The 72089-nt window shown below is 37.9% G+C and overlaps 2 protein-coding genes across 2 annotated transcripts; one reads left to right on the forward strand and one right to left on the reverse strand.

The window, feature by feature from the left end:
* Nucleotides 1–32475: 32475 nt before the first annotated feature.
* On the reverse strand, nt 32476–37532 carry LOC112826039 (centrin-4). The gene is made up of 5 exons (XM_025874136.2): nt 37396–37532; nt 35835–35981; nt 35312–35440; nt 34360–34497; nt 32476–34205 (listed from the first exon to the last, which is right to left on the reverse strand). The coding sequence occupies exons 1-5, from the start codon at nt 37396–37398 to the stop codon at nt 34116–34118; spliced, it is 507 nt and encodes a 168-aa protein (XP_025729921.2). The 5' UTR covers nt 37399–37532; the 3' UTR covers nt 32476–34115.
* Nucleotides 37533–37696: 164 nt separating this feature from the next.
* Nucleotides 37697–54375, forward strand: BBS12 (Bardet-Biedl syndrome 12). The gene is made up of 3 exons (XM_025874132.2): nt 37697–37854; nt 47509–47569; nt 47982–54375. Exon 3 carries the CDS (start codon nt 47992–47994, stop codon nt 50128–50130), a length of 2139 nt encoding a protein of 712 aa, XP_025729917.2. The 5' UTR covers nt 37697–37854; nt 47509–47569; nt 47982–47991; the 3' UTR covers nt 50131–54375.
* The last annotated feature ends 17714 nt before the right edge of the window (nt 54376–72089 follow it).

The following is a 72089-nucleotide window of genomic DNA, read 5'->3' on the forward strand; positions in this document are numbered from 1 at the left end:
TTGTGAACATATAAAATTGTTGTTGTTTTAAAACTGCTAAGTTTTCAGGTGGATTTTAAACAGCAATAAATAATTGATAAAGACTTAATCTGATGAGTCTAGAAAGAGAGGTTGAGGATGCACAGACCAACTCTTTCTCTCACTCATCTTTTGGGAGTAAGCAACCCACTGAGAATCTATGTTCTCTTTTTGTCATCCAGGCCAAAAACCTTACAGGATTGAGATGCACTGATACATATTTTTTCCAAATGCTAATAAGCCAGGAGTTAAAATCAGTATTTGGCTGACATCAAGGCCAAACCCAAATACTGCCGTAAGAGAAAAAAGTAGGCATCAAGAATATATCTGAAAATAATTTTAAAAATTAATATAATTTTAGCAGTCACAAATTGAAAGATGATTAGTGAAATGAAAATGTTTTAAATATTTTTTACAGTATATCCCATTTTCCTTTCTCTTTACATTCTTTGTTAGGTCAAAATTAAAAGTAATTTGTCAAGATTTTGCACTTTTTCCTTCTCATGAAATTTTAAGGCGGCAAAAACTAATTCAATTCATCCTCACAAGATGTGAAAAATTCTCAAATAGGACTTTCTATTGAAAACACATAATATCTTTGTATGGGTTTTGGCCTTGACACATTTTTGTTACTTATTTTTATGTGAATTTCATTTTTCTGATTATCAGAAGGCTATTTAACAACTCCTGTGTTCCCGTGCAGTGTTAAATTTTCTTTTTAATTTTTTAAGGTGATTTTTCTGAGTTGTTTCTGGTTTTGTTTTTTTGCTCTCTTTGTCAACCCCACTTTCCTTCATCTATGTTGTTCCTTCCCAATCAATTTTGATTTAGCCCCTCCTATTTTACCTGAGTATGAGCCCCTTGGAAGGTGGGAAGGTGATGCTGCTAAGCCGTCAGCTGGCTTACTGCAGGGTCCCTTGCCTCACCTGCTAATCTAGGGACAGAGCCCTCTCATTTCTGCTATTGCTCTCACTGGCCACTGGGCCTCCCCAAGAGGGGCCATTTTGGGTCTCCCACTGTCAGGTTGTCAGTCATCCCATGGCTTCTCTATGCTTTCTCCTCAACAGATGCTGATAATGCGTTGGTCTTTTGGCTCTTGCTGTTTTGCATTTTGGGGTTCCTGGAGTACCTTGTCACCTAGTTTTCTTGTAAATGCTGTCCATTATTTTTTTTTTTCATTTCACTGTCTTTTTTATGTTGGAATTTGGGAAGATCTAAAAGCTACACCTCTTCCACCACTGCCATCTTTGCAGAATTTGCTAAGAAGAGTTTTATCACAAGTTCAATCTTGACTGCCCATAATTTGAAAGTAGGTATCTGTCATTTGTACCTTCTGGCAAAATAACCAGGGTTAAGCTCAAACTTAGATGCATCCCTATATATCAGTGATGTCTCTGTGATCTGGCTGCCCTGGGCCCAGATGGGTACATTGAATCCTGGGCTCCAGTATTAGGAAGCCCCCACGTGTACATAGGTAGAAGCCATGTTCTCTAGCCCAGCACTTACCAGGTAAAAAAATTTTAAGGTTTACCTCCAAATGCTAACCAACGCCTTTATATCCCTTTTTGATTACTTCAGAACTTGGACAGGAAGAGTTTTTGCCTTTATTATATGAAACATAAACTAGAAGTAAAATATCAGAGAGCACTTTATCACATGCATCCTTAACACATGGAGATTGAGATATTCGGCAGAGTTGGGGAAGGTAACTTTAAGTTTTGGTGGCTCTTACTAAGTGTTGCAGGGTGCATTATGCCCCCCCTCAAAAAAGATATGTTAAAGTTCTGACCCTCAGTACCTCAGAATGTGACCTTATTTGGAAATAGGATAGTTGTAGATGTAATTATTAACTAATTACATGAGATCATACTTGAATTGCGTGGAACCCTACTCCAATAGGGGCTAATGTCCTTATGAGAACATGGCCATGAAGACTGAGAGAGAATGCCATGTGACAACAAAGGCAGAGATTGGAATTATGTAGCTGCAACACAGAAGATCGCCTACAAACCACCAGAAGCTAGGAAGAGGCAAAGGAGGATTCCCTTACAGGTTTCAAAGGCAATGCAGGCCTGTTGACACTGATTTCAGACTTCTAGACTCCACAACTGTGAGGCAATAACTTTTGTTGTTTTAAGCCACCCAGTTTATTGTGTTATGGCCCCCAAGGCAACAAATACTCTAAAGGCTAATGGGGGTTTCTTATCTTTGTGGTCTGCAGCCTGAATCCAGCAATCAGCTGGTTTTGTAGTCACAAAAAGACATAATAAGAATTTCACTGAGTCTGTGGTGAACACAGAGCTCAACCCTCAAGAATCTGGAAGCGTGGAATGTCGACTAAATCTCTTGCAGAAAATCTTTTTCCTTTAAGTGAATGTTCTCCTTAGCCACACCAACTAAGAAAGGGCTTGTTAGGCTCTAGTTCAATGTCAAATTACAGCAGTCTGTTACTTGCAATAGAGGATATGCTCAGTAATATGGTGTAAATGAGCTTGGGGACAATGTTGGGGAACTATAAATTTAAAAAATCTCCTGCCAACCAAGAGAAATTCTCCACAAAAATAGAAGAGGGAAAAAAGCTCTATACTGAATGAGCATTAAAGCAGAATGTGATGCGCATCTCAAGCAATCCACTAAAAGATTGCAAAAACAGAAAAAAATCACATCTTTTTATATAGCCAGGCAGATACAATTTATTCCATAAAAGTTGTCAGGATAAACACTAATCATTTCTTTTTTTTTAATATTTTATTTTTATTTTTATTTATTTGAGAGAGAGAGAGAATGAGAGATAGAGAGCACGAGAGGGAAGAGGGTCAGAGGGAGAAGCGGACTCCCCGCCGAGCAGGGAGCCCGATGCAGGACTCCATCCCGGGACTCCAGGATCATGACCTGAGCCGAAGGCAGTCGTTTAACCAACTGAGCCACCCAGGCACCCAACACTAATCATTTCTTAAATAAGAAGACTTGACGGTACTATTTGTCACACAGAATTCACCCTAAATTTAAATCTGGTAATTGGGGTGACCATCTATGTTAGTTAATTGGCTCTATCCAAAGGAAAACAGACTTGTCATGTCTTTATGACAAGAGGTCATTTTGTAATTTGGAGCAAGGTTCCCACTCAAGTTAAGCTCCTACTTTCCCACAGAAACTGGGAAATAAGGTTTCTGTCTTTTTTGATAATTACGTCTCAAAGAGATGACTTCTTGGTAGTTAAGAAACATTAAAATTTCAAATAATTTATTGCAGTGGCTAGATTCAAATGAAATAGCATTAATTCTTCCTTTTATGCTTCTGGTTCCTGTAAAAATTGAATGACTTAGTAAATCAGTTTGCCATTCATTGCTAGTTCTCAGACTCTTCTAATGAATTCCCTTGGACACTGATCCTTAGCAGTTGAGAAAATACTGCCAAAAGCAAGAGGGGCGCCTGGGTCACTCAGTCGATTAAGTGTCTGCCTTCAGCTCATGATCCCAAGATCCTGGGATGGAGCTCCACGTCCAGTCTCAGGCTCCCTGCTCAAGAGGGAATCTGTTTCTCCCTCTCCCCCTCCCCTCCCCGTCTTGTGCTCTCTCTCTTGCACTCTCTCTCTCAATTTTATTTATTTATTTGAGAGAGAGAGAATGAGATATAGAGAGCACGAGAGGGAAGAGGGTCAGAGGGAGAAGCAGACTCCCTGCTGAGCTGGGAGCCCGATGTGGGACTTGATCCCGGGACTCCAGGATCGTGACCTGAGCCGAAGGCAGTGGCTTAACCAACTGAGCCACCCCGGCGCCCTAAAAAGTAATTAATTTAAACCAACACTTTAACAACTTTATTTTGTGACATGCTCCATGAAGTAGTTTCATGGTTGTGGCAAAGACTGTTCATGGTCCTCTCCTCCTCTACCACAAAAATAGATTTTTTAACTAGGCATGTGGCTACACAGAATAAAGACTATATTTTTAACCCTGTTTTTCAAGTAGGTAAGGTCACAGAACTAAGTTCCTGTCAATAGGATATAATCAAAAGTCACTTTACAACATCTAGGAAGTATCCTTGATAGGTTAGGGGATTCTCTTCTTTTCATTTCCTCCTTCCTGCTGGATGGATTGTGGATGTATTGGTTGAAGCTGGAGCAGCCACATGGAACCATGAGGTGGTCTTAACACTGGAAGACTGAGCCATGATACCCTAAAGAGCCAAAGTTGCTCCAGACTATGTATCTGTGGAATTTTACTTAAGAAAAAAATAAAGTTTTATCTAGTTTAAGACACTAAGACACTTATATTTTAGATTTTTTCTGTCACTCCTAGTTGAACTTAATCTTAATACAATAGTCAAATATATCTGGGAAATTTTGCATATCTTATCTCCTTCTCTATTAAGAGATACTGGCATATTGGGTGCCTGGGTGGCTCAGTTGGTTAAGCGACTGCCTTCAGCTCAGGTCATGATCCTGGAGTCCCGGGATCGAGTCCCACATCGGGCTCCCTGCTCAGTGGGGAGTCTGCTTCTCCCTCTGACCCTCTTCCCTCTTGTGCTCTCTATCTCTCATTCTCTCTCTCTCAAATAAATAAATAAAATCTTTTAAAAAAAGAGAGATACTGGCATATAAAGACTCCCAAAAGATCTGCAGCAAAATAATATTTTTAATTTTGTTTAATCCTCTATTCCCAGTGTTTTCTTTCTTTAACACACTACAAGGAGAGTTAATTTCCATGTTATTAGTACATAATAGAGGGCCCTGCTACAAATGCAGTAGATTTTCTATAACAATACAACTTTGCTAGTTTTGTTGCCATTTGAACAACTAGGATCTCCATATCCCTGAGATGTAGTCTAATGAATATTTAGCTCCATACTTTGTTCAGAGTGATTTTTTAAAATCTACATTATATTACCTGAATCCTGTGAGCAAAGGTGGATGGTGGGCAATACTTCTAGAGTCTGAATTAAGCTGTTACTTAAGTGGTTAAGTTATCTATAGATAATTCAGGTCATGTACTTACTGAATTCTGTTAACACTGATGTCAAGAGTTTATAATGGAAAGTATTCATTCATTTCTTTTACAAGCAGTCTCACTGTCTAGGGTCTATTCTTTAGTCAGGTTTGGTTCACTAAAGAGGAATCGCTGGATGACTTGATCATGAGCTACAGCTATAAGTCAATTTTGTGACACATCATCTAAGAGATACCTAAATTACAGTATTGAGACTTGACCTTAGTTCTTCCACAAATATAGCTTTAAATGTAGCTTTAGCCTGACCAGCAATATATTTTATTCCTGCAACTTTAATATCTGGTGTTACTGAGAAGAGTGTCTTTAATAGTTCCATAACTTATCAATATTCCTATTAAACTAATATAAGGATTCCTGGAGGGCCATGGCTTATTTGTCTTTACAGCACCTTTGGTGACAAGCACAGGGCACATGTAGGAACTGAGGTTATTGCTAGGTGGGATAGAGTGCTATCACCAGGGTTACCTTACCAAGCCCAAAGACAGTTTTGCAGAAGCTGTCTTTCAATACTTTGCTTTAAGAGTGCCTCTTTTTCTTTGCTTCTCATGAAACAGTTAAGAGTTTGTTGGGGGTTTTTTAAACAACTTAATAGAATCTATTTTAGTTTCCCAATATTTGAACTAGTCTTGATGCACATACTCAGACGTGAGAGTCAAGAAGGTGTTAAATAATGCCGAGGTCCAAGTGCTCTCTAATCTAATTAATTGAGTTACACCGATATTTTTAGAACCTTTAAGACCACATCAGGGTGCTCCAGAGCTCAAGTCTACCTGGACCCAAAAGCCGTGGAGAGGCCCTGTGCCCCACACACAGTTTGCCACCTTGCATTTTTCTGTAAGGATAACGCTATGTTCTGTCATGAAAGAGTTTTTGGCTTCTGCAAAATTGGTGAAGCTTGGGTATCTTCTCTCTTAGAATTGGCATTTTCAGTTCTGAAACATCAAACAAACAAAATAACATATTGTTGTTGTTGCTGATTGTAAAAATGAACAGATCCCCATTAGAGAAGGATTCTGACTTTGATTCTTCCCTCTGAAGCAGGAGCTGCTTGGGAGGGATTCGGCAGCTATCATTCAAAATAGCATCGAAGGCAAAGTCTTTACTGTGCTTGGAGAACCATATGAAAACACTCTCTGGTAGTCTCTTTAAATGAAATACAAAATAATCCTGCCAAAACTATACCCACATTTGAAGCCATTCCCCCAAAGATACAGGGTATAGTTTTCTATGGGCCATGCCCTATTAAAATTTGAACTAGATCAGTGTTGTAGAGCTTTCTTTTCTTGCCTTGTTTAATTCATGTTTTCCCTCCCTTTTTAATAGTCTCAAAGTATTTTTGTGACTCTAGAACAGTGACTTTCAATCCTGAGTGTGCATGAGACTCAAAATCACAGAGTGATTCAGTACGACTGGGCTGAATTCAGGTAATCACATTTATAACAAGACCTAGATATTCATTTCTTTTCTCTTCTGTAACACATTGGGGCCTGCATCTGGCTATTCCCCATCCCTGCCTCTATCTCCTTTCTTTTTCCACAATCATCTGGGGACAAAAGAAGCAAGCTTGCCCCCTCCCTTTTGATATCTGGACCTCCTAAAGTAAAACTCCATAAAATAAAACCATATTTGGCCAAGTCTGTTCCTTGATCTGCTAAATGGGGAACTAAGCTGGTGGTTGTTATTTTATTTAACACATTAATGAATGAGAGAGCCAGTAAGATTTAAAAAAAAAACTGGTTTAAAAGCACACACGTGTGTGCATGTGCACACACATTATTAGAAATGCTGAAATAAATTTGCAAATAGATAAAAAACTGGTCAATCAATTGCATTCTATATGAAAATATCCATTTGCATTTCTATGAACAAGAATAATTTGCATTACTGTAAGTTTTCTAAGACTTACAGAGTTATTAAATAGCTCAAACACTGGTCTCAGACCCCTGTAGAACTGGACAACCTAGAAGGGTGTGCAAGTAATTTTTTTTCCCATTTAAATGTCTTCCGAATTTTTCCTGACACAGCCAGAGACCTAAACTTCCTCATCAGTAAAATGAGAGATTTGGACTAGTGACTTTTTTAAAAAAGATTTTATTTATCTGAAAAAGAGAGCAAGAGTGGGGCAGGGAGTGGGGCAGGCAGAGGGAGAGGGAGAAGCAGGCCCCCTGCTGAGCAGGGAGCCCAACATGGGGTTCTATCCCAGGACCCCGGGCTCATGACCTGAGCCAAAGGCAGACACTTAACCAACTGAGCCACCCAGACACCCCTGGACTAGTGACTTCTGAGACCCTTCAATTCCAACATCCTATTACTCTGTTTTCTTGGCCATAATCTATGTGTGTTCACAAAACTCATGAGATATTTTTGTTGTTCTGTCAGAATTATTGCAGTCATTTTTATTAGTCAAATCAACCATAGCTATGAGTATATCCTCTTGCAATCTCTGTCTAAAAATAAAATTAAATACAAATTCTGCCTTTCTCCCAGTTACTGTTAGGCCATATATATGTGTGTGTATACTTGCAAATGAAAGCAGAACCTGAGCATAGGTATTGTAGGCATATTTGTTGTCTTTACCAAATGCTACCTATGGAAGAAACTGGTAATTTGGTTAATGTGACAAGTCAGGACAATATTGTGTAGATTTTGCAGATCATTGAGAAGGAATGAATCAAGATTTCTCCAATTCTTGTAGACTTTCCTGTAGGGCAAATATAGCAAACCTTTTTAAGATTGCTTTGTGATGGCGGAGGTGGTCATGGTAGTGTTAGGGGTGTCAAAAATTGGTGGTGTTGGTGGAGGCTGGTGTTAGGGCAGTAGAGAACTAGGAAGATACTGACATGTAATTTTTTGTTTGTTCACTTCATTTCTCCTCTATTAGACTAAGCTTTAAACTTTAAAGCAATGGGGAAGAGGGAGAGAGCCTCTTTAGCTTTGTAATTTAACAAATGTTTGTTGAAAGAATAATCGAACTAGTTTCCTTTCTGGAAACAGAGCGCCCAGGTATCTTTTTTTTTTTTTTAAGGTTTTTTTGTTTTTGTTTTTGTTTTGTATTTGACAGAAAGAAACACAGCCAGAGAGGGAACACAAGCAGGGGGAGTGGAAGAGGGAAAAGCAGGCTCCCCTCCGAGCAGGGAGCCTGATGCGGGGCTTGATCCCAGGACCCTGGGATCATGACCTGAGGCGAAGGCACCCAGGCACCCCGAACCCAGGTATCTTAAAAAGCTCTCTATCTATTGAGTTTATAAAAATTCTACCATATTTGAAGGTGTGAAAGCATGCATTAATGATTACATGCAGCTGATATTTTTTGAGAATAAATTTCTGCTTTGTAGATTTTATCAGGTAAAACCCCATTCAGTTTAGAAATCATCATCAAAACTTCTTTTTTATTTAAATTTGTTTATTCTCATTTGAATGGTCTCATTTTAACTAAAACAATATTCTTGATGGTAAAACATAAAAACAATCACATTTCTTTGTTTCAATCTTTCTTTTCTTTCATCCTAGTCATTTCAGTAAAAACAGAGACCAAAATGACTGGGTAGCGCTATGGAGGATTTCTGGTAATAATACACCTACACAGTGTGCTGCAGGAAGTAGAAAGTCCGTACCTGATACCCTCAGTAACTTATGACTTGAATCGTACAAGAACATACGACTATTGCTACTGAATGGTGAAGATTTATATCCCAAATATATTTTTCTGCACCAATAACATAACATGGATTCAAGGGGCAAAAAATAGCAAAGCCTAGATCTTATACACACACATATACATTTATATCTGTCACATAGATAGACACATGCATGAAAGTAGTTCCAAGTAAAGTGCAGGAGATAGACGTAGAGGATGGGATGATGAGAAAAAAATAAGATTAATTAACACAGTTTATATGGGAGCCAAATGACATTCATTCATTAATTTTATCACAATAACCTGAGAAGTAGTTTCTAGTAACACCATTCTACAGATGAAGAAAATGAGACTCAATAGTAAATAGCAGAGCCTAGATTTGAAACGTTCTGCCTGATTCCAAAACTAATAGGACGTATAAGAAGACTTTTCCTGTTGTCCCTGAACTGCAGCTAGGGCTCCAAACTAAAGCCAAAACTCAGTGAGTATGTCCACATTTTAAAATCAGAGAGCTGCCAGCATCTAGAGCCAGCCGTATTCTCCCAGAGCTTCCACTGGCAGAATTCCTCCTGCCACCAATCCTAGCACCTCCCACCTCTGCTTCCCCCCTTGAAAGGACTGAGAGGGAAAGAGGTATAGCTTTCCCTTCCCCAAAGCTAATGGTAAGGAAAAGGGAGAAAAGAGAGAATTTTTTCTAAAGATTAGGGTACCTACAAGAAGTGGAGGACAATATTTTTATCCTCATAAGAGGATTTGGTTCAAGAGTGGACATGTTGCTTGGCCCCCCGTGTGATGTAAATAGGGGCAGAGATTTGGAGAGAGAGAGCAAGGTAAGATCCAATGGCCACTCTGCCTGTCATCTGTCAGTTTTCATTAGAAGATGGATCCCATGTGTCCCTGCTGAGCTCACAGTTTGCTAAAAGATGAGAACCAGGGCTATAGCTTTGGGCAATGTAAGGGGTGTGTGTGTGTGTGTGTGTGTGTGTGTGTGTGTGTGTATTAGGAAGCAGGATGGTAGCAAACAGGGTCCCCCTCCCCCACCATTAGTGAAGGATGTTGGAGCCTCCTCATCAGTCTGTCTAGACCTTGTACACAAGTGCAGTCATGGTTAACCAAGAAGAGGTCTGTAACTCTGCCCCTCTTCTCCCACCCCCACTTGAAATACAGTTGGAAGAGGGAGAAGGAGGTGGATATGGATGCATCTATGGTCCCTCCATGCAGATCTAGCCTGAGCTGGAGGTAGGAGAAGATGAACTTTGAATCATGTTTGAGAATAAGACTAAATCTTAAATGCTAGAATTAAACTGTTCTAATAACCAAAATAGGCTGAAAATTTGTAAAGACTGGCCAAGATGTTGTTAAGAAACCCAATACTAGAGGAAAAGGTTGGAGGGAGAGGGTCATTTAGCATAACACCAAGGGGAGTTATAGGAAAATATAGAACCTTTTTCTTTATATACCCCCTCTCTTAAAAAGTTAAGCATAGTCACCAAGCCAATTATTCTGTTATTCTTTCCTCTATGTAATCCTGATATGGGTATTGAGTCAGGGGCATATCTCTAGCACTTCAGGGCCCTTCTCAAGACTTTCCCAATTAACTGAGACTCCTCAAAGCTGATAAAGGTCTACCTATTTCATATAATTACTTTCCCCTTAGGTGTTCCTGCCTCTGTTGGGCATCCATCTCCCATCAATCTGATGGGAACGTTCTTGGCTGGTTCTGTTTGTCTAAGCCCTAAGATGGAGAAAGATGACTACAACTTTCTGTGCAGGACCAGTGGATCAAATGCTTCAAAATATTCTCCAATTCAAAGAGTCTTAAGTCTTTAAATAGCAGGTTTAAGCATTGTGCCTTTCTTAAGACATGCCACTCAAAACTTTGCCCTGCCCCCCTTTCCCTGATCCCTAATTCCTATGTACTCACAGAGATACCTGAATCTTCAAGGAGTAGTATCTAATTTAAGTTTATTGATCACTGTGCTAGATTGAATCATTGGTTCCAATTCTCTCCCTTTCCTGTGTCCATGCCTTTTGCAATTGACCTTGCAATCCTGTCCACTAAAGGAGCTGAATATATTTCCCCAGGCCTTGACTTTTGCTTTAGCCATATGACTTGCCTTGGGCAATAGAATGAAATGTAAATGACAATGTACCAGTTATGAGCCTAGGCATTAAGGGGCCTTGCATATTGCCTCTCGTGGACATGTGAGTCCAAGCTTTTGTTTCAGTGAGTAAATTTTGGGATGGACTTTATAATGCACTAAAAGCTAACTGATACTATTATTGTATTGTATTGTATTTCCTACTACAGGAAATAAATATGATAGAATTCAAGACAGAAAAATGCTATTATTTCCAGAATAATTTCCCTTTTGATTGCGTTTGCTAGCTTAATAAGTTATTACATTAATTCCTATTTGTATTATTTACTGAAATAAATGTATTTCCTGGGATAGTCTAAGAAGTAAATGTATCTATACCCCCATTCTGTAGAACTCTGGGAGGACTGTCCAGTCATTGCTGACAAAGCACTCTCCTAGATATATCATCATAGTACAGGATGCATGTGCAGTTCATTTGAAAAGCAGCTAAATGCTTGATGTGTTGGAGTCTAGGACTTCATTTATGACTCACTTATTTAGAATTCATAGAAACAATATTTCCCCATAGAAACAATATTATAATGTTCCAAAAGGCCATTTAGCCTCATAATAAAACTGAATGATATCAATAATGCTAAGGCACACAAAGGACACTTTTTCTCCCACTGGTCAGATTTCCTTCTCTATTTTGGCCCCCCTTTTTGTTCATTTGCTCTTTCCAAAGGAAGAGGAGCAGCTGATTGGTTGAAGCCTCATGTTCATTGGTCCACCCTTCCTAAGTGGGCAGGATCACTGTAGAAAAGGTGGTAAGGACCCTCACTATCTCAGCTCTGTCATCCTCCCACAGTTATTTGGCTTCATGGACTTGGAGTTTGCTCTGCAATCTCTCTCTCTTTCTCTCTCTCCCCCTCTCTCTGCCTCTCCTTCTCTCCCTCTCTTTTTCTTCTTCCCAGGCATACCTGAGATTACAGTTCCCACATTTCATATTTTCAAAGGCAGCAGGAAATTGCAATTTAGTCTCAGGCCCAAGATAGGTTTCCATCACAGAATACTTCAAATTCTTTAATCAAGGAGTTTAAAAAATGTTTGTTCAGATTAATAGATCAGTGTTTAATTTCTCTTATTTGATTGGTGGTCCTTACTAAATGCATCAGTCATAAAGCTGAAGTGCCAGGGATAGCTGGCATTTAGAAGTCTTAATACCCAATCCTTAATGCTCCTTATTCCTGTCGAAAAATTCTTCCTATGTTCCAACTGAGGAAGCTGGGGCACATCTCAAATGCAACCTCCTTTCATGTCCCACGTGGGGGACGGCTCCACTTCACAATGACTCCTCTCTTGGAAGAATCTTCAGTTCTTTTGTGGAGAAGTAGTGGTCATGTTTTGTTAGAAAAGGGACATAAAAGTTGATTTTAGAAAAACTAAGAGAGGTAGTAGGAAATATATGTATGTTCCATTTCTTTAAAAATTGCATAAAAATGTATTAACTCATTCTTCTCTGTTCAGAATGCAGAGATTTAGCTGTTTCCTAACTTTGGCTTCAACTGATAAAAATTTATTCTAATATAAATTCTCAACATCATTTTTTCAGAGAACTCTGACATTCTTCAGTAACATCACTATTTTAACTAACATTACTTTTTTTAATAAAGATTTTTATTTATTTGAGAGAGAGAGAGAGAGAATGAGCAGGGGGGAGGGGCAGAGGAAGAGGGAGAAGCAGACTTCTCGCTGAGCAGGGAGCCCAGATGAGGGGCTCAATCTCAGGACCCTGAGATCATGACCTGATCTGAAGGCAGCCGCTTGACTGACTGAGCCACCCAGGCATCCCATAACTTTACTTTTTTATTTAATTAAAATCTTATTATTAATTTTTTCTCATATTTAAAAAAAATCAAACTATTTAGTATAGACATATGACCTTTCTGTTTATAACCAGAATTTTCTCCTTAAATTCATTCTGAAAGCCATTTCTCTCCATAATCTATACCTCATAAGAGTCTCATGTACTGAAAAAGATAATTGAATTGTCATTGAACTGTTTTTCCTACAAATTTTATAGCCAGTAAAACTTTACTGGTAATCATATATTTTAACTATCAAAATTTAATAACATTAAAACTGAGATTTTCCAGCCCTCATTTAATATAGCTGGTATTTAAAAATGAGCTTAAATCTATGTATCATGTCTTATATACAGTTCAAATACTTGTAAAGGTCATTGTAAGACTTCACTTCTAGGTAACAGGTGACTTGAGCCAAGGGCTTAAAGACTAAGTAAGGTTATCTTGTAAATCAATTCTGAGTACCCAGCAAAAACACTTTAAAAACTCTCTCAGGAGTGCCATATTCTTACTGTTGAGTGGCCCACCCAAGCTGGACCAGTGGAAATTGCACCACTAGCCAGGTCAGTTGCACAGGTCCTGGCTTCTCTCTGTGGCAGATAGAGATGCAGGGCTTTGGTACAGTGGGTGGCTGACTTCTGTGAGGAAGAAGCTCTTCTGTGGAAAAGCACCAACATTCTGAGAGAAGCAGGGACAAGCAAGGGAAAGAGAGAGAGCTCTGGCAGGATTTGATCCTGGCTTCATGTGCCCAAGCACCAGATACATCCCTGTGCCTCCCACAGTTACATGAGTGACTCAGTTCTCTTTAAAACAGATCAAAATACTTTTCTTTGAATAGCAGAAATAGGGACATGTCTAGAGCCTGGCACTACTTTTGGTCACTCCACAAGCCATGAGAGAGCTACCAGCTCATGAGGCCTCAGAGAGACCAAGGAGTAGGGTGGGGGTCCCAGGGTCAGCTTTCCATAGAGAACATGGGTATGAGCCACAGCCTTTTGAGATGCCCCTCTTCCTAAGCTTTGGAGGAAGTAAGGGATGCCATCCTGGCCCTACCCAACAACTTTCACCTAAAATGCATGGAGTGTTTCTTTCTTTTAGAAATCATAGCAAAACGACTACTAGTAGTAGTTTACAAGTCTCTTTTGCAAGAGATTTTAGTTTACAAAATCTCTTTTACTGATTATAGAATTGGGGATGTGGTATCCTATATATAAAGAAACCATCAACTAATCAGTATTTCAATATAGAACTAGGACTTTATTGTTATTACTATCAACAATATTAATAAACAAAAGTTTGGGGCGCCTGGGTGGCTCAGTCATTAAGCGTCTGCCCTTGGCTCAGGTCACGAATCAGGCTCCCTGCTCAGCAGGAAGCCTGCTTCTCTCCCTCTCCCACTCCCTCTGCTTGTGTTCCTGCTCTGGCTATCTCTCTCTCTTTCAAATAAATAAATAAAATCTTTAAAAAAAAAAAAAGTAAAACATTTTGCTCTTTGGGCTTCCAAGGACAAAAAGCATTCATCCAAGGAAGCAAAACACAATCAAGAAACTGTAGATATGAATCACTTGTTTCATGAGTGTGTGTATATGCATATATGTATACACATATAATATACATACACTAATCACAAATGTAAAATAAGGATGTATAAAATACATCCTATGTATAAAATAGGATCGTGTGTAACATAGGAATTATAAACATACAATTCCTTTTTAGTGTTTAAGGACCACAGCTTAATTGAGGACAACTTGGGGAGAAATATTACCTATTAAGTTTGATGCTTTGGGTCCATTTATGTAACTCTTTCTTTTCGGGACTTGTTTCATAACAAATAATGGCAGAATTTACTCAATGTTTCTAATAAAAACTATTGTAAATTGTGAGAAATGAAATAAAAATGTTGGTAAATGACCACTAAGAAATAATAAATGGGAGCTAAAAACAGATCGAAGACACAGCTGTGTCTCAATAATTAAAAGGGTTTTAGTCTAGCTGGATAACTGCCTTAATTCTCTGTCTCACTTTGACCCCGATAAAGGAGTTGATGAATGACATGAATTTTAAGAGGTTACTCAGTGACTTCAAAAGAGGTGTCCCAATAATGATCGTACTAATGACTCAATTGAATTTCTAGCTATAAAAATGATGCTTATTTGCTCTAATTATATATGTATATATTCAAGCTGTAAGATCTTTTTTATATAGAACAGCTCCTAAGGAGGAGAAATTAAGGTGTGGCCATCAAGAGCCAAATGGCCTGACATGTAGAAATGCTCAGGTTTTCCTTTGAAGGTTCAACCACTTTACCCTAAGTCTTTTCATGTGTATTATGTATATTGCTCAGCAGTGTGGCATAGACACATTCCTCCCTCCTTTCACAAAGAGAAGCATTATGGTGATTTCTTGATACTTCATGCCAAAGACAACAGTAGGTTATCCAAAAATGGTCTAATTTGAGTATGAGAGAAATATTCTAAAAATTCAGAGTCTTTGAGATTAAATAATAAAGATCTAAGGCAAGAGGAACTATAAAGCTATTCCACTACCCCATGTTGACTCCTGCTCAGAGAACTTTTTTCCCCAGATAATGCAGAGAATGTGCATAGCACTAATTAGACAGGTATTTATTGATTCATCACTCAGAGAGCTACATGTATGTATAGGATTATTCATAAATAGTAGCATGTATTAATTTTTAAATATTTTTTCTAGATCCTGTTGGGTTAGACAGGCATCATGTTATAGTGATAAGAATAGGGAATGGATAAACTGACAGACAAGAAAAGAGGGAAGAAGGGACAGTCAAGGGGAAATGGATCCACTATGACATGCAAATGTAAAGTTCCCTAGCTAAGAACAATGAAGCGTTAAAAAAAATACATGTAAAGGTATTGTGGTACTTTTCCATTAATTTTTCAAAGGTCTTGACCTCCTAAAGAAAAATTTCTGACTAAAAGGGGTTTTCCTCGCCACCCAGTTACTTCTTCTGCTGGGTCCTACAGAGAAATAATGCTCCTATATTTGGCCCTTAAGACAGTTGCCACGGAAATGAGAGCTGCAAACACTTTCAGCTTTCTGGCTTCGCTGTGGGATCCAGCGTAACCATGATTAAGCTGTCAGAGAACATCCTTAAGTACAGTTTTACCTGATAAGTAAGAGTTTCCAGAAAAATGGTGACACATACAGGAAGGAAAATAGATTGTTTAACTCACTCTGAAAAATCCCTTTGATTCATAGACTGTCTACATGATTGAAACCATCTCTTTCTCTACACAGATTCTTCTCAATTCACAGACAAGTATCTCAGGGAGCAAATAAAACGCCCCTAGCTTTGCATAAGGAAGTATTACACTAACAAAAGGAAAATAGGGTGCCTGAGTGCTGAAGAAGAAAGCAAAATGTTAAAATTGGGGGAAACCAGAGTGAATGAGAGGGAGAGAATCAAATGCCGTTTAAACCATTTTGAGGAATATTAAATACGCTATTGGAAAAAAGAAAAACCACTGTGGATGTCAAAGAACACTGGCTTTTCACAACTGGAACCAGAAATGATTGGATATGGAGGGGCTCTACAACAGTGGACTTGAAACTTTGTTATCTTTCTGTTCCCAGCAAAGGAGACCGGGCTTCTCTGGGAAAGAACTCTAGCTTTCACTCTGAAACCACTGAGTAGTTCTACTCCACGTCATTGACCCCTAATGAAACTCTATTGATTCAGGTCAGTGTTTTTCATTAGTTTTGGGATTAGAAAAGAGAACACACCACTCCATGTGGTATCATGGCTGCAAATGAAAGAGCTGGTTGGCAGAAGCCAATGTTTAGACAGCTACTTGGAAGAAGACTTTCCAGATAATGGTGGAATAGGAAAAAGAAGTGGCAACTTGAAAAGATTGTACCCTCCATCTTACATTCGGAATTTATAAGTTCTTTTAGTTAAAAATACCCCTGTCATCTATATGCTTGCTGGTGGGTGTCTAAATTATTGCCACCATTTTGGAGAGCAATTTGGAAATATCTAGAATATTTGAAGATGTGGATTCCATACAAACTAACAATTTTACTACAGGTGGATGCTATGGACTGCATTGTGTCCTCCCAGTGTGACTCTATCTGCTGATTGGGTCTTTAGTAGGTAATTAAGGTTAAATGAGGTCGTATGGGTGGGGCCTTAACTGATAGCGTAAAAAGAGATATATCTCTTTCTCCCCCTCTCTCTCATTGCCCCTCTTTCTGCCGTGTGATTACATAAGCTAGAAGGGGACTATCTACAAGCCAGCGGAGACCTCTCACCAGACCCCAACCATGCGAGTACCCTGATCTTGTACTTCCAGCCTCTAGGACCATGAGAAAATAAATATCTGTTGTTTAAACCACCCAGTGTATGGCATTTGGTTATGGTAGACCAAGCTAACTAAGATAGTGGCTATCCTAGAAAATGTAAAGATATTCATTATATTGTTGTTCCTAAAAGTACAAATATGGAAACAACCTAACTTCTTGTAGAAAGATAAATACATACACTGTTCACATAACAGAATTGTACTGAGCAGTTGAAATGAATGAACAATAGTAACAAGTATCATGAATCTCAAAAATATAATGTCAAGCAAAAAATCAAGCTGTAAAGGATATTTACACATGCTATCATGTAAATTTTGAAATACCTAAAACAATAGTTTATAATTTTAGGGATACATACTTGCATAGTAAAAGTACAAACATCTGCCTGGAAGATGTTTGTACACCAACTACTTCTAAGAAGAAAGGGAAAAATAATAGTGAAGGACAAGGGAGTAACTTTTGCTATATGTGTAATGTTTTCTTTCTTAATAAAAAATGAGATTTGTGCAAATTTCAGCAAATTGCATCTTTTCAGTCTAAGTGGTAAATGCATGGTGCCTGTTATATTATTTTCTGTTGGTTTCACATATTTGATAAGTAAAAGATGTTTTCCCTTGTCATCTGGGTTTTCAGCAGTATGGTAGTACTTTTTAGACAGATAATTCTTATCCACCTTTTATATATGCTGCAATAGGAAGCCCAGAGAAGTTAAGTCATATGGCCAAAGTGTCCCATCTAGTTAAACAGTGACTTGAGGATAGAAATGAGTTGTCTGTCCATAGCACACTCCATACGTCTGTTAATTTTCTGCTGTAGAGACAGTGACTCCAACTTTGTCATCTAAGACAAATAATCCAAATCACATCCAACTGTGGAATAGCACATTTGAGCTCACTGGATCTTTTCTGTCCCCCAAGTCATACTCCACGGTTGATGTGTTACTTATTTTGCTTACTCACAGGCATCCACACAACTTAGGAGAGTTCAGATTTTCTACTTTTGAAAAAAAGGATATGAGGAAACAAGACTGCTTACTGATCTACAAATTTTCTGAAACAATCGAGAAGTTGGCTGAAGCTTTATAAATGGGAGTTTTACTGATTGTAATTAAGTTTGGTTAGAAGATTTTGGTTAGGAAATTTATATTCTTTGTAAGACAGATTTTTAATACTGTTCAACATAGATTTACAGCATGAGAATTAGAAGCCATTTATACTGAATTTCCAAATTAATCCTAGTAATTGAGTTTTTGAAAAATGAATGACATGAAGGATTGCGTGATATAATATTGAAACAATAGGTAGGAAATATTCAGGGACATTAAGAGTAAGTGTTTTTTCTGCCAACACCTAACAAATTCAGACAAAAATAATCATTATCTAATCTTTATCACGTTTTACATAGTTGGGGCAAGAAATTTTGGCTTTGTAAATTAGGTAGTGTCAACTCACTTTAGATAACTGATAGGATTCTTTAACCTACATTTTATAAAAAAATAAATAAATACATAGGACTTGAAGGAAGACTGAACTTATTTTGAGAAATAATGATAAATACACAACTTTTGCATAATTTCATACTAAAATTTACTAAGAATACAAAGCTGAGGAGAGGTGATATTATTTACACACAATGGCTGGTGCACAGACACACACAACTACATGCTTAGCCAGCCATAGGTAAGAACATGGTCTCCACACTTGCTCAAATTAGATAGCTGGTTTTTTTTCCATTATCTACATTCTGCTGATTCTTTAGTGTGTCCCAAAGTATTCTCATCTGTTCTTTCCATCATCAAAGGCCTTATCTCTATTTGCTTATCTGACTGCTCAAAATTAATTTAAAATCTTACCTTGATAAGTAGTATTCCTAAAATGTTCTTTCCGTTCAACATGCTTGGCAAAAAGTTGTGTGCCCTTTGTTCTCTGGCCAAATGCCTCAATGATATTCCTATACTGTGTTGATGGAAGGGATATTTTAACTCTAGTCCTTTGGGCAGGAAGAGTGTCTTTTTTGATTGGAATTGAGCGCTGTGAATTGTGTAAGACCGATGAATCACAGACCTGTACCTCTGAAACAAATAATACATTGTATGTTTAAAAAAAAGAAGATAGTAGGAAGGGAAGAAATCGGAGGAGATGAACCATGAGAGACTATGGACTTTGAGAAACAAACTGAGGGTTCTGGAGGGGAGGGGGGTGGGGGAATGGGTTAGCCTGGTGATGGGTATTAAAGAGGGCACGTATTGGGGCGCCCGGGTGGCTCAGTCGTTAAGTGTCTGCCTCTAGCTCAGGTCATGATTCCAGGTCCTGGAATCGAGCCCCGCATCGGGCTCCCTGCTCGGCGGGAAGCCTGCTTCTCCCTCTCCCTCTGCCTGCTGCTCTCTCTCTCTGTCAAATAAATAAATAAAATCTTAAAAAATAAAAAAAATAAAGAGGGCGTGTATTGAATAGAGCACTGGGTGTTACACGCAAACAATGAATCATGGGACACTACATCAAAATAAATAAATAAATAAGTAGGAAAAAAATATTTAAAAAAAAAACAGTAAAAACATAAGAACGATGACACTTTTTTTTTTTTAAAGATTTTATTTATTTGACGGAGAGAGACACAGCAAGAGAGGGAACACAAGCAGTGGGAGTGGCAGAGGGAGAAGCAGTCTTCCCGCTGAGCAGGGAGCCCGATGCGGGGCTCGATCCCAGGACCTGGAATCATGACCTGAGCTAGAGGCAGACACTTAACGACTGAGCCACCAGGGCGCCCCAGAACCATGACACTTCTTGTGTCCAACCCCTAAACACTTCTAAGGGCACGGCAGTTCAGGGGTGTTTTGTAAATGATAGCATGGGGTTGCTATTCGCATGCTACTTTTGGGTTTTTACTTCATTATTTTTATATGGTTTGATAAGTGACTTATCCACAGTATTTCCAAGAGAAGTAAAATGTACTTACATATTTCTAATAACAAGACAGAAAGAAATAATGTAATACAGTGTACTTATATATTTTTTCATTCCCTTAAAATTAATTTAAAGGACCTTATTTGGGAACATAATTTATTTTGACTATGGTGTTTCTTTGTTTATATATAGTTAGTTCTTTTGTACATGCCATTTTTTCCCAAACTGAATTCTGTAGAACTGTGTTATTAACTCTTTTGTTAAGTGTGAAGGAAAAAAAAGTGTTCAATTCTCAAGTAAACTGGTATATTTAGGGTTAGAACAAATTAAATAAATTTCATTTTTGAAGACCTCAGAGCCTATATGTGACTATCCATTATACAACATGAGAGATGCTAAAATATACAGGGTAACACCCTTCCTTTTTGATTCTTATTATAGAATGCTTATTTGTATCATTTAGGCACTGTATTCATATTTAGGCAGATTATATAAATTTGGACTTACATTTCTAAGTTGGCATCCTAACCCAGTTTTTAAATGCAGCTGAATATTTTACTTTTTTATTTAAATTATAAAATTTATGTTCATAGAAATTCAAACCATATATAGGTATGATGAACAAAAAGCAAATACCTCTACCTTCTCCTCCCCCAGAAGTAACCACTGTCATCAGCTTAGTAAGTCTCTCTTTCTAGTCATTTTTATATGAAACAATTGGATTCCTACTTCATAGGGGAAAATGTCAAACATCTTCAAAATTGGATTGGAGGGAAAAATATTTTTTAAAAATCTTCAGACAATATATTTCCCCCATAATTCCATGGCTTACATTTTGAATAGTGTTAGATTTTATTTTAAGTGCAATTCTTGACTTTTAATTAACAAAAGTAATTAGTTACCATGAAAGTGAGATAATGATACAATTTCTGTAAATCTTTCCCCAAATTGTGCTAGATAACTTACATCTTTAACTTTGATCTTTCCTTAAATCCTTCTCTGATTTACATCAAACTACCAAAATAAGCATAAATCAAACCACACCTTCATTCACCAAGCTGAGATAAGACCTCAACGCCCTCTAGTGGGGTGACTGCCATCCTCCATCATGTATGACCAACCCCCTGAGTCCAGTGGGTAAGATGAAGTAACATGAGCTCTTACTGTTAGAATTGTACTTCCCTCTTTCATTCATCCAACAAATATTTAAAGTTGTACTTAAAATTTTCTGGTAGAAATGAGTCATCACCAAGAAAGCAAGGGAAAATTATTTTGGAAGGAAATGTCCATATATAAAATATCAAATGAATTTTATCACTATAATCAGTCTCTGATCTTCCAAGTTATCCACTTGCCTTGACTGCCTACTCTTGGCCACCTCATGACTGTCTACTTTTTAAGCTACAAAGATTTAAATCTATTCTTTCATTTAAAAAAGAAAAACAGATTCATCTTTTTCATTGGTTTCACTTCTCTGGATTTATCACTTTCCTTAAGTATTACTCCACTCACTTTTCCAAACAATAACAGAAAGTGTTAGGAACCACTGAATCCATTTGTCTGCTTTTCTTCCTTTGGAATATGGGCTATCAACCTCCCCCACTTAAAAGATAACACCTGTTGCAAGGAATGATGAGAGCACAGTGCTTAAGAGCACAGAGGGTGGATGGACATCTTGGCTCTTTCCATAGTTTGGCTATTGTGGACATTGCTGCTATAAACATTGGGGTGCACATACCCCTTCGGATCCCTACATTTGTATCTTTGGGGTAAATACCCAGTAGTGCAATTGCTGGGTCATACGGCAGCTCTATTTTCGTCTTTTTGAGTAACTTCCGTACCGTTTTCCTGAGTGGCTGCACCAGCTTGCATTCCCACCAACAGTGTAGGAGGGTTCCCCTTTCTCCGCATCCCTGCCAACATCTGTCGTTTCCTGACTTGTTAATTTTAGCCATTCTGACTGGTCTGAGATGGTATCTCATTGAGGTTTTGATTTGGATTTCCCTGATGCCGAGCAATGTTGAGCACTTTCATGTCCATCGACAAATGAATGGATAAAGAAGATGTGTATATTCCACACAATGGAATATTATGCAGCCATCAAAAGGAATGAAATCTTGCCACTTGCAACGATGTGGATGGAACTGGAGGGTGTTATGCTGAGTGAAATGTCAATCAGAGAAAGACATGTGTCATATGATCTCACTGATATGAGGAATTCTTAATCTCAGGAAACAAACTGAGGGTTGCTGGAGTGGTGGGGGATGGGAGGGATGGGGTGGCTGGGTGATAGACATTGGGGAGGGTATGTGCTATGGTGAGCGCTGTGAATTGTGTAAGACTGTTGACTCACAGACCTGTACCTCTGAAACAAATGATACATTATATGTTAAAAAAAAAGAAGAAGAATATAGCAGGAAGGGAAAAATGAAGGGGGGGAATCGAAGGGGGAGAAAAACCATGAGAGACTATGGACTCTGAGAAAGAAACTGAGGGTTCTAGAGGGGAGGGGGTGGGGGGATGGGTTAGCCTGGTGATGGGTATTAAAGAGGGCACGTATTGAATGGAGCACTGGGTGTTAATACGCACAAACAATGAATCATGGAACACTACATCAAAAACTAATGATGTAATGTATGGTGATTAACATAACATAATAAAAAATAAAAGAAATTTTCTAATAAAAAAAAGAGCACAGAAGATGGAGCCAGCAGGCCTGACTCAAAGTCCAAATGAGCCATTTATTGTCCTTGTGACTTTGAGCCAGTCACTTAAACCATCTCTATCTTAGTTTTCTTGTCTGTAAAATCAGAATGATAATAATAGGATCCATAGGCAAAGGATTTAAGAAAGTCCATGTACAGGAGGTAGAACAGTGCCTAACTCAGTAACTGTTACTTAATATTACTCTTTCATCAGAGTTCTGTGAATGAAAATAAGATAGCAAGAATGAAAGATTTGAATCATGCCTCTTTTTTTTCCAAACCAAATGCAGCTCTCCATTAGGTCCTCACCATCCCTTGTTTAAATGATTGTAGTAGCCTCTTAACTGGCCTTTCAGCCAGCAATCTCTACCAATGCCAGTCCAGGGTGATCCATAAGATTTATTTTCCTGAAAAGAATATTGATATTTCTAATTCAGGTATGATGAACTCATCTTCCTATTGAAGACAACTATAAAAGCTACTATATGAAAAAAACTGTGTGAGGGAATAGGAAAGTGCCCAGTTCAGGCAAGATTGGAAAGGAAAAGCTGCAATCCTTGAGAGAAGAGAAGCACTGGAAAGGAGCGCCATACTCATCATGACTTTTTCCCTGAGGGCATTTTCCAATTCAAAAAAATAGGGGAAGATCCCTGATGATGAATAATGTTGAGCACCTCTTCATGTGTCTGTTGGCCAATCCACATGTCTTCTTTGGGAAAATGTCTACTTCTGTCCATTTTTTTTAACTGGATTGTTTTTTGGATATTGAGTTTTATAAGTTCTTTGGATATCATCTCACACCAGTCAGAATGGCTAATATTAAGAACACAAGAAACAACAGGTGTTGGCAAGGATGCAGAGAAAGGGCAACACTCTTACATTGTTGGTGGGGATGCAAACTGGTGAAGCTACTCTGGAAAACCGTATGAAGATTCCTCAAAAAGTTAAAAATAGATCTACCCTATGATCTAGCAATTGTACTACTAGGTATTTACCCAAAGAATACAAAAATACTAATTCAAAGGGATACATGCAGCCCAATGTTTATAGCAGCATTATCAACAATAGCCAAATTATGGAAAGAGCCCAAATGTCCATCAACTGGTGAATGGATAAAGAAGTGAATAATAGATTACTCAGCCATAAAAGAGAATGAAATCTTGCCATTTGCAACAATGTGGATGGAGCTAGAGAGTACTGTGCTAAGCGAAGTAAGCCAGTCAGAGAAAGACAAATACCATATGATTTCACTCATATGTGGAATTGAAGAAGCAAAACAAATGAATAAAGGGAAAAAGAGAGAGAGGGAGAGGCAAACCAAGAAATGGACTCTTAACTATAGAGAATAAATGATGGTCACCAGAGGGGAGGGGGTGGGGGATGGGAAAAATAGGTGATGGAGATTAAGGAGCTCACTTGTGATGAGCACTGGGCATTGTATGGAAGTGCTGAATCACTATATTGTACACCTGAAACTAATATTACACTGTATGTTAACTAACTGGAATTTAAATAAAAACTTAATAAATAAACAACTAAACAATCAAATGGGAGAAACAGGCCCCAAGCAGAAAGGCAGGAATCTTATTGAGCTCAAGGAGAAACAGGTTGGAATTTGGGAATGCCAAAGTATCTAGCACTTGGGAAGAAAAATTACACAGAGCAGGGATTCAAATTTGAGTTCAAGCCCAGGCAAGATAAAGGGGAGCAGAGCTGTGTCAGTAAGTACCCTGGGCTTTCAGTCAATGCAGAAATATCACATCTGGGAGTAAGGGCAAACATGAAATAGAAAATCCTTAATAATGATGAAAACCATTTCTCAAAAGAACAAAATTATTCTCCTATATTTTATATACCTCCTGGAAGAAAACGTAACCTTCTGTGAAAGAAGATGATAACATTTATAGTCTCTCCAATTTTTCATCCACAATATCTAGCTAAGAAAAAAAAGAGCCAAATAACTAAAAACCACAATTTAAAAGAAAAACAAAAATCAACCTAGAGACAAGATATTGAAGTAATCAGACAGGGACTTTAAAATAAAGATAATTTATGTGTTCAATAAACCTGAGGAGAATATGGATAATTTCAACAGAGACCTGGAATCTGTTAGAGAACTTCTGGTAAACTGGAAAACAAGTCAGTAAACTATATTTAGTTTAAAGCACAGGGAGAAAGGGGGATAGAAAACACCAAAAAGTGTGTGAGAGACATAAGAAGAAAAGTGATAAAGTCTAACATACATTTATTTAATTGGAGTTCTAGAAAGAGGAGATGATGGCTCAGAAACAGTATTTGATGAAATACTAGCTAAAGTAGTTTCAAAGCTGATTATCTAACCACAGAATTAAGATACTATGAATCTCATGTAGAATACAAGTATAAGGAAAACCACACCTGGGTACATCATAGTTATGCTGCTAATAACCAAGACAAACAAAAATCTTGAAAGCACTCAGAGGAGAAAAACCCCCACACATTATCTTCAAAGAACCAACAGGAGCACCTAGGTGGCTCAGTCGTCAAGCGTCTGCCTTTGGCTCAGGTCATGATCCCAGAGTCCTGGGATCAAGCCCCGTGTCAGGCTCCCTGCTTGGTGGGAAGCCTGCTTCTCCCTCTCCCGCTCCCCCTTCTTGTGTTCCCTCTCTCTCTCTGTCAGATAAATAAATAAAATTAAAAAAAGAATCAACAATAAAGCTATAAGCTCACTTTTCAACAGAAATTATGGAAATCAGCACATAATGGAATGACATTAAAAGGTTAAAGGTTTTTTAATAAAGACCTTCCTATCATTTCACCTAGAATTCTATACACAGTAGAAATGTTATTCAAAAAAAAAAAGAAGGCGGGCGCCTGGGTGGCTCAGATGGTTAAGCGTCTGCCCTCGGCTCAGGTCATGATCCCAGGGTCCTGGAATCGAGTCCCGCATCGGGCTCCCTGCTTCTCGGGAGCCTGCTTCTCCCTCTGCCTCTCTCTCTCTCTCTGTCTCTCATGAATAAATAAATAAAATCTTTAAAAAAAAAAAGGAAGAAGGCAAAAATCAAGGTCTTTTCAGACAGACAAAATCTGAGAGAATTTATCACTAGTAACTCTTCACCACAACAAATGCTAAAGACTTATTTAGCCTGAAGAAATGATCCCAGACAGAACCACAGGCTTGCATAAAGGAATGAAGAGCACCAGAAAGGGTATATAAGTAATCTAAATGAAATAGACTGCTTTATAAAAGACAAATAATAATAATCTGATTATAAATAGAAGTAAAATGCATGACAAAAGCACAATAGATCAGAAATAGAAATGGAGTTAAGCTGTTGTAAAATTCTGTTTGGGGGGAATTGTAGGAGTACTAAACAAAGGTAAATTATAAGAAGTCTAAGATGCATGTTGTAGTCTATTGTTGCTCAACAAACAACCCCAAAATGTACTGGTTTAAAACAATAACAGCATTTATTTTGCTTACAAATCAACAATTCAAGCAAGATTGGGTGGGGACATCTCGTCTCTACTCAGAATCAGCTATGGTGGCTCAAAGGCTGGATGCTGGAACCATCCGAAGACTTAATAATTTATCTGTCTGGCAGTTGGTGTTAGCCATGGGCTGGAACCCTCAGCTATGCCCAGAATACCTCCATGTGGTTGTTCCATGTGGCTACCTACCATAGCATTGTGGCTGGAGTCTCAGGTTGGGTGCTTGGAAAGAGAGCCAGGCAGAAGTTATATCACCTTTCCTAACCTATTATCACAAGTCCTGCAGTGTCACTTCCACTACATTTTATTAGTTTAGAAGCACATCACTATGAACAACTCATATTCAAAGGGAGGGAAAGGAGGACTCTTTCTGTTGTTGGGAGGAACATCAAAGAATTTGTGAACATGTTTTAAAAGCACAAGAGTAAGTTTCAACAATTATCAAATAATTATTATTATACAGATGACACCTCCTGACAATAATGCAATTCAACTATAAATCATTATCAAAAAGCAGCATTTAAAAATTTAAAAATTCCCTGTATATTTGGAAAATAAAGAGCACACTTGCATTAATAACTTATTGGTCAAATAATAAATCAATAAAAATTTTAAAACTTAGGATGAAATAACAGTAAACTTACTGCATATTTAAATATATTTAGAGGGGATATTTGAAGAAAAATTTTACCCTTAGGGAAAAAAAATGCTGAACATTAGTAACAGAAGGATGTAACCTTAAAAGTAAAAAGCAAAAAAACCAATAAACCGAGAGGAGGAAGTAAAATAAAAATAAAATTAATAAAATAGAAAACAAAGACACAATAGGATAAACAAAGTCAGTAGTCCATGCTTTAAAAGTTCTAACAAAACTGGCAAAACCTCTAGCAAGATTGATCAAGGGGTAAAAAGGGCATAATTATACAACACTAGCATAAAAATGGATATAACCAAGATGTAACAGAAATGTATTTGGCTGAAAATGTTTGCATGTTCATTACAGACTTTTCCTTTCCAATATTGGCTCTGATGATTAATAAGGAGTGGAGAACAAATGAAGGTTCACTAGGTCCTTTTGCAATTGAATGTTTGGCAGCCCTCTCTAATATGTCAGTGATCAATTTTCCTTACCCTGGGACTATCTCTATGTTGCTAGTGTAAATGACACAAAATCATGATGCCTAACAATGGGCACATGAATGATTTTTTAAACTTTTTTATTGAAATACAGTACTCACACAAATGCACAAGCCAAATAAACAGATCAATGGGTTAAGACAATGTAAACACTTAGGTAATTACTATATAAGCCAAGATACATGAAGTGCCAAGAATTCAGAAATCCCTTGCAAACCCCCTCCTTCCTCCTATTTCCTCCTTTTTCCCACTATCATGACTTCTAACTCTATGGTTTTAAACTTTATAGAGATGGCATCTCTGCAGAACATATATTTTTGTTCTTGATTTCTTTCAGTCAATGCTGTTTGCAATTCATCTATGTGGCTGTATGTAGATGAATTTTTTTCATTGCTATGTGCATTCCATTATGTAAATACATAACAATTTATATATTTAACTGTTGATGAACATTTAGAGTGGTTTCAGTTTTTGACGTTTATGTATATTGCTGCCATGGAACATTTTTTGTATGTCTCATGGCACACATGAGCACATACTTCTGTTGGGTATGTAAGTAGAAATACATGCTGGTCGTGACATATGCATATGTTCATCTTTATTGAATTATGCCAACTGTTTTCAAAACAGTTGAAGCAATATAGAGCAGTAGTTGAGAATTTCCACTGTTTCACATTCTTATCAACACTTTGAATTATTATTTTAGTTTACCCATTCTGCTGGATTTATAGTGCTATCTCAGGATGCTATTAACTTGTATTGCCCATGTATTAATTTTTTGTGACTGTTGTAACAAATTATCACAGACTTGGTGTCTTAAAACAACGGAAATCTATTCTCTCACAGCACTGGAGTCCAGAAATTCAAAATCAGTTTTACTGGGGCCAGATCAAGGTGCCAGCCAGGATACTGTCCCTCCTGAAGCTTATTCTTTAACTGTTCCAGCTCCTGACAGCTACCAGCATTCCTTGGCTTATAGGTGCATTGCTTCATCAGATCTTTAGTAATTCTGTTTTTCTTCAGTCTAGAAGGAAATGCTACATAATTAGAAATTAAAGATACTGTGAAACACTTAAGAATGTTCATGAGCATCCATGCCATTCTAGCAACAATAATTTCTGCCTCCATGATTACATTACCTTCTCTTCTATGTGTCAAATGTCCTTCTGCCTCTCTTTTTTTTTATTATGTCATGTTAATCACCATACATTACATTATTAGTTTTTGATGTAGTGTTCCATGATTCATTGTTTGCGTATAACACCCAGTGCTCCATTCAATATGTGCCCTCTTTAATACCCATCACCAGGCTAAGCCATCCCCCACCCCCCTCCCCTCTAGAACCCTCAGTTTGTTTCTCAGAGTCCACAGTCTCTCATGGTTCGTCTCCCCCTCCAATTTCCCCCTCTTCATTTTTCCCTTCCTACTATCTTCTTTTTTTTAACATATAATGTATTATTTGTTTCAGAAATACAGGTCTGTAATTCAATAGTCTTACACAATTCACAGTGCTCACCATAGCACATACCCTCCCCAATGTCTATCACCCAGCCATCCATCCCTCCGACCCCCGACCGCTCCAGCAACCCTCAGTTTGTTTCCTGAGATTAAAAATTCCTCATATCAGTGAGATGATATGATACATGTCTTTCTCTGATTGACTTATTTCAGTCAACATATGAGTGAAATACCCTCCAGTTCCATCCACATCACTGCAAATGGCAAGATTTCATTCCTTTTGATGGCTGCATAATATTCCATTGTGTGTGTGTGTGTGTGTGTGTGTGTGTGTGTGTGTGTGTGTGTGTATCACATCTTCTTTATCCATTCATCTGTCGATGGACATCTTGGCTCTTTCCATAGTTTGGCTGTTGTAGACATTGCTGCTATAAACATCGAGGTGCATGTACCCCTTCAGATCACTACATTTGTATCTTTGGGGTAAATACCCAGTAGTGCAATTGCTGGGTCATATGGTAACTCTATTTTTGACTTTTTGAGGAACCTCCATACCGTTTTCCAGAGTGGCTGTACCTGCTTGCATTCCCACCAACAGTGTAGGAGGGTTCCCCTTTCTCCGCATCCCCGCCAACAACTGTCATTTCCTGACTTGTTAATTTTAGCCATTCAGAACATTCCAACCCAAAGCAACAGAATACACATTCTTCTCTAGTGCCCATGGAACATTCTCCAGAATAGATCACATCCTAGGTCACAAATCAGGTCTCAACCGGTACCAAAAGATTGGGATCATTCCCTGCGTATTTTTGGACCACAATGCTTTGAAACCAGAACTCAGTCACAGAGAAAAGTCAGAAAGAACTCAAATACATGGAGGCTAAAGAGCATCCTACTAAAGGATGAATGGGTTAACCAGAAAATTGACTTAAAAAAAAAATTCATGGAAACAAATGAAAATGAAAACACAACTATTCAAAATCTTTGGGATGCAGCAAAGGCAGTCCTAAGAGGAAAGTATATAGCAATACAAGCCTTTCTCAAGAAACAAGAAAGGTCTCAAATACACAACCTAATCCTACACCTAAAGGAGCTGGAGAAAGAACAGCCAATAAAGCCTAACCCCAGCAGGAGAAGAGAAATAATAAAGATCAGAGCAGAAATCAATGAAATAGAAACCAAAGAACAGTAGAACAGATCAACGAAACTAGGAGCTGGTTCTTTGAAAGAATTAATAAGATTGATAAACCCCTGGCCAGTCTTATCAAAAAAAAAAAAAAAAAAAAAAGAGAAAGGACCCAAATAAATAAAATCATGAATGAGAGAGGAGAGATCACAACCAACACCAAAGAAATACAAACAATTATAAGAACATATTATGAGCAACTATATGCCAGCAAATTAGATAATCTGGAAGAAATGGATGCATTCCTAGAGATGTATAAGCTACTGAAACTGAACCAGGAAGAAATAGAAAACCTGAACAGACCCATAACCACTAAGGAAATTGAAGCAGTAATCAAAAATCTTCCAATAAACAAGAGCCCAGGGCCAGATGGCTTCCCAGGAGAATTCTACCAAACATTTAAAGAAGAATTAATACCTATTCTTCTGAAACTGTTCCAAAAAATAGAAATGGAAGGAAAACTTCCAAACTCATTTTATGAGGCCACCATTACTTTGATCCCAAAACCAGACAAAGACCCCTTCAAAAAGGAGAATTACAGACCAATATTCCTGATGAACATGGATGCAAAAATTCTCACCAAAATACTAGCCAATAGGATCCAACAGTACATTAAAAGGATTATTCACCATGACCAAGTGGGGTTTATTCCTGGGCTGCAAGTTTGGTTCAACATCTGCAAATCAATCAATGTGATACAATACATTAATAAAAGAACAAGAACCGTATGACCCTCTCGCTAGATGCAGAAAAAGCATTTGACAAAGTATAGCATCCTTTCTTGATCAAAACTCTTCAGAGTATAGGGATAGAGGTACATACCTCAATATCATAAAAACCATCTATGAAAAACCTACAGCGAATATCATTCTCAATGGGGAAAAACTTAGAGCTTTCCCCCTAAGGTCAGGAACATGGCAGGGATGTCCACTATCACCACTGCTATTCAACATAGTACTAGAAGTCCTAGCCACAGCAATCAGACAACAAAAAGAAATAAAAGGCATCCAAATCGGCAAAGAAGTCAAACTCTCACTCTTTGCAGATGATATGATACTTTATGTGGAAAACCCAAAAGACTCCACCCCAAAACTGCTAGAACTCATACAGGAATTCAGTAAAGTGGCAGGATATAAAATCAATTCTGCCTCTCTTTTATAAAGATACTTGTGGTTGCATTTCAGGCCCACTAGATAATCCAGGAAATCTAACTCATAGTCCTTAATTTGATCATAATGCAAAGTTGCTTTTTGTTTGTGTGGGGTTTTTTTGCTTTTGTTTTTGTTTTTTTGTCATATAACATTCATGGGTTCCAGGGATTAGAACATGAATCTTTTTGGAGACCATTATTCAGCCAACTACTTTCCTTATTTTGATTGATTTTTCACATATTTTTGACCATTTCCATATCCTTTTCTATGGAGTGCCTACTCAAGTCTTTTGCTCACTTTTAAAAATTGGGCTTTTTCTTACAGATTTTTATAAAAGTTCTATGTTCTACATACAAGTATTTAGTCAGGTAGATTTATTGAAAGTATCTTTTTCCACTTATAGCTTATGTCTTCATTCTCTCCTTTCATGAAGAGAAGTTCTTATAGTACAATTTATCAGTGTTTGTCTTTAAAGTTAGTGGGTTTTGTTTCCTAATTAGGAATCTGATCTCAAGGTCATGGTATATTCTTACCTTGCATGTCTTGATCAACAATAATTTAGACTTAGTTTTTATGTACAGTGTCAGGTTGGGGTCATGTTTTCTTTTATTCTTCTTGGATATCCTATTGACTTGGAACAATTTATTATAATGTTCCACTACTCTGCAGTTACCTGTATCCTAAATCAATGGCCATATACATATGAGTCTGTTTCAGGACTTTCTGTTCTATTCCATTGGTCCATTAGTCTATCCTAATTAACACCACACTATTCTAATTACTATGACCGTACAATAAATCTTGATAGTCAGGCACGCTAGCCTCTCACCTTTTTCTTTGAGTCTTTATTGGTCCCTTAAATTTCCATATAAATTTTAGGCTTGTCAAGTTTCACATAGGCTAGGATTTTGATTGCACTATAAGCTATAGATCAATAAAGGGAGAATTGACATCTGTATAATATTGAGTTTTCCAATCCATGAACATAATATTCCTCCATTTATTTAGGTCTTCTTCAGTACACTTCTATAGTTTTTGAGGTTGAAGATCTGTGTATCTTCATTAGATTCAGTGATGAGATTTTTATATTTTAATACTATTAATAGTCTCTTAAATTTCATTTTCTAATTACTCATACCTGGTTTGTAAAAATAGAATTGTGCTTATATTTGTATTTGCATAACAACTTTGCATCCAGCAATCTCCAAATTCTTTGGGATATTCTATGTATATACTGTCATCTGCAAATAGAATTTTATTCCTTCCTATTTCTTCCTTTCTGATCTCTTTTTTTCTGTTTCTTGCCTTAATGTACTAGCTAGCACTTCTGTACAATGTTGAACAGAGGTAGTGATAAAGGACATTCTGTCCTGGGGAGAACTGGGGATTGAATGAGAAGGAACTCTTTGAACTTGTTCATGTATATTTAGAACTCTTTGAACTTGTTCATGTGTATTTTTAAGTATGCTACCCACTTAAAAATATAAATCATTTAACAACTTAAAGGCCATAATTTTCACATATGAAGCATGTTTAATAGTTATGTCTTAGCCTAGAAGGAAATGCTGCATAATTAGGAATTAAAGATACTGTGAAACACTTAATGAGCATAAGCATATATACCATTGTAGTTTCAATTGAATAAACCTCTCATGTTGACAAAACCTTGAGTCTTCATTTCAGTTGAGCTAAAAATGAACTAGGTGGGGCAATTAAAGTTACATTTTCTATAATCCTTTCTTGCTCCAAAGACAATTATTTAGATTTAGGAAGAGTTTGTATCCAGCAAGTGGCATCTGTTGCCTATTATCAGGAGCAGAAACCTGAGAGCTTCTGCCAGTGCATCTTGGTATCAGTTTAATTGCCAAGGAAAACACAATGCAGTCAACTACTGGGTGGAAAAATGCTTCATTCATATAGAGAAAAGACAGAGCAGTATCAGTTTCAGTAGTGAATGTCAGTTTCCCATGGCCAGCAGGTCCCTCCCAGAAGCCAATAGAGGGCAACTGGCCTGTAAACAGCCATCTTGTTGTGCTGCAAAAGGACCCCACCCTCTCTGAAGGGGACATCCCCTTTCCAAAGTGGGGTTTCCAAAGATACACACACAGGCACCATATTATACACATGGTTAAGCAGAAAAAGGTACATATGGAGTCTGAAATGGAAAGATATTCACAGACAATTCCAGCATAAGCTATAGAGACTCTCTCTTGGTAAAGAAGTGTTCTAGGCCCAAGGCCCAGTCTTGTGTGACCCAGTGGGAGATCAAAAGACTGTATCTTGAGACTGCCTTTCCCAACAGTTTGGCTCTTTCATAAAAACAAAACAAAACAAAGTTAAATTACAAGAGTCGTAATATTAAATGAGTTAGAAAATATACACATAAATTATCCTGAGATTTTTTATCCATAAAGAAGCTGCATAGTGAAGCATAAGGATACAAGATTTAGAATCTATGTTTTATTTATTATCTATGAACAATTGAGCAATTTTTAAGTTCTCTGAACTTTAGTTTCCTCATATGTAGTAAAATGGAGCTAATACTACCAGCTTCCCCAAATTGTACCATTGAGATAACATATGTAAAATCCCTAGCACCTCCCTTGCAGAGGTATTAAAAACTCACTTGCAGGGTCAAACTTACAGGAAAGTCTAGGTAGTACAAATACTGCTTTGCATTTCTTTATAAGAGGAAAACTAGCAAATAATGCAGTTGCTAGGAAATTTTATTTAATACTTTACATATCTGAGTAACTGATTAAAAAGCAAATATTTATCAGTTTTAAAGAGTTGCACAAAAAGAAAATAATAGGGAAACTAATTGCTTTTTTGCCAAATTCATTTGGATGTGGGGTCAATTTCATTAAACTTAAAAAAATTCTAAGTCTTCAGACCCTGGAGCTTTAAAAGTAGCAGTTGGAATTAATACTGGTTTGGGATCCATGGTTCACAGAAATCGTTACATTTCCTTTGTTTCTTGATGCTGCAGATTTAACAACATATTGGTAGAAACATGTAATCTCTCACATGGATTAAACATCAAGAGACCAATTTGTGCATATAAACTAAAAATTGAAAATACATTCAGATATGATGGAACTGTGTAGCAAATACAAAGTTGTTAACAACTTTCCAGAAGGAATAAAAAAAGTATTAATAAAGAGTGGTCTTTTTCATCATTCTCAAAAATTCTTCCTCATTTATTTCTCCATCCCTGTCACAATCAGCTTCATCAAGCATTTCCTGTAAAACAAAATATAAATATGATATGTGAAATCATTAAAAATGAATGATATAAATGAATATTCAAATACACAAATTTTATTTTGAATGTATTTGACCAACTAAATTAAGATTTATATACATGTAAATTATAATTATAAAAATAAAAAATTACCTGAAGCTCATCATCTGTTAAATTTTCCCCCAGTTCTTTAGCAACCCTCTTGATATTGTTTAGTGTTATGCTTCCAGTATCATCATCATCAAATAATTTGAAAGCCTTCAATATTTCTTCTTTTTCATCTTTTTCACTCTTTAAAAACAGAAGCAATTAAATGTCATTAATCTTTCATTTATTCTATCAAATTGGACTTATGGGCTGTTTGAGGTCTAGAGTAGCAATGTACCAGATAGCTGAGTTCTGACTTTACTGCTATAACTTTTTTTTATTATTATGTTATGTTAATCACCATACATTACATCATTAGTTTTTGATGTAGTGTTCCACGATTCATTGTTTGCGTATAACACCCAGTGCTCCATGCAGAATGTGCCCTCTTTTAATACCCATCACCAGGCCAACCCATCCCCTACCCTCCTCCCCTCTAGAAACCTCACTGCTATAACTTTTAACAATTATTCCAAATGCACTCACATTTGCTCTCAAGGTATCTTAAATTCAGGCTTTGTTAAAGTGGAAGAGGCAAGGGTGATAAAGAGAGTGTATCTCTTATTAACACCAGTAACTGATAACCATTATGAAAAATGTAAGCTCTAAATTCTGAGAACAGGGAGGTTGTCTCATCCAATGCTCTCTAGAATAGTGCCTGGCAAAAATGGGCACTCAGGAGATGTTTGTTGAATTCAAGGCTTCAAAATTCTGACCCTATTCTCTCTATCCAGCCATATATCCTTATTATTTCCTAACAACCTTCTTCACACTGGACAGTCTTCATCACTATCCTGAAAACATCTTTAATCTTGCTATTCCTATCTACCTAAATCCTACCCATCTTTAAAGACCTAGTTCCAATTCTTCCTCTATGAAACCTCTGATTGTTCCAGCCAAAAAAAAATGTAGAAGGCTATTGCTTGTATTTCTTTGAAAAACAAAATCACTACTATACCATTTTTACACTCATTATGGCAAAAAAATCTTCAAAAGTAATGGTGCCAATTCCTTCTTTGTTGATTTCAGCTATCATTTTTTTAATTTCTTCTTTCTTTGGTTCAAATCCTAAGGCTTGCATTGCAATCTGAAATAGGAAGCAAATAAATTATAATACGTCACATTCTCATTCCTAGGTTTTAAAAGACCTGTTAATGACTAGATTTTCTCTTTTTCACAATGGACAAGGCATAAACCTAGAAAGTCAAGTCAGGAGGCTTAGGTTCCAGTCCTACTATGCCACAGGATATGTCATTGTCACGTGCTGGGTTTTGTTGTACTCATTCATAAAACAAGAATAAAATGCCTAACAAGATACTATTTTGTTAGTACGAGGCAGGTATATATATTGAAGGTGTAGGTGTCCCCACTGACGAGTTTTTATATCAAGCTTTTAAGACGGCTGCTGTTAAAGACTGGAAGATTGTCACAAATAAATGATGGTTTTTAAAATGTCTTAGAATTAGAAGTAATTTCAAAACCTTCAGTTCTTTCACATCTATGGTTCCAGACCCATCAACATCAAATAAATCAAAGGCCTCTTTAATTTCTTGCTTTTGGGTTTCATTCAGTTCAAGTTTTGCTGCTCTTTTCTTCCCTTGGTCTGAACCTGTGCAGTAGTTGGATGCCTGTAATAAATACACATGTGCATGAAAAACTATGTAACTGGAAAACTTACCAGCACCAGAATCATTGATGATAAAGATAATAAATATGCATATTCAAGAACCTATTCCCTACTATATAATGACTATCAGCAATTTCCCTTTTCCCTTTGCTAATATTTATGCTTTTAGTTATTAATATCTTGGTGGAAAGCCTGGTTCTTTCTACCACTTAAATTTTTCTTGCAAACTAGTGCTTTTTTTTCTTAAGATTTTATGTATTTATTCGAGAGAACGAGAGAGTGAGAGAGAGCACGAGAGGGGGTAGGGTCAGAGGGAGAAGCAGACTCCCCGCTGTGCAGGGAGCCTGATGTGGGACTCCATCTGGGACCCCCGGATCATGACCTGAGCCGAAGGCACATGCTTAATCAACTGAGCCACCCAGGCGCCCAAACTAGTGCTTTTTGAGAGAGAGAAGAGGCAAAGGCATGCATGCTCCAACAGTAGATGTTATGTCCAAGTACGAGTACGAGCCTTACTTGGTATATCTAAAAAGTAGTGTCTAAGGCACACTTTTCATCTAGGCCTATCTGTCTCATAACAAAATTTGTTTATTTTGTGGGATATGCTTGCTTGAAACATAATACCCTAGCCCACCTATTTTAGCGTACTTTTCTATGTTGCAGAAGCTGAGAGATGAAAACTACATTTTCCAGGTGAAAAACTACTCCAGGGATCGGAGTAAAAGTAAAAGTTGGGCCAATTATCAGTATCCAGGTAGGGTGGAGGTCATCTTCCTGCTATGTGCCATTTTCCCGCTAACAAGCAAGGTCACAGAGTTACTCCTGGGGTTTTTCTGCAGCCTCATTTCACTATCTTGTCTCCAGCTTCGGGTTAAGAAGAAGTGGCAGCAGAGATGGCAACTGGACATCACGGTCCTGTGCGCCTCGCCTCCGGTTTCACGTGGGTTTCACGTGGCGGCGGCGGCTTCTTGGTCCCTGGACGGCAGATACACAGGTGTGTAGTTCCAGCCTTCAGAACCTTCACCTCCCCAAACGTGGCGGAGTGAGGAACTACCCTGGCCACTTTTTCAGAGTTCAGGACCTCTTTCCTAGAGGACCCTCCAACAGTTTCTAAGCCTCTTATTCTCCGTATTCAATTCCTTTCTGGCTAACCAGTGGTTTCTGTTTCCATCACGGAACCTATCGCGGTTGGCGGCGACGACGAGGAACGAATGAACTGGAGGCCCGCTCTTGCGTCCCTAGAGCCACGGGCAACGTGCTTCTAGTTGGCCACGAGAGGAGGGGTTACTAAATGACACTCGAGGATCAGGGGGTGAATAATACATTTCATAAGCCAAAAAAAATTCCTTCCTTGCTCCGGGTTGAAATTTCAGCCCTAGCCCCGGCCCAGCAAGGGGTTACGGCTTGGCACTCACCATGTCACCAACCGGTGCCCTCAGCTGGGACCTCCGGGTCTCAGGCGCCAGCCGCGCAGCCCAACTGCAGTCTACACAGTTCAGAAACCGTTGCTAAGGCAGCTCTAGCCACTCTCAGGCAGCCCCGCCCACCCAGGCTTGCCTACTGATTGACGGTTATTCTACCCAATGGTAAGAAAAAAGAAGGCGCTTGAAGCCCGCCCTCTCTCTCTACTCTCTACCAATAGAATAACGCTCTGCCTTTCCTAGCCGACCGTTAAGCAGGACTTTCCCTCTGGTATCTTAGCGACCAGACCCACCTGGGCAGCCCGCTTGCTCCGCTTCGCACATGCGCAAAATGCGGGCGGAGAAGGGGGCGTCTTTGTCCCGGGGCTTTGGTGTCCCAGTGCTAGCCCTAACGTCGTCTGAGGTGGGAAGCTGGGATCTGAAGCCTCGCGTGAAGATGGAGAAAAGAATGAGGTTAGTAACGAGGTGCTTCCACCGACTGCTTAGTCTTTAGTGCAGACGCGGAGAGCCTTTATTTGCTTTTTTGACCTCTTCGTGCCCCGGGAAAGGATGAGAATCCAGGGCCTGGCGGGCCGGGTAAATTGGTCCAGTTTTGGTTTACCGTCCGGCGGGGATTAACAGAGGTGGGAGGGGACTGACCTTTCCAGGGCCGCTAGATATTTCTCAGCCTCCACAGTGCCTGAGGCTTGGCCTTTAGCTTTTCCCTTTTACCTGGTTCAGAGGGATTCTGGCGCGGTAGCCGAATGGCTGGAAGGAAGTAGGTATGGGGGCAGGATGGGTGTTGGGATGCACCAAGCCTCACTGCATAGGAGCTTTTACCAATGTTGTATGTATTTGCCGGGTAGGACTTTGGCTCCAACCATAATCACGATCAGACACCTATCCCTCCTCCCCCACCCCACTCTCTCACCCTCAGCCATTCTTGTGGTTGAATCCCAAGATGTGGCCGGCTTTCCAGCCATATCCAGCATAGATCCACAGTCATGAGTCAGACATAGGTAGCCTGATAATCCAATTGACTCAGTCATTGCCGAGATGTAGAAGCCCATAACTACTGTAAATCAAAGCAAATTCCTGTCCAGAGGGCCAGACTTGTTGGGTTGCCCAGTCGTGAATCTGGTCAGGGACCAGCAAAAGGGTGGGAGAGAATGAGGTGGACTGACTTCCTGGTAGAAATGAAGAGGTGATAGTCCTTTAAAACTTCTAACCCTAATTCCTCACACATCAGGACTCTTTATGCCTCCTGCAGTACCTTCTGCCGAGTAAGTCCTTTATTTCCCAAAAATCATACTGGATTCTCCAGTAGTGGATTCATGAGGAACATTAACTTTTGCCTAGTATTTTTTTCCCCCTTTATCCCACTTATCTCCTTGAAGGCAGGGCAAGAAAAATGTGCAAAGTACATTCTTGAAGCAGTCTCCCAAATCAGTGTTCATACTGTAGTATGTAAAGCATGGCACATTTTCCAAAACCATCATCCTGTCTGGTTCACATTATATCCCAGTCAGACACCCAAGCTTTGTAATCATAGATAAAGAACACATTAGGATTCTGGAAAATGGGTAAGTTATTCTAATATTAGAAGTGATTTTTCCATATAAAGTTGTCCCAGTGGAAATTAAAATTATGCAAGTTCAAGATATTTTGTGAATTAAGTAAAATGTTCATTCACTTAATTATAATACAGTAGACCCTTAAACAACAAGGATTTGAACTGTGTGGGCCTACTTATACATGGATTTTTTTTTTTTTTGGAGGTTTGCCACAATTTGAAAAAACTCCCTGTTGAACCCTGTAGCCTAGATGTACTGAAAAAATTTTTTATTAAAGGTATTATTGTAAGAATACAGCATATAATACATGTAACATATAAAATATGTGTTAATTGACTGTTTTTGTTATCGGTAAGGCTTCCAAACAACAGTAGGCTATTAGTAGTTAAGTTTTGGGGGAGTCAAGAGTTAATATTTGGATTTTCAGTTGTGCAGTGGTGCTTGTCCTTAGCCCCAGGTGTTTAAGGGTTAATTGTATTTTGATTTTTCAGGCCATTAACCTCACCAGGAAGTTTGCCCTTGATGAGTTTCAAGGACATTTACTTCATCTTTACTACTAATGTTAAGGGGATTTCTGAGACCCAGAAATGAATAGTGATCAAATATATAGAACCGAATTCTAACCTAGATCAGTTTTGATCTTATGGCAATTAAAAGGCTGAGTAATATGTTAACCTGCTTTTATATCACTTTATGATTTAGGTTCTTATATTTGGGAAATTAACTTCTAGTAAAAATGATTTTTTTATTATAGGCTCAGATTGCGATTTCTAGGTCTTGGGTCTAGGAAGTACTTAGTCTTGAAAAATAGCTGTGACTAATCCAGTTGTATTGTAAAACATTAGTAGTAGTAATAATTAGTCTAGGAAAATATTAAATCCATTGGTACTCTTAATTCTACTAAATTTACTTAACACTTTCCACATGTCCTATACTGTGCCAACTATTGGGTGAGTTTGAAAGGAGCTGAGTGTAGAGGATAAAGATGAATAAAAGTAAGGAACCCACAGGTTAGTGGGGGAGAAAGGACAGACATAAATACAGAGTTTTAAATTCAGGGTGCTAAGTGCTTTAGTAGATGTGTGTAGAAAGTGCTTGAGTACAGGAAGGAGGCACTACTTCTTACTGGGGCATTGAAGAAGGTTGTATCAAAAATGTAGAGCCCTGCATCAGGCTCCCTGCTCAGCAGGAAGTCTGCTTCTCCCTCTTCCTCTGCTCCTCCCCCCACTCATGCACGCTCTCTCTCTCTCACTCTCTCTCAAATAAATAAATAAAATTTTTTAAAAATGTGGTATTTGCCTTGGGTCATGAAAGATAATATAGCACTTGCCAAGGTGAAGAAAGGGTAGGATATTCAAATCTGAATATAGCATGTGTGAAAATGAAAATAAATGTATGTTCTAGTGTGGCAAGATCATAGGGTTATAAGGAAAGGTGGAAAATGAGTCATAAATTACATTGAGGTCCAATTATGGGACACCTTTGTCAAACTAAGGAGTAAAGATTTTTATTTGCTAAGATAGATAGATGTTTTTAGGCAATGGACTGCTTTGATTAGGTTTGTGCTTTGCAAAGATAATTCTGACAACCATGTGAAGGAGGAACCATTTTGGAAGCAGTTAAAGGATCTCAACTAAGGTAGTGCCAAATAGGAAGCACGTCAACACTAAAGGTGATTGAAACTTAAATTTTGGTGGAGTAATACTGACAGCAATCTGTTTAATCTTGTCAGTTTTGTACTTAACTTTTAAGTTAGCAAATAAGGGGAAAACCATTCATTCATTTGTTCATGAAACATTTATTGAGTGTCAGCAGCATGTCAGACAATATTCTTGGTATGTGGGATACCTCAGTCCTCCTGGGAATTACATTCCAACAGAGGGAGATGGTCAATAAATAATAAATAGATATGTAAACTGTGTACTACTTTATAAGGTGGTAAGTTTTATGGAAAAGAGGACTTAGAGCAGTTAAAGGGAATCCAAGTGTAGAGGAAAAAGAGGAGTTTGTTGTGTTATATAGGGTGCTCAAGGAAGGCCTCACTGAAAAGGGTAAATGTGAGTAAATATTTAGAGGTGGTAAGGCAATAGATTTCTCAGGGATGAACATCCCAGAGGGAATAACTAGAACAGAAACTCTTAAGTTAGGGAGCGTGACTTGGAGATTGCTCGAGGGATAGCGTAGTAGAAAACAAAGAAGAGTAAGAGGGAGGAGTGCAGATTATTAAGGCTTTAGTAAGACCTTGATTTTCATTCCTAGTGAAATGAGAAGGCATAGCAAAACTTTGAGCAGAAGACTGAAAGGATCTGGGTGGATTTTTTAAAGGGGCTCCTGTGTCAGACAAAGGAGTAAAGACCTTTATGTTCCAAGTTGAAGGTTTTTAAGTAATGGAATATGATTTAGACTGCTATATTGGGTATAGACTGGAGATACGCAAACTGTTGATTTTGATAATGAAAAAAGCTAATCATACCTGTCAGAAAATATTAATATATTTTTAATTAATTTATTTATTTATTTTTGATGTAGTGTTCCATGATTCATTGTTTGCATATAACACCCAGTGCTCCACGCAGAATGTGCCCTCCTCTTTAATACCCATCACCAGGCTAACCCATCCCCCCAACCCCCTCCCCTCTAGAACCCTCAGTTTGTTTCTCAGAATCCATAGTCTCTCATGGTTCATCTCCCCCTCCGATTTCCCCCGCTTCATTTTTCCCTTCCTATCTTTTTTTTTTAACATATAATGTATTATTTGTTTCAGAGGTACAGTTCTGTGATTCATCAGTCTTACACAATTCACAGTGCTCACCATAGCACATACCCTCCCCAATGTCTGTCACCCAGCCACCCCATCCCTTCCTCCCCCCACCACTCCAGCAACCCTGTTTGTTTCCTGAGATTAAGAATTCCTCATATCAGTGAGATCATATGATACATGTCTTTCTCTGACTGACTTATTTCGCTCAGCATAATACCCTCCAGTTCCATCCATGTCGTTGCAAATGGCAGGATTTTTCTTTGATGGCTGCACAATATTCCATTGTATATATATATACCACATCTTCTTTGTCCATTCATGTGTTGATGGACATCTTGGCTCTTTCCATAGTTTGGCTATTGTGGACATTGCTGCTATAAAGATTGGGGTGCACGTACCCCTTTGGATCACCACATTTGTATCTTTGAGGTAAATACCCAGTAGTGCAATTGCTGGGTCATAGGGTAGCTCTATTTTCAACTTTTTGAAGAACCGCCCTACTGTTTTCCAGAGTGGTTGCACCAGCTTGCATTCCCACCAACAGTGTAGGAGGGTTCCCCTTTCTCTGCATCCTCGCCAACATCTGTCCTTTCCTGACTTGTTAATTTTAGCCATTCTGACTGGTGTGAGGTGGTATCTCATTGAAGTTTTGATTTGGATTTCCCTGATGCCGAGCGATGTTGAGCACTTTTTCATGTGTCTGTTGGCCATTTGGATGACTTCTTTGCAGAAATGTCTGTTCATGTCTTCTGCCCATTTCTTGATTGGATTATTTGTTCTTTGGGTTTTGAGTTTGATAAGTTCTTTATAGATTTTGGACACTAGCCCATTATCTGATATGTCATTTGCAAATATCTTCTCCCATTCTCTCAGTTTTCTTTTGGTTTTGTTGACTGTTTCCTTTGCGTTCAAAAGCTTTTTATCTTGATGAAGTCCCAATAGTTCACTTTTGCCCTTGCTTCCCTTGCCTTTGGAGATGTGTCTAGGGAGAAGTTGCTGCAGCTGAGGTCGAAGAGGTTGCTGCCTGTGTTCTCCTCTAGGATTTTGATGGACTCCTGCCTCACATTTAGGTCTTTCATCCATTTTGAGTCTATTTTTGTGTGTGGTGTAAGGAAATGGGCCAGTTTCATTCTACATGTGGCTGTCCAATTTTCCCAACACCATTTGTTGAAGAGACTGTCTTTTTTCCATTGGACATTCTTTCCTGCTTTGTCGAAGATTAGTTGACCATAGACTTGAGGGTCCATTTCTGGGCCCTCTATTCTGTTCCCTTGATCTATGTGTCTGCTTTTGTGCCAGTACCATACTGTCTTGATGATGACAGCTTTGTAATAGAGCTGGAAGTCCAGAATTGTGATGCCGCCAGCTTTGCTTTTCTTTTTCAACATTCCTGTGGCTATTCGGGCTCTTTTCTGGTTCCATACAAATTTTAGTATTATTTGTTCCATTTCTTTGAAAGAAGTGGATGGTATTTTGATAGGGATTGCATTCAATGTGTGGATTACTCTAGGTAGCATTGACATCTTCACAATCTTTGTTCTTCCAATCCATGAGCATGGAACATTTTTCCATTTCTTTGTGTCTTCCTCAATTTCTTTCATGAGTATTTTATGGTTTTCTGAGTAAAAACTGAGAGCTTTCCCTCTAAGGTCAGAAACAGGGCAGGGATGTCCACTATCACCACTGCTATTCAACATAGTACTAGAAGTCCTAAACACAGCAATCAGAAAACAAAAAGAAATAAACGGCATCCAAATCAGCAAAGAAGAAGTCAAACGCTCACTCTTTGCAGATGATATGTTGCTTTATGTGGAAAACCCAAAAGACTCCACCCCAAAACTGCTAGAACTCATACAAGAATTCAGTGAAATGGTAGGATATAAAATCAATGCACGGAAATCAGTTGTATTTATATACACCAACAACAAGACAGAAGAAAGAGAAATTAAGGAGTCGATCCCTGTTACAATTGTACCCAAAACCATAAGATACCTAGGAATAAATCTAACCAAAGAGGCAAAGAATCTGTACTCAGAAAATATTACTATTTTTAAAAACCTCAACTCCTGAAAAGTATTGCATGTCATGGTATTCTAAACCAAATGCCTTAAACAAGACTAGGCATATTAGGAAAAGAAGGATGCTTTTGATGTCACATTAAGCTGGCAAGTTAAAGTTGTTAGGGAACCCAATAATAAAACAGCTGTTTGTGGAAAACATTGGTGCTGATGTATTGCAGAACAAAAATCAGAGTGTGTCAATTCAATGCCAAGAAAAGTTATCAGAGATGTTTTTTTTGATCTTTGAAATTATTTATTTCACCATCCTCTTTGCTGTCTTTACCTTTTTATACTCAACTTTTTAGAAGATGAGGGATTTTTGTTTGAGTTTTTATTTTATGTTAGTTAACTAATGTCTCCAAAATAATTATTTAGGAGCTTTTCTAAACTTAGGAATGCTAAGACTTTTTTTTTTTTTAATTACTGCTGAAACTTGGAATAGAGTCTTCAAATGCTGAAATGGCATTTCTCTTGAATATTTATTTGTTTATTCATATTTTATTGAATATAGTTGACACAATATTATATTAGTTTCAGGTGTACAACATAGTGATTCGACAACTCTATATGTTATGCTATACTTATCACAAGTATAGCCACCATCTGTAACCATACAGTGCTCTTACAATACCATTGATGATATTCTTCATGCTGTACCTTTCATCCCTGTGACTTATTCCTTCCATAATTGGAAGCCTGTACCCCCCACTCCCTTTTGCCCCTTTTTGCCCATCCCCTACCCCCCTTCCCTCTAGCAACCACCAGTGTGTTCTGTGTATTTATGGGTCTGTTTCTGCCTTTTCTGTTTGTTTTGTTTTTTAGGTTTCACATATAAGTGAAATAATTGAATATTTTGAGATCAGTTTTATGTAACTTTTTGCTTGTAAATTTTGTTTTGTTTAAATAATTTCATGTCTTCTCTGGGAAAACTGTTTTCACATAAATACAGACTTTAAAAGTTTGAAATAGTCCATGACTTTTTCCTTTTGCTCTAAATTCTGTAGGACTTTCCCATTCATACGGTAATATGTTGTGATTTAAACATAGTATAAAGAGGAAACCATAAACAGAGACTCTGATGCTTGGGGGAAAAAGGGCATATCCATATCAAGGGTATGAACAGACTTGAAAGAAGGCAAGAAAGTTTGGAAGTGCAAAATGCAGTGGAAGATTCTACAGGAGAAAAGGTGAATCACTATCATGTTGGGTAGAGGGGCAGCCAGAAGGCAGTATTGTATGGTAGTTAATAGCATGGGTCTCTGGCATTAGACAAATCTGAATTTTAGTTCATAACCTATTACTTACTAGCTTTGAGGTTTGGTATGTTACTTATCTATTTTTCATTTTAATAGGTTAAGTGTAGTACCTACCTCATAATATTATGAGAACTATATTACATAATGCATGTAAAGTGCCTCATACTTAATGAGCTGTCAGAACACGTTAGAAATGAAAAAACAAACAAAAAGCCAGTCCTTTCAAGCTTGTCTTTTCAACGAATTATTCTGGAGTACCTGGATATCCAGGAGGAAACAAAATGACCCTTCCTCACACCATTTACAGAAAATCAGTTTAAGATGAATTATAAATATAAATGTTAAAGCTAAAACAAAAAGAGCTAAGTTGGAGGATTCATACTCCCTCACTTCAAAACCCATCACAAAGCTACAGTAATCAAAAAAGTGTGGTCCTTGGGCACCTGGGTGACTTAGTCGGTTAAGCATATGACTCTTGATTTTGGCTCAGGTCATGATGATCTCAGGGTCATGGGATGTGTTCCTGGCTTAAGGATGAACATATAGACCAATCAGATAGAATTGAGAGTCTAGAAATAAACCCAAAAATCTGTTGCCATTGATTTTTTACAAAGATGCCAAAACCAGTCAATTGGGAAAAGAATTGTCTTTCAACAAATGATGCTGGGACAATTTGACATCCAAATGCAAAAAAATGAAGTTGGACCCCTACTTCATCCCATATACAAAAATCAAATGTATCAGTGAACTTAATATAAGATATAAAACTATAAAACTCTTTGAAGAAAACACTGGGTCAAATCTTTATTACTTTGGATTTGGCAATAGATTCTTAGATATGATACCAAGAGCATGAGCAACAAAAGAAAAAATAGACAAATTCAACTTCATTAAGATGGGAAACTTTAATGCATCAAAATGATTATCAAAAATGGAAAATACAACCTACAGAAAGAGAAAATATTTGTAAATTGTATTTTGATAAGGTTCTTGTTTCCAGAATATGTAAAGAATTCTTACAATTCAACAACAAAAAGACAACCCAATTTTAAAATGGGCAAAAGATTTGAATAGATAATATACAAATAGCCAACCAGTACATGAAAAGATGCTTAACATCACTAGTCATTAGAGAAAGACAAAATCAAAACCAAAATGAAATATCACTTCACATCCATTAGGTTGTCTATGATTAAAAAAACATAAGATATGTATTGGTGCGCATACTGGGTTGAATAGTGTTCCCTCCAGAATTCATGTCCACCCAGAATCTCAGAATGTGATTTTATTTGGAAATAGGGTCTTTATAGAAGTAGCTAGTTAAGATAAGGTCATGCAAGATTAGGGTTGACCCTAAATACAATGAATGGTGTCCTTTTAAGAAAGCTATATGAAGGAAAAGCAGATACTGAGTTTTGTTACCAAAAGCCATGGACCTCCAGGAGCCAAGTAGAAGCTGGAAGAGCCTTCCCTAGAGCCTTCAGAAGAATCATGGCCCTGCAGATACCTTGATTTCAGACCTCTGGACTCCAGAACCATGAGAGAATAAAAATGTATTGTTTTGGGGTTTTTTTTTTTAAGGTTTTATTTATTTATTTGACAGAGAGAGACACAGCGAGAGAGGGAACACAAGCAGGGGGAATGGGAGAGGGAGAAGCAGGCTTCCTGCAGAGCAGGGAGCCCAATGCGGGGCTCGATCCCAGGACCCTGGGATCATGACCTGAGCCAAAGGCAGACGCTTAACGACTGAGCCACCCAGGCGCCCCTAAAAATGTATTGTTTTAAGCACCCAGTTTTTGGTAATTTGGTATAGCAGCCCTAGGAAATCAATACAACAAGGATGTGGAGAAAGTAAAACCCTCATATATTGCCGGTGGGAAAGTAAAATGATTTAGCTCTATGGAAGACAGTTTGGCAGTTCCTCAGAAAGTTAAACATAAAGTGACCATGTGACCACTCCTAGGTGTATACCCAAAAGAATTGAAAACAGATACTCAGATACTTGTACACAAATGTTCATAGTAGCACAATTCACAATAGATAAAAGGTAGAAACAACTGAAATGTCCATCAACAGATAAACAAGGTGATACATACATACAATGGAATATTACTCAGCCATAAAAAGGAATGAAGTACTGATACCTAATACTGTGTGGATGAACCTCAAAAACATTATGCTAAGTGAAAGAAGCCAGACACAAAAGGTCACATATTGTGTGATTCTATTTATATGAAATATCCAGAATAGGTAGGTCCATAGACATGAAAGACTAAAACCATAACGTTTTTAGAAGATTATCTCAGGGGCTAGGCAAAACTTTTAAAAATAGAACCCAGAAAGCAATAGCCTTTTATAAAAAGGAAAAAAAAAAAGATAAATGAACTAGGAAAGTAGATTGCCAAGCAACAATAAGGGCCACTTGAGGTTTGAAATGATGCCAGCATGGTTGTGTTTGTCTTTCTTTTTATTTTCAGCTGCGGCAAGGTAAGCATGGAGTAGAGAGTTGGATTTCATCAAGATTAGTGTCTTTGCAAGGTGAGTAGGATGAACCTGAAGAGGGATAAGGATTTTGAGGATATGTGTGCAAGGGAGTGAATGTAATAATTGACAGATAGGAATTTAAACTGGGTAAGAAGAGAATTGATAATATGGGGAAGCGGGTGAAGGACAGCGAAAACATGGTAGGATCAAATAATTGTAAACACTACCAGAATCACTGCCTGCGTGATCCACTTCCCCTACTGGATGAAGTGTTCCTTCTCCACATGACCATACCTTTATCGAAATATCATTATAGTACTGTTATCATTGCACTGACCATATTTAGTGGAAACTATATATACCAGAAACTCCTCAAAGGCAGGGACTATATCTGATTTTTCTTTTATGAGCAATTATAACCATGAGTTACACTGAATAAATTTCCAAGTGTTTATTTTATTTGCAGATGATGATTCATGGTGATGGCTTGCAGGGTCATAAATAAAAGAAGGCACATGGGACTTCAACAACTTTCATCATTTGCAGGAACAGGAAGAACTTTCCTAGGCCCATTAAAATCATCTAAATTTATTATAGATGCAGAGTGTCATGAAAGTGTGTTAATCAGTTCAACAGTAAGGCTTCTCGAAAGTTTGGATTTAACCAGCGCAGTGGGACAACTTCTCAATGAAGCAGTTCAAGCACAAAATAACACATATAAAACTGGAACCAGTACTCTTCTGTTCCTCGTCGGTGCATGGAGCAGTGCTGCTGAAGAATGTCTCCATTTAGGTGTCCCCATTTCATTAATCGTGTCTGCAATGTCAGAAGGCTTGACCTCTTGCATTGAAGAGGTAGTTTCCCTTCAAGTACCTATCCACAATGTATTTGACCATATAGACAGCACAAAGACATTTTCTGGACTTGAAACATTTAGTGGCAGTTTGTGCCCTTTTCTACAAATCCCTTCAGATACTGGTTTACAGAAAGAGCATGATCTCAAAGATGTTGCCTCTCCATCACTGACCATTTACAATCTTTCTGGGATACCTGTTAAATCACCTAAACTCTTTAGACCTCAGGCTGAAGTTGAAGCAGATAAAAACACGTTACAAAATCCTCAAACTCTGAAAAACAGTCTGCTCACAGGCAACCATTATAGAAAGTCAATACTAATCCACAGTAGGCATTTTAATAGGACAGATAATAATCAGTGGATAAACAAACCAGATGGATTTCTAGAACAGCATGGTGCAGCTTCTCCCCATACTTACAGATGTAATGATTTGGTAGAGTTGGAGATGGGTTTAAGTCATGGAGATCACAACAGCATGAAATTGGTAGATGAAGCAGTACGGCTGCAGTATCAGAATGCAAGTATGCGGCAAGGCAGCTGTACGATGCCATTTAGGTTTGACGTTTCAAGACTCTTCACTTGCTGTTTACCAGGTGTACCTGAAACTTTCTCTTGTGTCTGCCCAGGATTTGTCACTGTAGTATCAATATCTAATTCTGCTCTGATTAGGGAATTACAGAATCAGCCTCTCCGGATTATTCTCATCGAGGGTGACCTCACAGAGTATTATCGCCACCTGGGATTTAACAAGGCTACAAATATTAACACAGTACTGGAAAGCATGAAGGTTCAAGACAGCTCAGAAGAACTGTGGACAAATTATGTATTACAGGTACTAATTAAGTTCCATGTGAACCTTGTCCTGGTACAAGGAAATGTGTCTGAACACTTAATTGAAAAGTGCATACACAATAAGCGGTTGGTACTTGGGGCAGTGAATAGCAGTGTGATGCAGGCTTTTGCAGAAGCTTCAGGAGCAGTACAGGTGACCTATATCACACAAGTGAATGAAAACTGTGTGGGCAGTGGGGTCTACGTGACCTTCTGGAGAAGTATTCCTTCGGATGTCATGGATAGAATCAACATAATCACAATCGTGATAAAAATAGAAGGAATTAATTTGGTTACAGTAGTGCTCACTAGCCCAGTCACTGCACAGATGCAATCCAAAGAAGATAGGTTCTGGACTTGTGCCTCTCGTCTGTATTATGCTCTAAAAGAGCAACAGGTCTTCCTTGGAGGTGGTGCAGTTGAATTTTTGTGTCTTAGCCATCTTCAAATTCTTGCAGAGCAATCACTGAGTAAAAGAAACCACATCTGTTCAGGATGGCTTCATAATACTTCCTCTTGGCTGGCCTCATCTCTGGCACTATACAGATCAACTGTGCTTAAATGCCTGGCAAATGGATGGCACAAATACCTTTCAACTCTCATATATAACACGGCCAATTGCTCATCAGAATTCGAAGCCAGCACATTCATTCAACAGCATCTACAAAATGCCACAGACTCTGGCTCTCCTTCATCTTACATCTTGAATGAATATAGTAAATTAAATAGTGGAATTTTTAATTCAGCCATTTCAAATAAACTGGAACAGATTCCAAGCATTTATGACGTTGTTATACCAAAGATTGAGGCATGGCGCCGAGCTTTGGATTTAGTACTATTAGTACTTCAGACAGACAGTGAAATTATTACTGGACTTGGGCACACACGTTTAAATTCACAGGAAGCAGAGGACTTTTTATTTTTGTAGTGTTATTGGCTAAGTCTTTGGAAAATAATACTTTGTTATATATCATGCTAATAATAAATTTCCTAGTAGCCAAGTCGTAGTGCCTAAAATGCCAGCCATTAAAGATTATTGATGTCTGTCAGTAATTGCAGGGTCTGAGATTTCACCCAACTTACAAGCTAACAGGTTAGCCTGTTAACTATTTCGTGGTATGCTACAGGATACATGAGACACTTGGACAGAGACAAAGCACTTTTATTATTCACAGCAAAAGTGGTAGCCAGAGCTTCCTGTTGGTTTGTATCGGTTCCCATTTCTCTGAGCCCCATAAGAGCAACATAAAAGGCCAGTGATGGAAGCCTGCACATACAGTGGGTTGCGTTACAGAAAAGAACACTGAGCTTGGGACATTGACTGCTTTTATAGTTGCAACTTGCAGTTGCAAGGGGGTAGTTGCTACCTCATGCCTCAAGGTTGCTTAGTGTAAACGCAAGCCTAAGACATGGACTGGGTAAAGATAGGTCAGGTCCTTGCATTCAAGGCACACCCAGAAAGTACGCAGTGTCATTCAGAGCCCATAATGGATAGCCTCTTCCATTTACTCACTTCTTAACCTGACATGTTCTTGGCCAAACTTGAATTTTCATGGAAGAATGCCACTCTGTTTACTAGTCTGATTAATCTGATAAACAGGTTGTTTCGTCAATACCAGATCTATTCAGTTGGTTTCATATAGCAGTTAATTAAGGCTACTGTCAACAGACTCTGAGCAGCAGGATGAAACCAGTCTGCAGTATTGACCTCAGTCATGTCCCCTTGGGTCTTGAATTTAGTCAATTTTAAATTCCAACGGGGTCTTTTTATTAGGCTGAATGTATTGTAAGACCAATGTATCATATATTATGACCCTCACAAGGGAGCTCTGACTGAGTTGCTGATCTTCGGTGTCGATGACAAAATGACAGGAGGCAATAGGTGGGCCAAAAACAAATCCCCCTCCCTGATGGAGAGGCCTACTATGGCCCATTTTTCCCACATACAAGCACATAACCCCAACAAGGGCACGGTCACTCTACTTCAGGATTTGTTGTGAAACCTGATTTGAATCACCATTATATAGATTTGATTAAGTCACATAGGTAGTGCCACCCAGTAGTTGCAGCCTCAGTTGCCATAATGGCAAAATCCAAGGCTACTCAAACATTTAAGAGAAGCATAAGATCAGTTAGATTGAAACAAGGTTGTCCTGGTTTCTGTGTTTGTACATTTTCACATCTTGCAGCTGCCATCGATGGCATTATGAACTGCCTCCAATACTGAATAAGTCTTAATAAGGAGAAAACATTTGTTTGTTTGACTCCCAGGGGGATTAAGTGCTATGACTCTGTCTAAACAATGCTGAGAAATGGCTTGGCAAACAGAGTTGTGGATTTTGTTTGGGTTTAGCAGCCGCTTTTACTGGTGGAGGTTGTTAATGGCCACAGTCAAAACCATTGAGACAAGCTTCTAACTTGACGACCAGAACATCATCTATATAGTGAACATTTGGGATATCAGAGCATAGAGGCGCTCACACTAAATCCCAACTCGCCAATAGGTTAGGATGGGTTAGGGCATGGTGGTAGATGGCAGGAAGTTTGTCTCATTTCTCTATATAGAGCAGCAATACCCTGGATGGGAGGATCTCCTCTGGCACTCTATGAGCATTTACAATATAAGCATATAACACCTCAATACCAATTACGTATTTTCATAATTCGTTCTAATCCCATCAATTGAATTCAGTCACTTTATCCCCTGTATGGGAATATGGCAAGTTTAACATTGGCACATTAGGAGCTTTAACTGTGGTGAGGAGATTGTTAGCTCCCTGGTTGGGAGCTCCAGAAGGGAGCAAGGGGTAAAGGTTGCATCCAAGGAGCCTCTTTTTTTCTTTTTTTGGCCCCTTGCTTCAGTGTTGGTACCAGCTTCTTTCCTGTGCACTTCCCAGTATCTGGGGAACCCCCACACTCTGTGGATCTTTCTTTTTGCCCTCCATATAACTAACCTTGCACCTCCTCCGTGTCCTGCAGCCTTTGGTACCTTTGACCACCCTGTGCCCGATACCAGCTTCCCCTATGGGACTGGGTAGAATGGTGACGAGCACCTGTATCTAACAGCTGTAAAAGTTTGAGTCACTTTCTTCCCCCATGTATTCCCATCATACTTGGCTTTCTCCTTAAAGCAACTGAGGTCAGGGTAGAGGGTGAAGGAGTTACCAAGAAGTGTAAAGGGAAAGAATGGCTCCAATATTGCGTTTACTTTTGTTTTTGATCAGCTGTCCAACTTGTACTCAACAAACTTGCAATTTTATTTCCTCCTTGCTGGTAGCATTTGTTTTAGCTTTGAGGACCCCTTCACTTAGCAGGAATAGCCACACTTCTTGGCTAGAGCCCTGGGGCATGCTGCCTTGTTATCATATTAATATTGCTCTTCCCACCCTGAGGTGAGTGAGCAACAACCAATACACCATTTGGGTGGCTTGTTTTAATCCTACTTCTCACTGCTTAGCCTCCAAACATAAATTAACAGGCAGGACAGTGGGAGACTCATTCCCCTCCCCCTTTCCCACTACTTAATATTTACTGTTGGATCCCAGGGAGTCTTATATCTCTTAACCCAGAGCAGTGGGGCCCTCATCTTTTTCAGAAACCATGGCTCTCTCAGCCAAAGCAGTAAAGAACTGTGTAGGGTCTGAGATTTTGCCCTGTTTATAAGCTATCAGTTAAAATATAATGGGATACAGCCAGAAAACAATCCTGGATCAGAAATGACTTTACAGTAGCCAGAGCTTTGTGTTGGCTTATTTTGGTCCTCTGTCCTTTCAAGTCCCACAGAGGTGACAAAGGGCCCATGATGAATGCATGCACAAGAGGTGGTGTTACGGGAGAGGAGTGCATAACTTGGGCAAATCACAACTTTTACAGTAAGCAGAAGTAAGCCTGTTCTTGGTCTGGAGTGAGATGTTACATCATCATTCAGGGTTACTCGCTAGAAACACATCCCTGAGAAATGGCCTGGAAAAAGAGTGCTCAAACCCAGCAAGAATATGCTGAGAGTCCATAGCATTCTGTGTATCCCAACAAAGTCTTGCTCTTTTGCCACTTAGCCAATAAATGAACATCTTAAGAATGGAATTATGTGTGGAGTTGAATATTAGAAAAGCTCTGGGGAAATAACAGTAGTAATTAAGTTATTGATTACCTACCATGTCCCAGGCACTATTCTAAATTCTTCATATATTGTATTAATGTTCTAGGGTTGCCATAACAAAATACCACGTATTAGGGGGCTTAAACAACAGAAATTTATTTTCTCACAATTCCGGGGGCTAGAATTTGAGATCAAGGTGTTGGCAGAGTCGGTTTCTTCTGAGGCCTCTTTCCTTCACTTGTAGATGGATATCTTCTCCCTGTGTCTCACAATGTCTTCCCTCTGTATCTGTCTGTGTCCTAATTTCCTCTTCTTGTAAGGACATTAAGTCATACTGGGTGAGGCCTTCCCTAATGACCTCATTTTAACTTAATTAACTCTTTAAAGAGCCTGTCTCTAGTACAGTCACATTCTGAGGTATTGGGGATTAGGACTTCAACATATGAATGGGGGGGACACAATTCACATATATTCACATATATATTCACATATATTATCTCAATCTTTGAAACATTTATTTTCTCCATTGTATGATGAGGAAATGAGTTTAGGAAGGTTAAGAAACTAGCCCAAAGTCTTAAAGCTAGTAGGTAGAAGAGCTGGAGTTTACGATTTTATCTGGCTCCAAAGTATATTTCTAAGTATTAACTGTGAAAGGAAGCTTTTTCTGTAAAGTAACAACAACAAAAGAATGTCTAGTTTATTTATAAGGATAATTTAAATGTACCAGAAAATATGACTTGGTTATATTCTACTCAGGTAAAAGTATTAACTTTTGGTTTAGTGGTTGTCTTAAATGTGGTCACCTGAAAACCTTATTCCAGTTATATACACCATCTTTGTTCTAAGTTAGAATAACAACAACATTAAATGTTGAATTGTTTTTTAAAATAAGTGTATTTTACTTGTTTAGGTATTGATACTTTTACTCTCCTGTGTACTATTAACACTTAGTTTTTGTTAAAATAATACGAAGATTATGAGCACTACTAATATTAATGTAGATGCTTATTTATATAATAGATTTTTTGTGAAGTTGGTATTTGCATGTATTGGTACTATTAAATATTTAGTAAAATCTTGTTATAAATACTTTCCTTTGACACTAGAAGTCTCATTTTAATACACATTGTGTAAGTTCATTTTGTTTTCAGATTGTAAAAAACTTTGTACTGTTATGTGGTTTATCAGCTATTTTTCTAATTCTTACCAGGGATACCTTTAAGTTTTAATTACTCAAGGAACTGTTCTTCCTTGCAGAGGGCAGTCCCTCACATAAACTTGATTCATTTAAGTAAGTGGGTTTTCCAAGAAACCCTGTGCATAAGCAGGTAGACATTTCTCAAAAGACCAAAGAAGTGTTGACATCCTTGAGACCAATCTGCTGCTTTAATATTATAAACTACAAAGAGGTTTGCAGTTATTCTACATCCCATCCACATTATAGCCAGTCTTCCCAAAGATAAATAACCCTTCCTGGACCAGGGGTTAACCGGCTCTTCAAAAAATAATCTTTAAGAAATTCCAGCAATGGAATCCCTGCATATTCAGAATATGGGAAGGTATACCTGCCTACCCAGACACTGGACAGATGCAGGAGCAAAAAGGAAGTGGGAAGCAGCAAGAGTGAAGGGGTTACTGACAGATCCTTGTGAGTCCCCAAAATTGTTGAAAGGACTCTACCTGAATGGAAATATGATAAATTTGAGAAGTAGCTCATAGGCTTCACATTCTGGGTAAGTACAAAGCAACAACAAAAAGCAAAAACAACCCCACTTCTATGTGTATATGTAGATGGAAGAGAATTGACTAGTGTTGTAGTGATCTAAGCTCTGAAGAATATCAAAAATATCCAACACATGCTTCCTTCCAGGATGACTGAGCCACACTCTGAGGAAAAAATGTTGAAAAGAAATAAAATAGAGCAGGACAGGAATATTTGGAATAAAGGAGAGGGAAAATTTACATTGGGAATGATAAAACAATGTCATTTTCTATTAGGCTGGGTGGCCAGCAGACTCAAGATGAAAAGATCTCTGAAAATAAATGTAACCTTGAAGGCAAGGTCTGTAGACTTCTAGGAAACACAGAGCTAAAGGCAGAAAAATTTTTCCAACCGGTCTTAGCTTTGACAAATAGAGAAGGGTTACACAAAAAGGCTCTATTTCTGGTTCGTCATTTATAACAGGACAGAGACCATGAGCCATGAAGCTGAGAAATTGACCCAGGCCCATCCACATCTCCATAGGAGACCCCTCCTATGATGGATACACAAAAATCCATGTAATTTGGACATGAGGGAAGAAAGAAATGCTATTTAACCTCAGATGACCTGAGTGCAAGAGAAGAGATTAAAATGGATGAAAGAATTTTTAACAGAACATGAGAACTCACAATAAAAACCTCTAGCTATAATGCAGATCAGAATATTTTTAAGTGAGTTAAATCATTTAGATAGAAGTTTTTGAAAAAACAGCATGCATTAGAAATGAAGTTCTCGGAAATTAGATGGCAAACAACAGGTTATGGAATGACAACTGACACAACTCGGAAAAGAACTGGATGAAATCACAGGTAAAACGAGCACATAGAGTCCACCAAAAGCATGATAAAGGAAGTAAATTTCTTTCCCAGGAACTCAGGAGAGGAATCTCTTTCATATCTCATATCTCATATCTCATTTCCATAACAGAGATCTGCACTGTATCAATTTTTTTTTAAAGATTTTATTTATTTATTTGACGGAGAGAGAGCAAAAGCAGGAACACAAGCAGGGGGAGCGGGAGAGGGAGAAGCAGGCTTCCTGCTGAGCAGGGAGCCCGATGCGGGGCTTAACCCCAGAACCTTGGGATCATGACCTAAGCCAAAGGCAGACGCTTAACGACTGAGCCACCCAGGCGCCACTGTATCAATTTTTTTTAAGATACTGACTTAAATGGCCAAACTTCACAAAGGATGACTTCCCTGTATAACGCACAGACCGGTATAACATTAGGGTCACCCTCTGGAACTTCACAAAGCCACTAATGACTCATTTAACTTCAGGAGCCATCCTTGGCTGGCTAGTTCATGCCATTGTTCGACTCTACAAGTCTTTGTTTCATGAGGGGAAAGCGATGGTGGGTCAGAGGAGTCCAGAGCCTCTCAGGGTGCCAGAGCCTTGCAGTCACCAAAAGTCAGGGTTTCCAGGAGCATTGCTTTCCAGGCCCACAAACTTTTGTCAAGTAAACAGGAGGTAATCATCATCACAGGGATTAACTCATAACTTGTACTAACCAAATTCACAGAGAACTGTGTAAACCAAGACACTAACTTCGTATTAGTATTTGTAACATAACCCTAGAAAAAGCAGAATACTCATATGAACTGAACCAAGAATTGTTTCCTCCTGTGTCTGAAAGCCTCTGGGGAGCTAGGAACATTGCTTGTTGAGGCTGAAATTGAAGCCAAGGGACCACTCTGATGCAGCACTAGCCAGACACCTCTCTTCAGGACAATGCTGAACACCCACCACTAACCAGGAAGGTCAGCTTTTTGCTCACTTCTGTTGTCATACTCTTTATTCAGGTATTAAGTTAATGAGACACTGCTTTCTTTTTACTCAGTTATATTTCAGACTTGCTCTCTGGGGGCAGCATCCTGTGGCCCCTCTGAATGTTAACTTACTGATTGGGGAGACATCTCCCCTGTAGTGATATCTAATAACCATAATCACCCACTTTGTAATGTTTGTTAAACCCACCAGAACTTAACCTTATCTCCAGGTTCTGGAAGCAACAGATCAGTCTCCTTTGGACCAGCTAAAAGTTCTCTCTTCTATGGTAAAAGAATAATAAAAAGGAGGTATCTGTCAGCTTCCAGGATGTACTTACAGTGTAGTCAGATAAGCATTAGACTTTAAACTAGAAGAAATTTTTCATAATCTGACTTTGCCCCCTGTGTGACCTTGGGCAAGTCACTTAACCTTCTGAAATCTGTTTATCTGTAAAATATATTCTTAAAGCAACTTTGAGGTTTAAGTTAAATATACATTATGATAACTCAATGTAAACTGTGTGCAAATACCCAGGGAAATAAGTCAAGCAATTGAAACTTTGTTATAAAAGAGTTTCTTTTTTTTTAAGATTTTATTTATTTATTTGAGAGAGAGAGAATGAGAGATATCATGAGAGGGAAGAGGGTCAGAGGGAGAAGCCGACTCCCTGCTGAGCAGGGAGCCCGATGTGGGACTCGATCCCAGGACTCCGGGATCATGACCCGAGCCAAAGGCAGTTGCTTAACCATCTGAGCCACCCAGGCGCCCCATAAAAGAGTTTCGTGAGATTTCTGTTCCTTTTGTAGCTTTACAATTTTAATGGTTCTTTGTGCCCCTTCCTCCTTTGCCCTCCTTATAAGTGATTAGAAATAATGCCCATGAACTAAAAGGGTCAGTGTGCCTACTTTGGAGATAAGAGCAATAGGAGAGGTGAGTACTGGGCAAGATGTATTTCACTTCTCAAGATGGCTGGAGGACAGAACCCAGGCAGTTGAAGATAATAATGACAAAAATTAATAATAGTAGATTTGGTGTAGTGCTTTACCCTTTTAAATAGTTACTGACCCTAGCCACTTCTAAGAGTAGCAGGACTACTGTCTACCACATGGATTTGCTGGCCTAAGGGAGCAAAGCCAAGCCCCAGCTAGGGAGACTCAAGAGTAAGCAACATATGATTGTAGACCACAACACCCTTCAATCAGCCTCGACGTGTTCATGTGTCATCTGTTTCGAATCATGTTGTCAAGTTCTTGTGATTGCCAACTACTTTACTTTAGTATTTTGTTTATATAGAGTAACAGTTCTCAACCTTGGCTTCAAATAAGAATCAACTGGGGAGCTTTTATGACTGCTAATGTCCTGACTACATCTACAGATATTTAATTAGTCTGAAATTAGAGTGCCAGGCATCGGTATTTTTAAGAGCTCCCCAGGTGATTGGAATATGTAGCCAAGACTGAGAATCGCTGACATGAAGTGATCATTTTTCCCTTGCTCAATGGTCCTCAATCCCTAGCTGCACTTTAGTATCACTTGGGGAGCCTTTAGACAAATTAAATCAGAAGCTCTGGAATTGGGGCCTAGGTATGTCGGTTTTTAAAGCTTCCTGTATGATTATAATGTGTAGCCAGAACTGATGATCACTGCTATAATTTAAATAGAATATGAAGAGATGGTCTTTTTAATACAATGTTAATTGCTATCCTTCCTTGGGGAAACTGAATCTACATGTTCAGGGGAAATACACAGTTGCAACTTGGCAAAAATATGAAAAATCATGCACTTAGCTCCAGGCTAAGGAGATAATGTAGGAAAAGAGCACAGAGATAAGGAAGAATAAGGGAAGATAACAAATCTCCATGAATTATAGGAAACAACTTGAATTTCTGAAGTACCAGATATAATCAACTTGAATTCAGCAATCATCTAAAGAAGGATCATTCCTTGCAAATTGTCAATCACAGATCATATCTACCATTAAAGACCACTTGTTCATGATGGGGAGCACTTTCCAGGCACTGGCTCACGTAATCTTCACAACAGTTCTGTGAGGCAGGCTGTTATTTTCATTTTACAGATAAACCGAAACACAGAGGATGTGTCTTGCCCAAGATACACAGCTATTTAGAGGTAGAGTTTGGCAGTGGGTCTTGAGAGACCCTAATGGCAGCCAGTGGTCTCTGAAGAAGGGTGGAGGCACAGACAGGAAGGTACAATGTGGTGCAAGAGGAATATATTAGAATTTCTACTGTCTATTTTTTTTTTGTAATTTTAACTTTTTTCTTTAGGTTATATAATTTACATATATTAGTTTGGAAGGACATATATATATATAGATATAAGTATGCATATAGCTATATGCATTGGGTCATATGATCAAAAATGGTTGAATATCACACTAATAACAAACACAAATATACAAATTCTGCATATGGCATAATATCCATCTATGTTGATAGAGTAGAAAGGAATCTAGGAGCAAATTCATTAAAGGGTGAAAATCAGGGGCTCCTGGTTGGCTCGTCAAGAGTCATGGGGCTCAGGGGTGCCTGGGTGGCTCAGTCAGTTAGGCAGCTGCCTTCAGCTCAGGTCATGATCCCACAGTCCCTGGATCGAGCCCGCACTGGGGTCCCCGCTCAGCTGGGTGTCTGCTTCTCCCTTTCCCTCTACTCCTGGCCGACTAATGTTCTCTCTCTCTCTCTCTCACTCACTCTCTCTCAAATAAATAAGTAAAATCTTTTTAAAAAGAAAAAAGTCGTGGGACTCTTGATCTCATGGTCATTGAGTTTGAGCCTTGTGTTGGGTATAGCGATTACTTAAATAAATCAATAAGTACATATTTAAAAAAATAAATAAAGGGTGAAAATCAAATGAATTTTGGTTAACTCTATCTTCTATATATAAAAATATTGAGACTTAAAAAAAATATATTTTAGTGACATACCCTCAAACATTTTGAAATACCTTTCAATGAGCCATTCTAAAAACTCTAGTTTCTTTGTTATTTTTAAATGAGTTTTCACCTGTGACCTTTTAGCAATATGTTTTTATGGAGCTTTTTTTTTAAAAAAGATTTTATTTTTTATTTGACATAGAGGGAGACAGTGAGAGAGGGAACACAAGCAGAGGGAGTGGGAGAGGGAGAAGCAGGCTTCCCACGGAGCAAGGAGCCTGATGTGGGGCTCGATCCCAGGACCCTGGGATCATGACCTGAGCTGAAGACAGACGCTTAATGACTGAGCCACCCAGGTGCCCCATTTTATGGAGATTTTTAGACAGTTTAGGACTTTATTTAAACTGGATACTTTCAAACTGTTTAGACTGACTCCTAAGATAACAAAGTCCATTCTGTGTGAGTAGCAAGCATGCTGATTTACCTGGGCTGCTTTGTGGCCTTACTTCCAGGCTTCTAGATCATGATGTTCCAGCTCTTACTTCACATCTGATTGTGTCCTTGATCAATTTTATTACATGTTCTGGTACCTCCATTCTTCCTAAGTACTTTTATTTCCTTCCTCATAGCCCGACCCCATTCTTTTTATCTTTAACTATGTACCACCTTTTTCTCTTCCCTATTCACACTTCCATCCTGGGAGCTGGTTTGTTTGTCTGAATGTTTGTTTTTTAAAGTACATTCATCTTTAAATTCTTTCCATTATTCCTCAAGAACATTTTTATTTATTTATTTATTTATTTACTCTTTTTTAAGATTTTGTTTATTTGAGAGAGAGAACACAAGATGGGGGGAGGTCAGAGGGAGAAGGAGACTCCCTACTGAGCAAGGAGCCCGATGTGGGACTTGATCCTGGGACTCCAGGATTGTGACCTGAGCCGAAGGTTGTCGCTTAACCAACTGAGCCACCCAGACACCCCTTCAAGAACATTTTTAGAGTAAACTCTTAATCTCTTTTTCCCCTACACACCAAAGTAACCATTATTAATATTTGCTGTACAGTTTTCTAAGGTCTTGTCTGTGTATATGGATGCATATATGTTTTTTCTAATCAATAAGTGGGCTCATACTAAACATACTGCCATATAACCTATTTCTGTCCAATAATGTATTAGTAGATTTCCCCAATATTATTAAATAGAGTTCAGTTAAATAATTTTAATGGCATCATATTATCCCAGTGTAATAACTTACTATAATTTATTTAACCCATATCCTATCATTTAAAGTTCAATTCAGCTTGACCTGTATTATAAACAAGATTATAAAAAATGTATTTGTACTGAATCTTACCTCTTCTGATTATATCCTTTGGATAAGTTCTTAAAGACAGATATTTGGTCAACAGTTAGGTGGACATTTTAGCATTTCTCGTATATTTTTGCCAAATTGTTCTTTTAAAAGGCTCTGCAAATTAAAGAGTCATTTCCACAGCCATTGTCAACATTGGATATCATTATTAAAATTTTGTTTGACTAATTTGTGAGAAAATGCAATCTCAAATAATCTTTACAAAAGAACAGTGATTTTCTTTATAGTTTTAATGTTTGTAAAATATCTAAATTTTCCTTTGATTTTCTTCCTTCAGTGTTATGTTTAGACAGGGCTTCTCTACTCCAAGATTATGTTACAATCACCTATACAGACTTCTAGGAATTTTATGGTCTTATTCATCTTTCACATTTAAATATTAACCCATCTGGGATTTATTTTAGTAGGAGATATAAGACTCTAAAAGAACTTTTTCCAAATGGTTATCCAGTTGTCCCAACATCATTATAGGGCTTTTGTTGCCCACTTAGGTATTTCTTAGCAGTGAGGAGGAAATTCTAACTGAAAAAGGAAGATGGTCTCAGTTGCTAAGAAACATTTTCATGGCCTTCTAATTATGGATTCATACTGTTCAGTGTTCTATCATTCTTTTCTACAAACATAGCGCCATATGCTGTTGGAAAAGGAACACTATAGAAACCTGTCAGACTAACAGTGATGAGAATGAAGGCGACATCCCCTTGATAAAGTCTTCCCGTGCTATATTGAGAGCTACTCTCCCAAAGAATGTTTTAAAACACATTTTGCTTTGTAAATGTCATCAGAGCTTTACCCTGAAAAAACCTGAAAGATTTCTTCTTTCTTTTAACCTGTAGGTGGCAAACTTCCACTCTCATCCTCTTAAAATTTTGACCTGCTGGTTTAAAGTCCACACAAATAAAAGGTAAGATGATTTTAGTGTGGGTTAGCATAAAAATAAAGGTGAGGAGATTTAAAGTAAAAGGATAATGAAAGTGAAAGGCAGTTCCTTTTTTATTCTTGTATGTCTTGAGATGATCAGAGACATGGGTCATAGTACCAGCTCTGCTAATATTAACTAGCTTTGACTTTGGGAAGGTAATTCAAGTTCTCTTGGCCTCTATTTTCTTACCTTTAAACCACAAAGTTGAATGAGGTCATCCTTATTTTCAGCTCTAAATTTTATGATGCTTGGTACCAATTTAAATCCCTGACAGATTTGGAGTGATAGTGAAACTCATTTGAAAAGGGGCAAAAAGGTCAAATTGTTCTTTCAAAAGTCCCTGAAAAAATTCTTAAAAGATTATAGTGATTAGGCCAGACTTTAAAGTTGATTACAAAAGCTTTAGTGCATGATGTTTGAACACTGGGGTTTCAAACCTGGCCAATTATAGATTCAAACCTTTATGATGACTTATTTTATTACAAACCAGAAGTAATACAATAGAAAGCGAAATAACTTTTTTTTTTTGAGTAGGCTGCATGCCTAGCACAGGGCCTAGTGCAGGGCTTAAACTCACGACCCAGAGATCAAGACCTGGGCTAAAATCAAGAATCGGACGCTTAACCAACTGAGCCACTTAGGTGCCCCATAATTTTTTTAATGATATGAAAAAGAATTAACTTAGATCTATTGTTACCACAGCCATATCCATAAATTACAATGGGTTCAAAAGAAGCAAATAAGTTATAAACCTGCAAGAAACCAGAATGTAAAATATAAAACCCAAAGAAACTGGAATACATATGCATCCCTTTTGTGGGTGGGAGATAAATTAGTGGATATTGAAAGAGAGGACACCATTGACTGTAGATATATATTTCGATACTACAAGAATAAAAATATTTTGAAATGACAGGAAGAACTAAATGTGATACACTATTAAAAGCTTGCTATTTTAAATATATAAATATATATAATCCAGGCAGCAGTCAGGTACCCTAAACTCAGGTTAAACCTGACCCAAATCTTAAACCCAGTTACTGTGATATCAAAAACACTGGCTCAGTGGGTGGAGCGTGAGACTATTGATCTTGGGGTTGTGGGTTCAAGTCCTACACTGGGGGTGGACATTACTTAAAAAATTAAAAAGACTGAGAATTGTATTGTGCCCCCCCAAACACACACACACACACACACACACACGCACACACACATACACGCACACATTTTTGCTTCTCTCTGTCTTCTGTATTTTATTGGCAAACTATTTTTTTCTTTCCTCCTCCCACCCTTTACTTCTCTAATCTTGGTTTCTACAACTAATCTACCCATTGATATTATGCACTTCATGAGTTTTTAAAAGTACTTTAAGATCTGAGTAAGTTATAGAGAGGGTAAATGTCAAAATGTGTAGTGCTGACCTTTCACTATTTCCTCTTTACCCACCCTTCTTTCTTGCTTTTCCCTCTCTCATCCCCCATCCTTCTTAACAAATTTATCCTTAGCCTCAAAAGAGCTCTTCTTATATTTGCTGATGACTACAAACTCCCATTTTCCAAAAAGGGCAGTTCTACCTAAGAGGATATTAGTAAATAAAATTTTCTTCACCTAATTTCATCCATAAGGTTGGCATTTAAGTTCCCATTTGAAAAAGAAGAAACAGGGGCACCTGGGTGGCTCAGTAGGTTAAGTGTCTGCCTTCGGCTCAGGTCATGATCCCAGGGTCCTGGGGTCCAGTCCTTCATTGGGCTCCTTGCTCAGCAGGGAGACTGCTTCTCCCTCTCCCTCTGCCTGCCACTCCCCCCTGCTTGTGCTCTCTCTCTCTCTCTCTCTGACAAATAAATAATAAATAAAATCTTTAAACAAAAGAAGAAGAAACAGTTTCCACAAGGAGACATGGAAAAATGAACAACTTTGCTCCAATAATAACAGTGTATAGCAAAGCAAATTTAAAACAGCATTAAATACTAGATAGAGAATATATGAAAGAATTCAGGGTTGGTGACTGTGCAGAAAAACTTGCATTATATGCATTGCTGGAGAAAATGCAAATTGGTTCAACTTTAAGTTGTTCTTGTGTAAAGATGTTAATAGTAGTATTATAAAAAAACAGAAACAAACCAAGTATTCAACAATGGGAGTAGTTAGACAAATATTTTAATATAATAAAATGAGCCCTATTAGGCTGCTTTTAAAAATGTCAAGTATACATTTTACTTCAACATGTGAACAAGTCTATAAATAGTGAAAAATTAAAAAAACAGAACTCAAGATAAAATGAACTTTATGGCAATGTAAGCAAAAATAATAGCAAAGGTTGGTACCCAGAGGAATGTAAATAATTTTGTTTCTTATTAATTTCTAAAGTTAATTTCCAGTTTTTAGAAATAACAATAATTCTATTAGTCATAAGTAGTCTATCTTATGTTATACCTTTATATACACTAAGACCAATTGTTCAAGTCTATTTGAATTGATCCTAATAGTTTGAATCATTTCCAAAAGAATTTTTTTCCTTTTAGGATTACTTTAAATCAAATTTTTCTAATTTGTCAATTGAATCTAAGAATAAATTATCTTTAAAAGTTTATTAGTATGTGACACTCTAAAACTCATCTGACCAGCACTGCTCAAAACTGTCAATATTATTTTAAAAAACAACAAACAAACAAAACAACAAGGAAAGTCTGAAAAACAGTCACAACCCACCAGAGTGTAAGGAGATATGACAAAAATAATGTGGTATCTTGGATTGGATCCTGGAACAGGAAAAGGACATATGGTAAAGACTAAGGAAATCAGAACAAAGTATGGATTCTGGATTCTAGTTAATAATTATGTATAAATACCAGCTCATTAGTTGTAATAAACCATATGGGGTATATAGAAATTCTCTGGGCTATTTTCACAATTTTTCTGTGCATCTAAACTATCCTACAATTAAAATTTTATTTTAGAAATGTTAGTATGTTTAGACAACTAAATACCATCTAATGTGTTGAATTAGTGTGGTAAGTAACAGAACCTAGTTTACTGTTAGTGACCAATTGACAAGGTGAAAATTTGCTATTGATAATCATGCAGTAGATCAAGAGAACACTTCAATAAGGGAAGCTGTCCTTCAATAATGAGAATGATACATTATTAAGAGCTGAGGATGTAAAGAATACTGTATATGAAGCACTGTCTTTGCCCCGTGTATGTATAAACTATTACCCAGCAGGACCAGATGATAAAAATACATTCCAAGGGCCAAGGCCAACTCTAGCTTCTAATAAAATGTTCTCCCTTATCAATAGGTAAAGTTGTTACTTTCATACTACAATATATAATGATGTCTGTTTCAGACTGTTTTGGGATGTCTTTTCCTTTCCTGCATTTTCTTTTCCTTTTCCATTTTGTTTGCCATTTTTCTTGGCAATTGCATTTAAAAAATTTCCCAACGTGTTTATCTGGTGATGTGAAGAAGATTCTTTGTATGTTGTCCACTACGAATGGAAAGTAAATTGCAAATTTCAGAGTCTGTTGACAACCCTAAGACTGGATTGATGTCTAAAAAAAGGAGACCTGTTTCCTGTGTTAACCTCAGAGCAGGAGGTGGAAAAGGCTACTTCCCAATGGGTTTTTACTTTGGACTGATATCAAATTAAAAGAAATGAGGCAGATATAATATATTTTTCCTCTCATCACTCTAATTAAATCAGACATGAAAATGGTTTCTTTTTAATGTATTAAGAGTATCTTAAATTGGCATCTGTGTTTTCTCGTTTAAAAGCAATAGAAACCTCTGTTGATGAAGTCATTTATTTTTTTAGAAATAATTATTGGTTTCCTGCAATATTTCTGAAACTGCCTCATATGAAACACATGGGTCACTTGTCAAAATGCAGATTCTCACTGTCTCAAGAATCTAATTCAGTATGCCTGAGGGTCCAAGAGACTGTCTTTTGAATTAGAGCCACCTTCTTGTCAGGCTGTCTTTTACTGATTAGTTGTTTGTGGTAGTTCTTAGCTCTGGCAAACAACAGAATCATCTGGACAATTTTTAAAACTACTAAAGCCGCAGCCAGCCTACCCCTACCGTACCCCCAGATTATAATTTATTTATCTGGAATGGAGCCTACACATCAATTTTTTTAACTCTTCCTGGTTGCTACTACTGCAATCAGAGTCTAAACCATTAGTTTTGGTATGGAACCATAATTAGTTAGAAAAACCTGTACTTAACTCCTTAGGCTCTATTCAAAAAAATATTGGCTACTGAACACAGCAATGAATCTCGCAAGCATAATTTTGAGCAAAAGGAGCCAAAAGCAAAAGAGAACATATAATTGGGACTAACTGCTAGTAGGTCCTGGCTGTTTGTGGGGTAAAGTAGGAGATGGAAATATTCTGGAATTAGATAGTGGTGATGATTGCACAACAGAGACTACAGTAAAAACTGCTGAAGCGTACACTTTAAAGTGGTGAACTTTATGTTGTGGAAGTATATCTCCATTTAAAAAGCTACTAAAAAAGAGACAACATATGGTTTAGCCGTTCTTGTAAATTTCAAAAAAAAAATAGGCATATCTAAACGAAAGTGTTTGAAATCAGGTTCCTGGTTATCTTTGGGGAGGCAGGGAGGGTCGTGCCTGGCAAGGAGAATAGGAAGACTCAGGAAGTGCTAGCAGGGTTCTTATTTCATGACCTGAACTGTGGTTACAGGGGTGAATTCACTTTGTGATCATCCATTTAGGGGCTGTGTATTTATGATTTGTGCTCCCAGAAATCCGAGTTGTCAAGAAAACATTAAAAGATAATTTAGACTCCTCCACTTAAAAATACAGGGAAAATTAGCTAGTTATCTAAATCCATAATAATCTGATGAGACGAAGATAATGTTTGACAGTACAGGTCATTTAGTATTAGACTTGTTTTCCAGAGATGGCTATAGAATCTCTGTCTTCAGAACTCATGAAAAATAATCTTGCAGTAAAATCAGTTCTATTATGGGATGGTATCTTGTGTAATTAGCCAGATAATATTTTGAGACTTGATCTAGTTCTTTGAGTCTACCTTTAGTTTACATTTACTTTTTACTCTGGGAAATAAATAGACAAAATAAAAGAAAAACTAGGAGAACTTTGAATTCCCATAGAGAATTGGCTAATTCATAATATATTTTTTAGTTTCAGCAAAACTTATTATAATCTGTTTTACCAGTCATTAAACTGAATCTTTCTAAGTTCAATTTAATTTCCTTTCTTTTATGTTATCACCAATAATTTTTTTCTTAATTGTCATTAATATGCCGACAGTCCTAGATTCTCCTTCCTTTCTTTGCTTATTGATTTTCCAGGTTCTATGAATTTCGTTGTTCCCACTTTCTTTCTTCATATGTTCCAGGGTTTAATTACCTTATTGGCTCTTTTATATTTCTTTAGCTCTACTCACATTTCTAAGATCTTTGGTTTCCAGAGATGATACAATATTAGAAGGTTCTGGAACATGTCTTCTTCCTTTTGCAGCAATGTTTGTAGGCTACAATATGGTTCAACATTGACTCCTCTGGTTCCAGGATTACATCTCTAGAATTGAGTCAATTTAACATTGCCACTGATTTCATAAGCTTTGTTTTGCATGCAGTCTATTACCTTTGAAATCTTTTCATGAATTTCCAGAACTCCTTATTCCATTAGCCACTTGTAGACTATGCTTTTATATTCTTATATCTAATGTTTGCTTGTTTTTTACAAAAAAACACCCAAACATCATTTTAAATTTGCTTTGTTCATAATTGTTCTAATTTTTCTGAAGACATCACCAATAATATAAGTACCCATGCTATTAGCCAGATTCAGAGATAATGAGTAATTTTTTCTAGTTCTTAATTTTTCCAATTGTTTCTTCATTGTCTGACAGATATTTTTTCAATGATTTTATTAATGGTGCTATTTACACTTAAGGAAAATAAAACTGCAGAAAAAAGATTGTATCTTGTTTCTTAACAACTAAGCAAGTATATATTTTATATGTATTCTCCCTCATTGAGGATCAAATTTTGTGGTAACCAAAAATAATTTTGTAGCTAGAAGGAATTTTATAGATTCTTTTTTCCAATTTCCATAACTACAGATGAGGAAACAGACCCAGAGAAATCCATATAGTTAATTACTGATAAAGCCATTTTTCTTCCATTCTTTATTGCTTCATTGTATTTTATTTACATCTTTTTTCTATGTAATATATATATTTTTAAAGATTTTATTTATTCATTTGTCAGAGAGAGAGAGCACGAGCAGGGGGAGCGACGGGCAGAGGGAGAGGGAGAAACAGGCTTCCGGCTGAGCAGGGAGCCGGATATGGGACTCGATCCTAGGACCCTGGGACCATGATGCGAGCCAAAGGCAGACGCTTAACCTACTGAGCCACTCAGGCATCCCAATGCAATATATTTTTTTAAAGATTTTATTTATTTACAGAGAGAGACAGAGAGAGAACCTGGGGAGGGACAGAAGGAGAGGTAGAGAGAATTTCAAACAGACTCCCCACTGAGTGCAGAACCCCATATGGGGCTCAATCTCACCACCCTGGGATCATGACCCGAGCCAAAACCAAGAGTTGGACACAACCAACTGAGCCACCCAGGAGCCCCTCTATGCAATATTTTTAACATGTAAGCACACTGCATCATTTTAGCTTTTTTTCTCTTAATTTCTTTAAAACTTTTTGGTAAATTAGTTAACTCCTTTTTAGTAGCAAACATTCAAGCTATTTCAGCACCATTTACTACATTATTATATTAGCACAACTTTAAGAACTTCCTCAGAGCAAAGCACTTTTCTTTGTTGTTGGTTTTTAATGTATTACATTTTTTCCCCACCCTTACTGAATTTTCCAAATCCAGCCACTCCCAGAAAAGACCCATCCCTTCACACTCTCAAGTTCTATTTCCTTTTTTAGATACACATTGTATAATAATAACAGCTGACAGATATTGAGCTCCATGCTAACTGTTCCCATTTTGCTGACAAGATAACTGAGACACAAAGATTTTTTTATGGCAGAGTGAGATGAGACCTAGGCTTCCTTATTCTGGATTTGGTATTTAACTTTCTATATATTCCTCCAATAAATTCTATTTTTATGTGTTTCATAATGTCCATTATATACTTGTATGTCATACTTGCATATAATTTATTAATTTATAAAGGTAAAGAATTAGCCTAATCTAAAGAGAAGCCTGGCCTTTGCCCTCAGCTCCCAGGAAATGATCTCCCAGCAAATGAACTCTTGGAATGTCCTGGCTGATAACACTGTCTTTGTTTACCTGAGGACATTGGACTACACTGGATGGTTTAACAATGTGATACATGGTAGGGGCTTTGGACCAAGTAGTATCAGCTTAACCTTCAGTGGAATTGGACACTAAAGGTATGATCAAACCCCAGTAAAAACTCTGGACACCAAGGCTCAGGTGAGCTTCCCTAGTTGGCAATACTCCAAGTGTAATGTCACACATTGCCAGAAGTTAATGTTGTTCATGACTCCACAAGGAGAGGACAGTTGGAAGCTCCATCCATAGAATTCTCCTGGACATTGCTCTATATATGTCTCTTCTCTTGGCTGATTTTAACCTGTATCCTTTCACTGTAATAAACCATAACTGAACATAACAGATTTCAGTGAGTTCTGTGAATTCTTCTAGTGAATTATCAAAACTAAGAGTAGTCTTGGGGACCACCTGAACTTGCAGTTGTTGTCAGAAGTGAGTGTGGTCCTGGGAACTCTGAAACATGTGATCAGAAAAGTTTGGAGCCATTAGTCTAGACCATGTTAGCAAATGATTATCTAGTTTCTTCTTAAAGATCTATGGAGATATAAATTTCATCAGTGATCTATTTTACCGTGATGGTATAAATGTAAAATCACAGCAATACTAGAGTCAAATTTCAACAGCTCTAAAAATGTGAGTCCTTTTCCTTTTCTTTTCTCTTAATTTACTTGGGGTATTTTGTTCTCATCTTCTTGGTTCTAATGACTGCATTAAAAAGTGTTGATGGCTCCATCCCTCTTAAAACTTTCTCCTAGCTGATCTCATAGAATCAAAGGCCCCTAAAGGCTAAGACCACAATTTATTTATATTTTTAGTCCTAACACTTAATGCAATGCCTCAGTTCCTTTTGTCAGGAGAAAAACAAAATCATTGTCTCTAATATAGAGATAGTATTGGAGGAAGAGGCTGATTTCTAGTCCCTGGTTTTTTATTTGTTCTGTCAGCAGTGAGCAAGCCACTTACCTTCTCTGAATCTCTGTTTCATCATCTATAAAACAGAATGTGGGCTCAATGTTTTTTGACTTTCTTTCCTTCTCTTCTCTTCTCTTTCCTTCCTTTCCCTTCCCTTCCCTTTTCTTTCTATAGCTATTGCACTATTTTCTTTTCTTTTTTTTTAAACATTTTATTTATTTATTTGAGAGAGTGAGAATGAGAGAGAGCGAGCACATGAGAGGGGGGAGGGTCAGAGGGAGAAGCAGACTCCCTGCTGAGCAGGGAGCCCGATGTGGAACTCGATCCCGGGACTCCAGGATCATGACCTGAGCCTAAGGCAGTCGCTCAACCAACTGAGCCACCCAGGTGCCCGCTATTGCACTATTTTCAAATGAAATCTCACACAGAAGCCCAGTTGAAGCCTAAGCAAGTTGAAGAAGCAATGAGAAGGCACCTGGAGTCTCTTCTCAGAATCCTACCCCCTCCTTCCCATGGCCTCGAAGGCCCTGCAGATCCCTATGACTCTTTAGAGCAACACCAGAAACCCACTGAGCTAGAAAGTTTTCACAGTTCTATCAGGCTTTAAAATGCTGTATTCTGGAAGCAGTACCAAAGTATTTTTTATAGTATTATCACCCCAAATGTTATTTAATTACCAAAAAAATTTCATTTGATCCAATTTTGCTTTGTATTTTTAACACAATTTTTACATTGTAAAACAGATTCAATTGAATTCCTGAAGAGATGGAACAAAGGACAAAGTAAATTGGAAGCCAAATCCATCGTTTTCCTTTTTTTTTTCCAACTTAAGTCCAGTAACACTAAACATTTGGTGAGAAATTAACAAGCCCGGAAATCTTCAATGACATGGGTTCTTCATCTTGTCCTGAGGCTGCCATTTCTGTCTTCTGGAAGAATGGGAAATCATTAGATGAGAGGCACTTATACAAGTTGAGTACTGAACTTTCTAAATGCTTTGGGAACAGTCTTCCGGTTAGTTTGTCTTAAAGGTGATTGGTAAAACCTGAACTTGGATTGAGAGTGAAAAGCATTTGGCATTGTACCTAACAATAAGCATTTACATAACATTTATTTCACTTAAATTTACAACTTTATGAGCTGAATATTAATATATTATTATTATCATTATTGTCACTATTTTTTATTTAAATTTAATTAGCCAACACATAGTACATCATTAGTTTCAGATGTAGAATTCAGTAATTCATCAGTTGCGTACAACACACAGTGCTCATCACAACACGTGCCCTCCTTAATACCCATCCTCCAGTTACCCCATCCCCCACCCACCTCCCTCCAGCAACCCTCAGTTTGTTTCCTAGAGTTAAGAGTCTCTCATGGTTTGTCTCCCTCTCTGATTTCTTACCATTCAGTTTTTATTATTGTCACTATTAATTCACTAATAAGTTTAATGCGTTTATTTTTATTGTGATTATTACTGTTTGAACTGACATTCACCATCTTATCCTATATTATTTACCATAATTTTCTTTACTGCCTGTTATTGATCTATTAGACAAGAGGAAGATTAACATACTATTTCTGTTCTTTAAGTGGTCGCTCTTAAATTTTAATATGCATATTTAATTTAATGAAGTTTAATTGATATAAAATCCTCCTACCAAACAATGATCTTTAATATGCAATTGACTTTTTTTCATACCTATCTCTGGATCAGAGGCCTCTCAGGCCTCTCAGACCCCTAGGTTTATGAAAGGACCCCCGCTATAGCACCTAACATGCATGGAGCCATGCATACCTTAACTTCCTTCCTCTCATGATTATAATCTCCAGC

The sequence above is a fragment of the Callorhinus ursinus genome, unplaced genomic scaffold (assembly GCF_003265705.2).
Source record: "Callorhinus ursinus isolate GAN/ISIS: 27379988/994484 unplaced genomic scaffold, GSC_fseal_2.0 scaffold4, whole genome shotgun sequence".
In the NCBI taxonomy this organism is placed as follows: domain Eukaryota; kingdom Metazoa; phylum Chordata; class Mammalia; order Carnivora; family Otariidae; genus Callorhinus; species Callorhinus ursinus.

Excerpts from the sequence above, each read along its gene's own strand:
- LOC112826039 (XM_025874136.2), bottom strand. Across the intron at positions 35,441-35,834 it reads TAGATGTGAAAGAACTGAAG|ATTGCAATGCAAGCCTTAGG; the intron begins GTTTTGAAATTA and ends TTCCTATTTCAG. Across the intron at positions 34,498-35,311 it reads CCATAATGAGTGTAAAAATG|AGTGAAAAAGATGAAAAAGA; the intron begins GTATAGTAGTGA and ends CTGTTTTTAAAG.
- BBS12 (XM_025874132.2), top strand. The coding sequence starts at position 47,992 with ATGGTGATGGCTTGCAGGGTCATAAATAAAAGAAGGCACATGGGACTT.